This window comes from Pteropus medius, unplaced genomic scaffold (assembly GCF_902729225.1).
Source record: "Pteropus medius unplaced genomic scaffold, Ma_sr-lr_union100, whole genome shotgun sequence".
Lineage (NCBI taxonomy): Eukaryota > Metazoa > Chordata > Mammalia > Chiroptera > Pteropodidae > Pteropus > Pteropus medius.
This window is the reverse complement of record NW_024340696.1, coordinates 28,403,432-28,475,520: the sequence shown is the minus strand read 5'-3', so window position 1 is coordinate 28,475,520 and position 72,089 is coordinate 28,403,432. Positions and strand designations below refer to the sequence as shown.

General features: G+C 40.2%; 1 protein-coding gene and 1 non-coding gene across 2 annotated transcripts; both read left to right on the top strand.

Annotated features, from left to right (window-relative positions):
• The first annotated feature begins 29,011 nt into the window (after positions 1-29,011).
• On the top strand, positions 29,012-29,114 carry LOC120610718 (U6 spliceosomal RNA). Its single transcript, XR_005654987.1, has one exon. It is a non-coding gene; the product is annotated as a U6 spliceosomal RNA (small nuclear RNA).
• Positions 29,115-35,547: 6,433 nt separating this feature from the next.
• On the top strand, positions 35,548-68,416 carry SLC22A16 (solute carrier family 22 member 16). Its single transcript, XM_039870370.1, is given in 9 exon segments — positions 35,548-35,701; positions 46,205-46,684; positions 50,061-50,178; positions 54,199-54,727; positions 57,853-57,980; positions 60,366-60,475; positions 61,489-61,588; positions 68,138-68,305; positions 68,308-68,416. Coding segments are annotated over 9 exon segments (1,731 nt in total). The 5' UTR covers positions 35,548-35,648; the 3' UTR covers positions 68,353-68,416.
• The last annotated feature ends 3,673 nt before the right edge of the window (positions 68,417-72,089 follow it).

The window sequence follows — 72,089 nt, the reverse complement described above, 5'->3', positions numbered from 1 at the left end:
GAGAACAGAAGAAAGAAAGAAGCGTTACAGGGAGCAGTCTGAACACATCTAGCTTGTCAAAGCCAGGGAATGAGGTTTCTGAGATTCAAGTGCATGTTACTTAGAAAGTACTTGGGTTTGTTTCACCCCAACCCAAGACAGTTCTCCTCTACTCTCCAGGGAGCTTGAACTCGAAAAATCTGTAGAGTAACCAGTGATGGCAACTGAGGGGTATGGAAGGGTTGAATCTGGATTTGCCATATCCTTGCCCTGCAAGTCCTTTAAAGAACACACAGGTATTTTCCAGACGAAGCCAGCATTCGGATGCCTGCCTCCTAGTGGGCATTAACAGTCAGTCCAGATCAGCCAGAGAAGCAGTGGCTACCACCAGGCCACAGTAGTGGGTCTGTTGGTATTAGTTCCTTTGCCCCTTTCTGTCCTACCTTTTAGCTCAACATTCAGGAAGAATCATCCCTGAAAGGGGAAAGAAGGGGCAAGAAGTGTGCTGGGAATAGACCTCCATTAGGGTCCGGGTCCAAGGATGCATTGCATAAGGTGGGAGAGGGCAAGGAGTGAAAATAGAATTAAGTCTGAGGCATAATATTTGAAAACAACTGGGGAATTATGGATCTTCTTCACATGTCATTAATAAACTCATTGGAGAAGGTAGAGTTGATATAATACATTTGAGAAGAGTGTTGAAGAAAAATAAAAAAACTTTCATGTCTTGGAAAAAAAACCCATGCCAAATTGTTTTTTCCCACAGGCATAATTACTTGGTGAAGATACTTTTTATCTTAGTCTTCTGGTTCCCAGCAGTGAGTGAGATGCTAATGAGGCCAGAGAGGGGCTCAGGAGACCACTCCACCTTCACAACCTGGCTCTTGCTGCACTCCCAGTGCACCTGGTCCTTGGGCTGGTGTCTTTTCTCCGCAGTTGTTCTTTAGTGTGTGGCCTGTTTGCCTGGGAGAGAGTGACCTGGTCCAGGTTTGAGTAAATGCCTCCTGCACCAAGTGTCCTTTTTCGGCAGAGGGGTAGTGTCTGGTTCCAAGCTCAGCTTTGAGGTCATCACTGGGCTCTGGCAGCTGCCATCCAAGTTGGTCTCATAGGAGGGCCACAGGTGGTGCCCCTGCCTGAAGATGGGTTGGGGTGGGCACCCTACCTGGCTCTCCTGAGAAAAGCCCTTGACAAGTCAGTAGCAGTTGAATTCCTGGTTGAAGCCTTTACACTTGATTATTTCCTGTTTACTCCACGAAGTTATACATGCTCCTAGTAGAATAAATTAAAACCCACAGGCAAGCAAACAGATAAATAAATACCTCCTATAGTCTTATCACTAAACAGCCCCTGTTGATAACATTTTTGTATATTTCCTCTAAGATCTGGTGAGTGTATAAAATACACAACACATACACACTTCGGATTAATATTGTGAGACATTTATATCAGTTATAACTTTCTGTTCTCTTAGCAAGGTGCAGTGAACACCCTTGCCCATAAATCTTTGTGTATAGTCTCTATAATTTCCTTTAAATACATTCCAAAAAGGAAGCTGTACCAGGGAGATTGTATGTTTTTAATGGCTAGCAACTGAATTTCTGTGATGGAGGAGGACTTTGGGAAGAATTTGTAGGAATAGTAGGAGCTGGACCTCAGAGAAGGCTAGAGACGCTGTTCCTCTCCTCTTTCTCCTTCTGCTTACCTGTTTCATCCACCCCTTTCCACTCTCCTTCTCCTCACTCCCACTTTAATGCCTTCATCTTTTGCCCATTCTGTCAATTCAACGCTGGACTTTCCACTTTAGTGCTCAAATCCCTTTCTCTTTTAAACTTTTCATGGCACCTTTGTGCTGGCAGATGCTGACCAGGTGCCAGACGTCCTCTGTGTCACACCTTCTCAGATTTGATTTCCTCAGGGAGTGTCTGTTCTAGTGGCTCCCACCATTCCCTAATGACTCTCTCTTTGGATTGATTTAGGTCTCATGCTCACCCTGAACCACTGAGTGTAGCTAGAGACAATGATGTTTTGACTGGCCACTTCTGGGCCATTTGCCGAAGCCCCAGAGTTGGGGGCAGTGAAGCCTCGTTTCGCCACAGGTACTCAAAGTAGGGGAGAGGAGGAGCCTTAGAGGGTAGTCGAGCCCTGTTCTAGGTACAGTGGGATTATCCTGGGAACATCTAACTCAGGAATTAGGGAAATGTTTCATGTATATGTCAGAGGAAAATATGAAAAAATGTGAAGATTTTGCTTTTAAATGTTTTAAGGGTCAGAGCCACACCTAAGGAGTGATTAAATAAATAAATAAATAAATAAATAAATAAATAAATAAATAAAATATTAAGTGGATACTAATCTGAAGGGCATATATTAGCCTATCTATTACTACGGAATTTTTCTTTCTTTTAAAAAAAACTCTCTCATGTCTAATAAACACAAAAAAGATTCTAAATGAAGGACAACCTAATTTTCCTTTTTGCCTAAATTTCTAGTGTTAATAATTTCACTACTAATGAGAACTTTTTCAGTGCTCCTTATACACTATGAATTAATTAATAAATAAATAAATTAATTAATTTTATGTTTTTTAAAGAAAGCTATATTAGAAGGGGAAGTACACTTCCAGATGTGGAAGCGGGCCTGAGCAAGAGAAGCCTGGCTCAAAGAGCCTATACATTATTATTTTAAATCCTTATGACAACTCTGCAAAGTAACTTAGTAATCTCATTTTACAACCGAGGAAACTGAGGCTAAAGGAGGCTGAATAACTTTCTCAGAGCGACATAACTAGTAGCTCCCGCAAAGTAATTCAAGCCCAGGTTGTATATACCTGAAAACCTTTCTCTGCTAAGAAAAATTAAGTTCCCTAAACTTGTGTTCGGTTGAATTTCTGAGGGCTTTCAGTGCTCAGATACTTTCGTACCTTCAGAAGCTGCAGTGTCAGGCTGCTTTTGAATATCTCGATGGCCACAGGGCCGGAAACAGCACTAAATGGAAAAAGGATACGAAAGAAGCATCCACAACTTCAGATATTGTATAGACAGAAAGATATACTATTTGGGTCTTTTAAAATGGATTAAAGGATGCCACACCTAGGTTTCACAAAAGAATTCTTTTCTTTTGGTGTGGCTGTATTGGTGAGGGGTATGCGTGGGCTTCCTAAAAGCATTCTGATGCCATCTCCTGGTAAGGTCAAGGGCTTGGAAGTGAAATACACAAGAAATAAGCACCCAATGGAGCACCCTACATTCTACCCTCCCTGTGCCTCCAGTTCTTTCTGCAAGCTGAAGTTTCCTTTTAATTTTTGCATCACGTCTTTAGCACCGTTTGACTTCCTGGAACCCTTGCTCATAAGATTTCAGATTTAAAGTGATAGTTTTTGTTACCATCTTATCTGCCACCAGAGCCCTTTTTTTGTTACAGAAATTCAGAGCAGGGAAGTTGACACTTTCCCCCGGCAGGTGAGTCACCTGTAAAATGTCTGAATCCTCAAAAGGCAATGATTCTACTCCAAGCTGGTGAATTCCATGAGCAAACAATGCTCTGTGTGTAACCCTGTCAGGTGAGAATAATCTGGGGTGTGTTTTCTGTTTGGTATAGGAAATAAAAGATGAGTGATTCCACTTTGTGGAATTCGGCAATCATCTCTTCAGTCAGTATCTTTTATTTTGTTACTCATATTTTAACAGAGAGAAAAGAAGTCTTTTAGAAAACTATGAAACGCATGTTTTGAATGAGGGAAGGTAAAGGAGGAAGCGTGGGATGTGTCTAGAGGACAGACAGTTCATCTTTTTTGGCTGGAGCAAAGGGTATGTGGGGGTCAGGAGTGGGTCAGCACCGGTCTGGAGGGAGGCGAACGCTCAACTGAGTTTAGGCTTTCTTCTCAAAGTAGTGGGAGCTGCTAAGGGTTTTTGATGAGGTGGATCAGAACTGTGTTTTAGGGAGAATGATGTGTTTACAGTGTGTGAAATGGAATGGAAAATAAAGTGAAGACGGGGAAACCTGAGAGAGCTCTACTATAGTCTCCAGAGGGAGGCAAGACAGTGTCAGAATGGAAAAGAAACTGGAAGGAGCAAGGAAGGATTGTTCTCTAAAGCCCCTGGAGGAGGATGGCCCCGCCCACACCTTGATTCCAGACTTCCGTCCTCCAGAACTATGAGAGTATACCTTTCTATCATTGTAAGCCCCCATGTTTATGTTTGTTTGTTATAGCAGCCTAGGAAACTAATTGCAGGGTGTTTGGCCATAGTTTGAGGTCTTGAAATAGACCTGGGGCTGTGTCTCAGGCATCTTAGCGTCTGCTGCACAGCCCAGGGCTAGCACAGCCAGGCGCTCAGTTGTTAGTTTAGAAACTTCAGGATCAAATAAACAGAACAGGATTTTACTCACAGAAATAATTGCTCTCTGTCCTCATTTTTTCCTTTCTCTTTCTCACTTAATTTTAGAAAATCAACAAAGATTTCACTATTGGTATCTTTCTCTTTCACCTTCTATTTTTTAAACTGTGACAGTGGAGCCACATGGTCCCCAGGGGTTTCTAGGGGACTTTGTCCCTGGGAGCTTCATCCACACAGGCCATGTGACAAGTGGTCCTGTGACTGAGCTAGGCAGCAGACAGCAAAGGGGAGAGGTCTGGGGAGGCCTGGAGACAGGCCTCATAACTGTCGTGCATATTAGCTGCTGATTTAGACTATCACAATCCTTCTGAATTCCGGTGACAGAGAAGACCTCACAGAGGGGTGGGTGGGTGCTCGACAACCAGGGAGAGATGACCATTCCCTTAGTCAACACTCCCCTGTGTTTGATTGAGCCATTTGTTCCCTGCTCAGCACGCTGAACTAATACCAGTAGAAAAACCTTTCCCAGGGAGAAGCTGGAAGACAGACGGAATCTCCTACAGTGCCCAGGGACAAGAAAGAGCGTGCCACACTGTGTAGGCCCACACGCCAGAGTCCTGTGCACACGGTAGATGCCCAATAACCAACCCCTTTTGCTTTTATATCTATAAAAGAAACTTTAATCTTTATAACTTAACACATATCCCACTTCCCACATGGAGCATTTCATCATTATAAAACCACCAAAGTAATTTTAAAAAATTTTAAAGCATGCTTTACTGAAGAGCTCTGGCTAAGATCTTTGAATCTGTGCCCCTGAGGCCTCTAGGGCTGGACTCCAGCTGGGTGGTGTAAGACTTGCTGTCCTGACGTGGGTGGCAGTTGCTAGAACAGGGACTGTTTCGTTTCACTAACAGAGCAAAGCATGCTGTCAGCAGGCAGCAATAGCCGTGGGACAAGATGCAACCAAATCTGACTCTGAAACATCCTGCCTTAGCCACAGGCAAACTCTCCTCCTTTAGGGGTTCTCCAGCAGAAAGATGATAATCACACCAGGGGAGCCCCCTTGAAGAGGAATTAAGTTGCAGTCAATCTAAAGTCCTCTGATCATTAAGCTGCCCTAAAACTGCCCCCAATACTGTCTGCTACAAAGCTGAATTCAGCATCCAGAGGGGCTGTCTTGGACTCCACCCAAGAGGTTTAGTTTTCCAAAAGCCTGTAGGATTCCCAGCATATCTGTAGGGTGAGTGTGAGAGCCAGATTCCAAAGGATTATTTGTCCATGGATGCTTTAGCACCCTGCTTTACAAGAATTTAACAGAAATAAAAGGTTCTTCAGTCAGAGTAGATGTATCTAAGAGGCAAAACTTTCTTCAACCCCACTAATGTACAACCTCAATCCACAACTGGATTCAATTACTACATGGAAAGAAAGGCATTTTCTCATAAAGCCGCTCTGTTTCCGTGCCTGGCTGTGAGCTGGGTCAGCCACGACAAAGACAAGCTTGTGCGTTGTTTTTGGTTGTTTTTCTTTTCGAGCTCTTCCCCTGGCACTGCCAGGCCCCACGCTGTTTGGGTCAGTTATGTGGGAGTCAGTTTACTTGTTTCAGCATTTACGTCCAGCGTTGATAGACGAGCAAGCCAGTGTCCTGCATGGCCAGTTGACCTGATGGGCTCCACGGCATGACTCAGTGGTTGGTTGCACTGTGCCCAGGTGCCCCTTAGGAGCCGAATTTGTGAGGAAGGTCAACATTCTAAGGAGGAGCATGGAGAGATGGTAGAGGACTTGAGAGCTCCGGCATAAATGGGTTCGGGTGTCACCGTTCTCAAATCTTAATAATATCTAACATATAGAGTGCTTATTAAGTACTGTGTGCTACCCTGTCCTAAGAACTTTATGTATATTAACTCACTTAATCCTCCCAATAATCTTCTGAAGTAGGTACTATCATTATACCCAGTTTACAGATGAGGATCGAGGCACAGGGGAATGACATAATTTGCCCAAGGCCATGCAATTAGTAAGTAGCCCAGAGCCCAGGCTCTTGGTCACTATATTGTCAAAGAGTATGTTGCAGACACTTTAAAACCATGATTGGCATTTATTTAGCTACTAACACATTTATAATACTCTTAATTCATTATTTTCCTTAATGCATCTGAAAGACACATTTGTATTGTTATATATGTGTTTTAAACCACAAGACTGGGAGACTCATTTGGTCTGGTCTGCCTCAGGACAGACAAGAAGTAATTACTATACAAAGCCAGTGGGCTTTCATAAAAGATATTGCACCCAAGGAGACTAAGAACCAATTGGCTCAGCTATCTGATTAGCAGCTCAGGCTTCCTGCGTGAGCTTGTCTCACTGATAGGAAAATCCAGGACTTTCAGCCTGGAATGAAAATGTATTGAGCCCAAGATCTACTCATCATCTTAATTCATTGTGCCAGTTGTCATTTTGATGACTCTCAGCTCCAAGCTCACCCTTCACTACTTGCTTGGTGATAATGGACCTGGATCCTATAAGCAGCTCTCTGACTGCTAGTGTGGTGTTAAATCTTGTTGGTTGAGGGTCCTGAAGAGATGCTATGAGAGGAAGGGACTTCTTTCCCTGCTTCCAATGGGCCTGATTTATCAGGCTCCTGCACTGCGCACAGCTTTTTCTGTGGTGCCAGGTGGCCCATGGCTACCTTCCAGTGGGCAGTTTCCCTAGGTACCTCCTTGTGAACGACTCCTGCCGGAACCCCACAGGAGGCTTCACAGTAGAAGGCCAGAAGTGGGGTACCTCTCCATGGATGGCTTCCTTGGCACTCTACTGGGGAGCTTAGCAGTGAATTCTTGGACATGGTATCCCATCCCATAGATGGCTTCCTCAACACTCCAGAGAGCCAGTTTCTGGAAAATCTCACCGATTTGGCCCCACTATGAACTTTTCCACCATCCAGAGATCCAGGGCCATACCATGTCTAGTGAGGTCTAGATCTCAGCCCTGGGAAGAGGTAGCTTCTTCCCAAAAGTTCTGTCTCAGCCCTGGGAGGGATGGTTGCTCTCTGTGTAAGCTATTCCAGTTTTCCTTAGTGCTGTGTTCACTTCTGACTAGTCGATCTCGTTACTCCAGTTCTCTGTTAATAACTCTTTATAGTTAACTTTCCTTGTAGAAATTATTGTGTGATTTCTGTCTCCTGTTTAAACTCTAGTTAATAAATTCACCATGTTTTTAGTCCATCATTTAAAATAAAAATGTAGCCTTCTTTCTAAGAAAAACATAAGAATCACGGAAGAAACAAAAACAGCATAAAAACAAAAACACTTTTATCATAAATTTACTAATAAATACTAAATAAAACAAAAACTCCTTCACATAAATTTATTAATAAATACTAGTACTTAAATAATAAATTTACTAATAAGAAAACTCTGCATCCTCTCTCAGTTCTTAGCTCTATGCCTGCGTGATTCTTAGTTATAACCCTTGTGCACAATTGAGTCTGTGCTCTACTTTTATCAGTTTGAATTAAACAGTTTGATGTAGTCCCATGATCCACATGTAGCCTTTGTCCACAGAGTCTTGCATTTATCATCAGTCATGGCAATATAATATTCCATTTTCTTCATATGCTAAAGTTTGTTTAGTTAGTTCCTAATTGTTGGATACTGGGTTGGTTCCTGCTTTTCCATATTACAAAAAGCACAGCTTAAAATATCTCTGCTCAAGTTGCATCAACCTCACCTAATTTTTCCTCTGTCTCTCCCTTTCTCACACATTCCCCCACAGGTAGACAAGAGATTATAAGAAAAAGGATGAGAAATACAGAGGGAATGGCTGCCCAAAATGGAGGATGGAGCTTTTTACTGAAGTAAAGGCTTCAAGAAGCAGCAGGTTCTACTCAGGAAGTACCTCCTGCCAGGAACCGAACCAGTCTCAGTGGCTGGGCCCAGAATTGGTTGGAGTTGGGGAACTGAGTGTTAGGTCATTCCAGAGACCAAGCTTCTTTTCTTTATCATATTTTAACTTGTCAATAATGCATTAGTCATACTGAGTACGTGGAAACTGCACAAAATATGTACTAGAAAACATTTTAGTACTCAAGAAAAGCCTCAAAATCAGGCAGTGCTTGACGTAATTAAGAGGTGGAAGCACATTGTGATTACTGCTCTCTGACATGTTAAACCACCAATAACTCAATTGTTTCCTGAATTCCCAAAGAGTCGGGAACACAAAACCCTCTTTGATATTCAACTAAGTGAATATTAACATCATACTTAAGATTTTTTTCACCACAAAAGAAGTCTTCCTGGTATGATGCCCAAAAAGGAGCTTAAGCATAGCACCCTTCATAGTGTTCATTTTTTGTTCATGTATAATGTTTATTTGAAGATTCTTTGTTTCACACTCATTCTTAAAAGTAGTTTGCTGCACGTGCAGTTCTCAGTTATTTTTCTCTTATCACTTTGAAGATTTTGAAGATGTTATTCTACACTTTTCTGGTTTCTCTTGCTCTATAAAGGTATCTGCCGACAACCTAATTGGCTCTTTGTAGGTGACGTGCCTCTTTTCCTGCTTCTTGCCTTTAAGATCTTTTTGAGTTGAGTGTGTGGCAGTTTTACTACAATATGTCCAAATGTAGATTTTAGAAAACTTATCTTGCACAGTATATATTATGCTTCTTGTATCTGGACCTTCTCATTCATTATCTCTTTAAATATTGCCTTCTCACTTATGCTCTCTAGTCTTTCCTGGAATTCCTGTGATCGGTCTGATAAACCTTCTCATTCTGTCCTCCAAGTATTAAGCCCTCTTTCATATTTTCTATCTTCTTGTCTCTTTGTGTTGTATTCTGGGTAATTTTTTCAGACACACTAGTTAACTGATTCTCTTTTCGACTGTGTCTTATTTACTGTTTAATCCAGCTGCCGAGTTCTTATTTTCAACAATTATATTTTTCGTTTAGAAATGTTTTCTTGGCTCTTTTTCAAATCTGCCTGGTTATATTTCATAGCCTCTTGGTACTTTCACACATGGATGATTTTACCTTGGATATCTTTAAATATTTCATATGCAATATTTAAAATTTTGCATTTGATAATTCCAGTATCAAAGTCCCAGCGGTATAGATGTACTATTTGTTGTTTCTGCTTTCTCTTACATATGGCAGGTCATTTTCTTGCTCTTTGGAGATCTTTGATTCTGAACTCATTTTGCTTGATCTGTGGGAGTCTAAGCTGGAGTTGTTTACTCCAGAATAAGTTTTCATTTACTTCTTACAGGACCCAGAGGGCTAATTTAGCCCCCTTTAAGGATCAGGATTTAAAGTGAGAGATTTAGTTTGCTTTTTGCACCTTGCAATGGACCCAGGGCTTAGTGTCTGATTTTGTTCTGTGCTTACCGTCTTCCGCTTGGATTTCAGCTCATTGCTCATTAATTTGGACTCTAGAGGGTTCCTTTGCTCTCGGCAAGCCCAGCAGTACACATTAAAAAAAACATGTTGTATTCAGGATCTAATAGAATAGTGGCAGGAGGGACTTCAGAGGATCGGCTCTGCAATAATACTGGGAATTGATGTCATATGTTCATAGTATTCAGGCCATATGGATGCAGCACTTAGATAGACACATGCAGAAGGAGACATAGCCTGCACTTCAAAATTTTAAGATAAAGGTATAAGAAATAATTAGAGAAAACCTCAAAGCTCTGTCTTGCTTCCTATACATGTATATGTATATGTATGTATATATGTGTATATGTATGTATGTATGTATGTGTGTGTGTATATATATGTATACACACACACACACACATATGAAATAAAAAATTAGAGTTGGGTGAAGAACATATACCCAAAGTGAGTAGAAAATTTCCTTTAAGGGGCTGAAGCTGGTATTCAGAGTAGAGTAAACAGCATTAACAGAGGCACCGAGAGGGTATAAGTAAGGTCATATCTTCTAGTCTTTGTTTATAAAACAGGCCTCACTTCACTGTTATTTTATCCCTCTGGCTTCATAATTATAAGACTTAGCTAGTAATTTTTTGTATGAATATCCTTTCGAAAGTCCCCTATGATTTCCTTATTTACAAGATGGGTGCTCATTAGAATCCTCCTGGTCTTATAAGGTGGTTTTTGTATGTGGACAATGAATAGATTTTCAAGGATCTTGTACTTAAATGTGCTGAAATCAAACAACAATATCTCAAAGAGATGCGTCTTGTTTCCTACTTCTGCATACAGAGTTAATGTTTTTTCCTTTTAATATCCACGTATTGAGGAGGGTTTTGAGAGAACTGGTTTCTGTTTTTTTAACATTAAAATTGCCTTTGATATGTATACACTTCCTCGGTATAGCAAAGTCCATGTGGCTCAGCCTCCATCTGGATCTGTGGTGCTGTACTGAACTTTGTAGTTTTCTGTAGTCTTCAAAATAAAACGATCCGAAGCAGGGCTGACTTCTGGGCTGGAAATTAGTTGTAGAAAATCTGGGCTCTGAACAAAAACCACATTTGAAAGAATATGTCTTTTTTTTTGACTTTTGCTCTAAAAAGTAAAGGCTGAAAAACAGCTGTTAGCTGTTTATACAGTATTTTTTATTTACGTGTTAGACAATAGCTGTTTTCTTCTCCACTTAGAATGGCACATTTTTTTTCCCTCAGGCCATTTAAGTCCCTTCTCCATGTGGCCTCAAATATTGGTATGCATCTCCTCCCTCTCCCTAGGTTTCTGAAGGAGATAAAAGATTTTTTCTTCTCTCTCTCTCTCTTTTCTTTTGTTTCTTTTTTTCTTCAGTTTCTGTCTTTTTGTTGTTGTTTTTTTGTTTTGAGGGGGGCATGTCTTGAAGTCAGACTTTGGTTTCCCATAATTGATGGCTGGATTTGGTACAAGGTCAGAACTCTGCAGGTCACATTTTAAAGGGTTAATTAGACCAGGAACTTACACAAGACACTCTAGAGGAAGTTTCTCTGGGTGCAAAGTGTCTTCAAGTTTGTGGCTAGATCACATGAACAGAATTAGATGTGGACTTATCATCTATTTTTGAGCCCTGAACATTGATAGTTGGTTTCCTCTATTTGTAATTCAGAAAATAATTCTTGCCATACCCTGTTTCCTTGGATATGCTCTAAGGACATCATCTTTCATCATCACCCTCACGGTCCAGAGCAAAGCAAGATCAGGAGGACTCATGGAAGACTTGTAGATGAGTGTAAAACACTCCCTAAACTGCAAAAGGACCCAGCAAAAACGTTTTCTTGCATCCTCATCTCATGTGTTATCATAGCAATTTTTATTAAGTAAGAAAATTATAACAACAGTAAGTTACATGTTATTTTAGGTTTTGGGAGATTGTATCTGCCCACAAACTGCTTTCTTGTAATCAATTTAGCCTCTTTCATGCCATCAACCTGTACTGATTTATATGTGGGGGAATAGTTTCAGCCTATGACTTTTAGAAAGGATAGCATCTTGTACCTCACTAAGAATAGACAGCTGCTGGGTATATCTTCCTGAGATATCAGACTTTCAAATCTTGAGTATAAACATTGAACCCCTTCATTTATTCATTCTTCATACCATGGGCCAGACTATCCCTAAACCAGTTTCCAGAACTTGGAAGTTTGTATAAGGTGACATCTGAGAAGCATTGCAGGCTTGTTGAAAGAAAGATGCACTGGATGAAAGACAGTCTTTGTACTCTTCACTGGGACCCTAGGTATTTGCAAATCTATAATGATAATGACATCTCCAATCCCCTAATAACCCTCTAGATGTACTCCTCAACCTTACTTTTTGTCACATACGATTAAACAAAATTTTCTTTTATTTAATAAGAAACAACACATTATGATTTTTTTTCTTTTAGAAGAATTGGCCCAAATTAGATGATTAGAAAAACAGTTCCCATGTGTGTAACTCAAAACACTAGGTTTGTATGACATTATTTCAAAAACAGGTTTTGTGGTAAAATAATATCTCCCTTTGGGAGATTTAAGTTTTGGCATCTTACAGGTTCTGAGAAGTGCTGTAGCAAAATAACTTTATGGAACTGTTATTTTCATGGGACATTTCTTAATCTCTCAGTACAGCCATTGGAAAAAACCGGTCCTGAAATTTGTCTTGAAGTTCATCTTGTCAGCATCCTTACATTCTGCTTGGCATCTCCAGGACTAGGGACCATTTGGGATCCTCAGCCATTCTATCCTACTGCTGCCAGCTCTCCACTGTCCTCCCCAACTCCCTTTGCTTATAGGAGGTGGGCCAGTGTGGGTGGGGCAGAGCCATAACTGGTGAGAAGGAAAGGGATGCAGAACCATAGCTCTTCTTTCGGAAAGGGATAGGCATTCTCGAATTATAGGGGTAAGGGCATTTACCCTTATCACGTTAAGGCTGGTGTGGAACATAAAGTCTCAGTTGAAAAGGGCCCGGCAATCACAAGGAAACACGTATGACTCTGCAGAGGGGAAAAAACAGGTGGTGACTCGGATCACTGTATCACACCACATAGGCACCAGTTTCCTGAGTGTGGAAAAGTCTATCTCAGTCCAGAGATCAGAAACTTCTGTAAAATAGTGTGCCAAGGTTCTGCCCATTCTCTCTCTCTGGATGTCTGGGTGCCAGGCAGGGGAGTACAGGGACAAAGAAGAAGAGGAGGAACAGGCACATTTTGGCTAATTATTCTTTGGAGCAGGGACCAGTGAGACTTCTCAAAAGGTGATTTCCATTTGTCAACGAAATCTGCCTTGGAATGTATTACTTTTGCCATGCATGGCATAGATTGCATGAGGTGTTGGGCAACAGGTTTACTTTGTTATATTCATGCCCACATCCACTGAACTTGCATACCCTTTGCAAAGAGAAAATAAAAAGCTAGAAATTGGTCGCATAACAACCATTTGTTTTATAGCTGAGTAAGTTCTGCAAAACAGTGCTTTCAGCTATTTTGTTACCAATCTGTCCCCAGGAGCAAGATGAGGCTGATAAAATGTTTATGGGCTAGTAAATTTTTCTACTAATTTGCAAGGCCATAATAAAACATACAAACTTGATGGCCTGCAGGAAACAAGGACTAGGAATGTACAGTAATTTGGAGCAAAAAGTCCTTTTAAGGCCCTACAGGAAGTGACTCCCAGAAAAGAGATGAATCACAGTATTTTAAGCGGAGAAGAATGATACTAAGTTTGTACTTAACTAGTTATAGCCTGAGAAAAGATTTTCTGGAAGGAAATGATGGAAACTTCCTGCTTTCAATTATTCTTGCTTTAAAGAATAAAATTAATTCAAGTATATAAAAACAATGCTCAAATGAAAACAATTATTGGAGTACAGAGTATCCTGTCATGTATTAACTTCTGGTATTGTTGATTGTTTTGCGCAGTATACACAGGCTCACCATGCCCTCTTGTGGCAGAAATATTACAAAAATTTAGAAGATACCCTGGTATATTTTAAACAGTAATTAATCAAATTCTTTTTGGGAAAGTTTGTTCAAAGGAAAAGATGGTTTGCAGAAGGTGGTTGGCACGTTGGAGCACGTACATCTGGGTGGGGCTATCCTTACACAAGGGGAGCAACAGTTGAAAAGAATCCAGATGTTTTTACAGATGCAAGGACACAGCCATTACAGAAAGCTGACATTTAAATTTTCTGTCTAATGTTAAAATTTGCTCATTTTTAACATTTTATAGTTATTCAAATCTATAAATAACAGTAATTGCTATCATTTAGTGAATATATCAGGCAATTTAAACATATTTTCTCATTTTATCTCAAAACTATGGGGTTACATATAGAAACCAAGGCTTAGTGGTATTAAGCAACTGCGTTTATACAGCTAGTAAATGGCAGAGCTGGAATTTGAGTTAATCTTCTCTTGATTCCATAAGCCTGTACACTTTCCATTGTGCCAAGCTTGAATATTTAATACATGTGAGACACCCTGGGGGTGGGCGCCCAGGGAATTACACAGTGTAAGATATTCTTTAGGAATTTGTGGCCTAAATTAGAAATAAAAACAACGGTGGAAAGCTGAAAGCTTTTCCTCGAAGATCAGGAACAAGACAAGGAGGAACTTTTATTTAACATAGTATTGGAAGTCCTAGCCAGGCAATTAGTCAAGAAAAAGAAATAAAAGACATCTAAATTAGAAAGAAAGAAGTAGAATTGTCACTATTTGCAGATGACATGATATTATATGTAGAAAATCCTAAAGACAACCAAAAAACTGTTAGAACTAATACATGAATTTACTAAAAGTTGCAGGATTGTTGACAAAAGAATGTCCAGCATATAAAAAACTTTTATAAAATTTTATTTTAGCCAAAATTTTGAGGATATATCTGGAAGTAAGATATCAACGGATTGAGAATATGCTCCAGAGAATGGCAGTTTTGCAGGTTATTTTATGCATTAGAATCAAAGATTATGGAGGTGGGGAAAAGCAAACCAGAGGAAATCTGTAGGATTGGATAAAAAGCAAAATGGAGAAATACATACTTTGACGTATTTTACATCGACGGGTCCAGGATAGTTAATAATTAACGTTTATAGTACATAGAGATGGTATGCCGGGAACAAGAGAACAATGAGGGGTTCTCTGGTCTCATGCTCTGCTCATCATGTGCTCTAGGGCATGTGGTTATCCCTTGGAAGGATGTAGAAAACAAAATTACTCTGACATTTCAAAGGTGGGTTATCCTAGATGTATAAGAACAGTGGACAGGGCTCATTTAAGGTAAAGACTGACCTTTACTAAGAAAGCTTTGGCCTGGGACATGACTACCTGCCATGGCTTGCCCAGTTAATAATTTTAACGTTCAGACCATCTTGCTTGGTTACTTCTGCTCATCGAGTTTGTGAGACCTGCCATCTGGATCCCCCCTGAGCTTGTCAGGTTTAGTATATAGCCCCTTTTTTGTTTACAGATAAAAAAATCAGTATACAGAAATCTGTTGCATGTCTATACACTGATAATGAACTATCAGAAAGAGAAATTAAAAAAAATACCTAGGAATATTTTTTTTACACAGATGCTCGTAACAGCTTTATTTCTAATAGCCAAAAATTGACAACGACTCAATTGTCCATCAAAAGCGAATGGATAAATAAATTATGGTATATCCATGCAACATAATACTACTTAGGATTAAAAAGGAATAAGCTATTGATACATTATATGACATGGATGAATCTCAAAATAATTATGCTGAATTAAAGTAGCCAAAAGATACATATTGTATGATTCCACTTCTACAACTTTCTTTAAAACTGCAAAATTATCTCTAATAATAGAAAGGAGATCAGTGGTTTCTTGTGGTTGGAGAGGGGAGTGGTGGGAGGGAAGGTTTACAAATGGGCACAAGGAAACTTTTGTGAATGACAGATATGTTCATTATCTTGATCGTGGTGATGGTTTCAAAAATACATAAATATGCCTACATTCAGTATCAGTTATAAATTATCCCCCAATAAGACAACAAACAAAATAACAAAAAAGAATTGTAGGACAGAAGAGATGCTGTATAAGACAAAATATGAATCTTTACTACTGCTCCTTAAAATATAAATGAAAAGTGGCAGCCAAATTTCCTCTTAATTCAGAAACCCCTTGAGGTTTCTGAATTCCTATGAAGGAGCTTTGTGTATAGAACTTCCTCTCCAAATCTGATTCTGTGTGCAGCTTTATAATTTTTATTATATTTTATTTTTGATTAATTAAGACAATAACATAGTTCAAAAACCAAACTGTATGAAAAATATTCATTAAAAAGTCTTGATTCCACCTAACTACACTATTTTTCCCACAGTAGCTAACTTTTATTGGTTCTTTTATGTATTTTCAGTGTTTCTTTAAACAAATATAAACAAATAAGAAAAATTCTTATTTTCCCTCTTTATGTAAAAGGAAGCACACTAAATACAATGCTTTGCATTTTACTTTTTCTCAACTATATTTTGGAGATATTGCTATATCAGAACATCTTTTTTTTTAAGTTGCAGAGAATCTCACTGAGTAGACATATTAGTGTTTATTTAATCGGTCTCCTACAGACGAATTGTTTTCAACCCTTTATTACAAACCCTATTGCAATCAACAATCTTGTATATATGGCATTTCGTATATGCTTAGGTATGTCTATAAGATCAATGTTCACAAACGGGATGTCTAAGTTGAAGAATAAATGCGTTTGTAATCATAATAGAGATTACCCAACGCCCTCTGTAAAAGTTGTATCACTGTTGATTTCCACAAGCATCATGTGAGGCTTACTCTTCACAGCCTCTACAACAGTGTGCTCAGCATCTGAATTTTTGTGTAACTATAGATGGGAAATGATCTCAATGTACTTTCGATTGGCATTTTTCATATTGTGAAGTTGACCATCTTTTCCCATGTTAAAAGAAATGTATTTTTTTGTGTATATACTATTTATTCATGTCCTTTACTCATTTTTCTCTTAGAATATTAATATTTTCTTGATTTCTATGTGTTCCTTAAAAAATATTTTTTGTGTTCTTTCTATATTTGAAAGATTCACTTTTTGTCAACATGAGTTGCAAATATTTTTTCCCAATTTGTCATTTATCATTTGAATTCTTTATAGTGGTTGCATGTTTGTTTGTTTTTCCAATTGGATCTCTTTTAGTAACTACTACCTATCTTTAGGTGCAGGCTCTGGCCTTCTCTGGGATGGTAGATCCCATATTTCTCCTGTATCTCCAGACTACATGTGCCACCAGACTAATGATGTCACTCAGTTGACTCTGTTCCACTGTTCAGAGCTCGAGGAGCACATTCCCTGTGATATTTAGGCTATCCCTGTCAAAGCAGAGCACATGTCCCACCATGACACTAATGTAATGACTGAAGATGTGGGCCAGTTTGTCCATGTCATGTTCTGACTTGCAGGTCAGGTTCAACCTGTCTATTAATGCTATGAACTCCATCAGGTGGATGCCGAGGGGGACACCCTGGGCCGTGGCGAGGTCGGTTCCAAACCCTGGGGCTTCCTGAAGACCAGCAGGTCGAGAAGCAGCACCGCCAGCCCAGCTTCCACAGGCCAGGCCACAGAAGCGGCACCCCACCCGCTTGTAGGTCACCATGGTGGTGGCAGGGTTGCCCGTGGAAACAGAATTCCCTAGGAAAAAATTTAAACAAGGAGGTGAAAGACCTGTACACTGAAAACTATAAGACATTGATGAAAGAAATGGAAGAAGACACAAATAAATAGAAAGATATTTCCTATTCATGGATTTAAAGAATTAATATTGTTAAAATGTCCATACTATCCAAAGCAACCTACAGATTCAATGCGATACCTACCAAAATTCCAATGACGTCTTTCACTGAAATCAAACGAACAATCCTAAAATTTGTATGGAACCACAAAAGACCTTGGACAGCCAAAGGGATCTTAAGAAGGACAAAGCTGGAGGCACAATGCTCCCTGATTTCAAACTATATTACAAAGTAATAGTAATCAAAAGAGTATGGTTTGGCATAAAAACAGAGACATAGATTAATGGAACAACAACAACAAAAAGGCAAGAAATAAACCCACACATACCTGGCCAATTAATTTATTACAAGAGAACAAAGAATATACAATGGAGAAAGGATTGCCTCTTCAATAAATGGTGTTGGGAAAGCAGAACAGCCACATAAAAAAGAATTAAACTGGACCCCTATTTTACACCATAAACCAAAATTAATGGATTAAAAACTTGAATGTAAGATCTGAAATCATAAAACTCCTAGAAGAAAACAAGTAGAAAACTCCTTGGCATTGGTCTTGGCAATGATTTTTTTGGCTTTGACACTAAAGCAAACAAAACAAAAGCAAAAATAAACAAACGGGATTACATCAAACTAAAAAGGTTCTGCACAGCAAAGGAAACCATCAATGAGATGAAAAGGCAACCTAATGAATGGGACAAAATACTTGCAAATCATATATCCGATAAGAGGTTAATATCCAAACTATGTGAAGAACTCATGCAACTCAATAGCAAAAACCAAACAATCCAATTGAAAAATTGGCGGAGGATCTGAACAGATGTTTTTCCAAAGAGGACATACAGATGGCCAGCAGGTACCTGAGAAGATGCTCAACATCACTAATCATCAGGGAAATGCAAATGAAAATCGCAATGAGATATCACCTCACACCTGTGAGAACAGCTATTATAAAAGAGACAAGAGATAACAAATACTGGCAAGGATGTGGAGAAAAGGGAATCTTTGTGTGTTGTTGGTGGGAATGTAAAGTGGTGTAGCCACTGTGGAAACAGTATGGAGGTTCCTCAAAAAATTAAGAATAGAACTACCATATGATCCAGCAATTCCACTTCTGGGTATTTACTGAAGAAAATGAAAACACTAACTTGAAAAGATATATGCACTGCTATGTTCACTGAAGCATTATTTATAATAACCAAGATATGGAAACCTACGTGTCCATTGATGGATGAATGGATAAAGAAAATGTGGTATATATAATATGGAATATTATTCACCAATAAAAAAGAGTGAAATTTTGCCATTTGCAAAACAACATGGATGAAACCTGAGGACATTATACTAAGTGAAATAAATCAGACAGAGAAAGACAAACACCATAGTATCTCACTTACATGTATAATCTAAAAAAAAAAAAACCAAGTTCATAGATATAGAGAATGGATTGATGATTGCTAGAGGGAGGGGGTGGGGAGTTGGTGAAATGGATGAAGGGAGTCAGAAGGTACAAATTTCCAGTTATAAAATAATTAACGCATAGGGATATAATATACAACATGGCAACTATAGTTAATAATACTGCACTGCATATTTGACAGTTGCTAAGAGAGTAGATCTTAAAAGTTCTCATCACAGGAAAAATAATTCTGAAACTACGTATGGTGACAGATATTAACTAGACTTATTGTGGTGATCATTTTGTAATATATACAAATATTGAATCATATTATACGCCTGAAACTAATATAATGTTGCATGCCAATTATATCTCAATAAAAGAAAAAGCATACAAGGAAAAGATACCACCATACAATTCAGCATACTAGGAATAGGTAAGTACAACTATTTTTTTTAAACAAAGAAGGATCATATGGTTGTGTACATTTTTCCCCACCAGTGTAGAAAAGCAATATACTTTCTTCAATTATTCTATTGTTTTTGGCCTTGAGCATGAGCAAGATCTGTGACTTGCTTGTAACCAATAGAATATGACAAAAATGATGGAATGTACATGTTTATGTGTGATTACATGATTATATGACTTATGATTTTAGCATCCATTTTGCTAGGAGTTTCTTTCTATTTTTTTTAATATAAATTTATTTATTTAAATTAGTTTCAAGTATACAGTACATTGGTTAGACATCTATATTGTTCATAAAATGGTCCCCCCAATTGCTCCCTCCCTCCCCTGGCCCTCCACCTAGCCATCATATTAATGCTAACTGCATTCCCTCTGCCATGTTCACTGTGCCCAACTATCATCTACTAATTTGTACTTCTTTAACCCTTCACCCCATTCTCCCAGCCTCCCAACTCCCCTCCCCTCTGTCTGTTACCAAATTGTCCACTATATTTGTGAGTCTGTTTTTTCTTAGTTTGTTCTTTTTGTTCCTTAGATACCGCATGTAAGTGAAATCATATGGTATTTATCTTTCTCTGTTTGACTTATTTCACTCAGCATAATAACCTCTAGGTCATTGCAAATGGTAGGATTTCTTTTTTTTTTTTTAATGGCTGAGTAATATTCCATTGTATATATGAACTGTAATTTATCCAATCGTCTATTGATGGGTATTTAGGTTACTTCCATATCTTGGCTATTGTAAATTGTGCTGCTATGAATATTGGAGTGCATAGATCTTTACAAATTATTGTTTTGGTTTTCTTTGTATAAATACCCAGAAGTGCAATTGCGGGTCAAAAGGTATATCCACTTTTAATTTTTTGAGAAACCTCCATACTGTTTTCCATAGCGGCTATACCAATTTGCAATCCCACCAGCAATGTATGAGGGTTCCCTTTTTTCCGCATCCTCACCAACACTTGCTGTTTTTTGATTAATTGATGATAGCCACTCTGACAGGTGTGAGGTGATATCTCATTGTGGTTTTAATTTGCATTTCTCTGATGATTAGCGACCTTGAGCATCTTTTCATATGTCTATTAGCCATCTGTATTTCCTCTTTGGAGAAGTATCTGTTCAGGTCTTCTGCCCATTTTTTAAATTGGATTGTTTGTTTTTTTGTTGTTGAGTTGTATAAGTTCTTTATATATTTTGGATATTAATCCTTTATCAGATGTATCGTTAGCAAATATCTTCTCCCAAACAGTTAGTTGTCTTTATGTTTTGTTGATGGTTTCCTTTGCTGTTCAAAAACTTTTTAGTTTGATGTAGTCCCATTTGTTTATTTTTTCTTTTGTTTCCCTTGCCTGGGGAGATATATCCAAAAAGAAATTACTGTTAGTAATATCAGAGAGTTTACCGCCTATGTTTTCTTCTAGAAGTTCTATGGTTTCAGGTCTCACAATTTAAGTCTTCAATCCATTTTGAGTCTATTCTTACATATGGTGTAAAGAGGTGGCCCAGCTTCTTTTTTTGCATATATCTGTCCAATTTTCCCAAGACCATTTATTGAAGAGACTGTCCTTACCCCATTGTATATTCTTACCTCCTTTGTCAGAAAGAGAATTTTTTTGACTCACTATGGGAAAAGTCCAGTGGGGGAGCTATCTGCATGCATGATGGGATCCAGAGAGACAAACAACATCATCAGGTTTCCCTTTGTCATTCTCCAGCTCTCCTCCTCTCTGCCCTTCTCCATTTCTTTGTGTAGATTTCAACCCCCAAAGAAGGGAGAAACCCACTCTCTCCCACATCTACAAGTCAAATTTGAGAAAGCTGGGGGTAAATGTGGGGGAGAGTAGAATGCTGATTGGCTGGCCTGTGGCAGTCACCAAGGGAAGCCCAATAGGACCTCAGGAAGTGGGGGACATATACCTTTCTTGGAAAGGGATTTTGAATAGACAAATAACATTTAGAAGCTTTTAACAGCATGCCTACCCCATAAGCGCTTACTAAAAGCTAATGCTGTGAAGATAGGCCGAGAAGGATAAATTAGGGCCATGATGATTGGAGCCTTGAATTCTAGGCTAAGAGTTTTGAACTAAGAGTTTTAGTTAATGGGCACCGGGGAACAGCTGAAGGCTTTGTCCGATGTGGTGAGCAAAGTTTGTTTTAGAAAGATTAGTCTGGTAATGGGGGTGTGACAGAGGGTGAAGGAGCGGGGAAAGTTTGTGGTAGGAAGGTCGGCTGGGAGGCTGATTTTTCAGGAGCTCAGTGTTCAAGTTCCAGGTTAAAGAGGTGATAGTAGAAATAGAATGAAGGGGATTCCCACTCGAATGGTAGAGAAGGAAGAATGGCAGGCCTTGGCAACTGGCTGCCTGGGGAGGACATATAAATATGAAGAGGTGATGAGTCCATTGGGTTACAAGCCTGGGTGACTCAGAGGATCGTGGTCTGGCCATTGGGGCCTCTCTCTTTCCTCCCTCTTTTCATCTTCCCTTTCCCTCCCCACTCTCTTTTGGAAATAATGCAAGTTTCTCTCATCCCAGACAACATATCTTTCTCTGGGGCATTGCTCTTGCACACCCATCCAGGGCTCTACCTGGAGCAACTTTAAAATGATTGGTTCATAAACAAATGCAATATGTTAAGATTTTAGTGAATGAAATGTTTTCCCTCTTACTATAAAAGAAAAACAAATAGGGGATTTGCAGAATGAACAAAAGACTTGAGATAACTGCTGGTCTCTTTTAAGAGTATGAAATGAATAAAAGTTTTGGCTAGGAACTTTGAGTGTTAGATCTGTGTTAGAAGTGTAAAGAATTAGAAAATGGATTTTGCTAACTTCAGGAGAGAGGTGCAAGGTAGGTGTGTGTCCATGCGCGTGTGCGTGTGCATGTGTCTGTGTTTATATTTACAGTTCTGTGAGTGAGTTGAAGAATGACTAACACCTTGGAAGCAGCTGCATGTCACAGTGATAATGACCAAAGTATCAAAGTAGTCAAAAAAATGAAGTGAGTCTGAAGAAGGATAGAAGGAAATTTTCTAGTTCTGCTTCCAAATTGTATTTCTTATGGGGTCAGGATGTTAAGAGGAGGGCTGCAGAATGAGGTGCACTGAAGTCGCCTGGAAGCAACCTGTCCCCGTTCCAGGGAGCCTTCACCCTTAGCAACAACCTGCCCAGGCAGTAGCCATGATAGGTTTCTTTTTCAAGCAATAATGAAAATTTGCCTTGTCTTTCACCTCTGTGACTTGGGTGTATTACTGAGTCTTGTGAAAACTTCAAGAGGGATTCCATCTTCCTACTCCATAATATGAGAAGTAAAACTAAATATAAAACACCCGAAGAAGGTATAGCCTGTTACTTGCCCAACATTGCCCAACTTCTTTCATAATATAACTCCCTGAATAAAGACCACACAAGGATGGCAGAGCAGCCAGTTAGGAGCCTACGACTCCCCCAAATCTTGTGCAGACCTGAATCAGGCAATAACAAATGATGTTATCCAAAAGATCCTCCTGCCCAGAAGTTTCTGCCTATCTGCTGCAGACAACTGTTATAGCACATTAAGATTCCTGCTTGTAGGATGAAGTCTTTTCTCTCGAGAGCACTGGCTTCCCTTTCATTATACCAGACACCTACTCATCCTTCCTAGTTCAGCCTCAATGATGCGCCTTTCCCGTGAAGCTTGCTCTGATCCCCGCTTCCATCTTCTTGTTTCCATCTCTCTCCAGCAGGGAACTGGCCATGCTGCTCTCTTAAGTACTCATCTTCTCCGCAAGAGGGCAGAAACCTCATCCTTTTGATTTCGCATCCCCAGCACCATCCCCTGCAGTTAGTGCTCAATGAATGAAGAAATGAGGATGATGTAGATGAAAGGTCACCGAACTTGGAGTTAAGCGATCATGCTAAACAGTCTCTTTGGGGTCTTGGGCAAGAGACTCAACTTCGTTGAGCCTCAGTTTCCTTATCTGACAAGTTAGAAGAGCAATACCCCTTGCCCCTCTCACCCATCCCAGGTTTATCAAGTGAAATAAGGTATTTGAAAATCTTTTAGCCAGAACAGAGCCCTGAAGGAAGGAAATTTAAGGACACACTGGTCCAGCTCATTCATTTTACAAGAGATAAAACTGAAACGCAGATGTTTCTTTTTTATTAAAATTCACCATTCTTAGTCCCAGTCCTGCAGAAGCTTGTAGAGTCTGACCTGGAAGTAGGAATCTATTAAGTTCATTTTCCTCAGGAGTTAATAATGGTTGTTGAGAGTGTGGGAGTATCTCTCCTAGAAATATTTGCATTTAAGAGATGCACAGTAGTGGGATTTTTTTCAGGTGTCAGAGCAGACTAGTAGAGAAGCATTTTGGATGGGACAGTTTCCAAGTCTTTCCCAATTTGCATGGTATAAATGGTTGTCTCTCTGGATACTATATCTTGCATTGATTACTGGAGAAAAACTATATTAATGTTGATCTCCCACAAGTGCCCCATACCCTAAAATCTGGAAGATTCACCTTTTTTAAATATGAAAACTAGAATGTTCATAAGTCACAAAAGCAGTAACATCTTAAATGAGATGAAAAAATAATCAACACATTGGAAAGAATCTTTAAATAAATGAAGGAATCAAAGGCCCACCCTAGCAAATTCTGTGAACTTGAGTAATTCAGGTTTTCTGAGCATTTCCCTACTCCAACATTTCGATACGTGTGTGTGTGTGTGTGTGCGCGCGCGTGTGTGTGTACACAGATCAAAATTCAAAAGGTACTGTGGTATTATAGAAAATGTATATTTGGTTTTTGTGTCTCTTTTGTTAAAGTTCTATTTCCACAAATATCAGAGACATAGCAAATAGATAATTATTCTAAATCAGTGGGTCAGTAGCCAAAGTTTAGGTCATGGATTTGTTCTATAAACATATTTTGCTGTTTTGTAATGGTATTTCTATATAGGGTCCTTTGAGTTTATGATTTAACTCCTCCATGGAACTTGGACTCCTCCATGAAACTTTTGTGTATGGTCAAATAAAAAGAGAATATAATCATTTTGGAAAGAATCATTACCCGAAGCCAACTTCCTCTGGACTTTTCAGTTACAATATTTCTCTTAATTGTTTAAGCAACTTTAAGTTATTTGCAAGATAGAATACTAATTCACACAAAGATGTGTGGAAAACTGATAATAAGCTTAAAGAATGGATAGACCTCTGCTCATGAAGAAAAGCACTCGAAGATTTATCTCATCTTGCAAAATATAGAATGATTCATGCAATCACAATGAAATTCCCTCCAAGAGCAGAAGGAACTTAAAGTCACTTAATTTTTCACACCGTGTGACAAATATAATTGAAACACACAGGTTATGTGGCATAATAAAAACATTTCTAAGGTCAGAACAATAACCCAAAAATATTATTATTGCCTTTACCAAGTATTTAGTGATTAGCCCTTAATGGGAAATGGTTACACGGCTGCTTTGATGTGGTTGCTTAGAATTAATCATTGCCTAATACTGCTTTTTTTCCCCAGTAGAATTAAGAAATAGTCAATCTACATAAAGGTGCAAAAAAAAAAAAAAGATGGGGAGAAGTTCAATTGACTAAAAACTTTCTTTACTTAAAATCCATTAATAAGGGCATTTGAAAGCAGCAAGCAAATCATAACATACAACAAGCATTAGGTAATGTGGCTTAGAGACATAAATGTGCTATGGAAAAACAAGAGTTCTGAGACAGAAAATCCTCTACAACTTTTCACAGTATGGGGAAACAAATGGTCATTTTGAAAGTGTGTGAGCTTTGTGTGGTTCTGTTTGGAATAATAAAAGAAAGGGGCCAAAACGGTAATTGCAGAATACGATTTCGAACAGAATCCTACTGAGATTCATGGTTTAGTCACTGCCAGCAAAAGAGCAGAGAAGGCAAAGTACACCAAGTTTTAGCATGTCTTTTACAGTCGTGGTTTATTTAATGATGACCTTCTTGGATTTACCTAGAACCATAAAAGAAGAAAGGGGCAGGGTGACTTGAGAGGCTTACAAAAACTGCGAATATTTGGGGTGGATTTTCTTTACAACAATTTGACCAAACAACATTTCCATATCGTAATGGAAAACTAGGTTCCAGGGCAGAATCATGGTACTGTGCCTTGGAGAGCACTTCATCCAGGATGCACTTTGCACATAAATTAAGACCACAGAGTCAGTTGGTGGGTAGCACCTAACTCTTCATAACTTAGGTAGAAAAGAGAGTTAAGCTTAAAGAGGAATGTTTGTGTCTGTTACAAGTTGTAAAATTTATACCTCCCATCCCACTGCAAATTCATTCATCAGTTCTCACACCCTTCCTTCCCTCCACCTCCTCTCATCAGATACCCAAGGATACCCTTTTTTCCCCAGTCATTTCAATTACAAAATGGAGACTTACTCTCACAGAGAAGTATACCTCCATAGGTTATATGATCCATGAGGGATTTCACCTATCATCACATTGGAACCTCATAGCCACTAGGCTCTCAGTCAATGTTTGTTGAATGAATGCAATGCCACAAAAGGTAACTGAATTGCTCAGTAAAGGCTCCATCCTCACCCCCCTTGCTCAATTGGCCTTAAACTTCTTTGATTATCTAAGACAGCTTACCAGTCCGCCTGCCAGTAGGCATAATGATCTTTACTTGCCAATTCATTTCTCTTTTATGGCACAACCAGCTGTCCTCCATTATAGGCAAAACTTCTCACCCCTTGCGTGACAGCCTACAACCAATCACTCCCTCGGTTTCAGCTGACTCTTATCTTACAGCACTGAGAACATTGTAGATAAAAATTGGCAGAGAACTTACATACATTCCCAGCATCACACATAACCACTCTCCTGCCTTTATGCCTGCATTCTCTGCTTTCCCACTGCTATAAAGGACAAATTCTTTGTTCTCCTAACTCAGGCCAGCTCTGCAACTTGTGTGCTGGGTCCCCATTTCCTCTGTCAACTCAAAGACATCATTCATGCAGTTACCTCCCTCCCCTCCCCACCCCCACATTCCCCTCTCTACTTGGGATCTTTCATCTGCATACAAGGATGTCATGATATCTTGATCTTAGCATCCTCACTTAATTGGACATTCCTTCAGCTACTGTCCTTTGCTTTCCTGGTCCCTTTTAAAGCAAAACTCCTGAAAAGAGTTATAATTATAATCAGTTTCTAGTTTCTCTCCTCCCATTCACAGGCTTTTGCCGACACCAGTGAGCTTCACATTGTCAATTCCTACAGTCAATTATAAGTCATCAGCATTTAACAAACTGGAAGCCAGGCCTTCACATTCCCCTGGATTCCTCCTGTTTCAGTGGTGATTCCTTCTCAGGGTCCTTTACTGGATCTTCTTCCTCTTCCCAATTTCTAACTGTTGGAATGCTCTAAGAGTCTGTGGGCCTCTTCTCACTCTGCACTCACTATCTTATGGGTCTCATAGTTTTAAATATCATGCTTATGAATACCATCTCTACACTAATGGCTCCCAAATTGGTATCTCCAGCCCCGAGCTTTTCCCTGAACTCCAATTTCTTGAGATTTCCACCGGGAAGTCTAATGGGCATTTATCCTTAATACTTCCAAAACAGATTTTAAAATACTGATCTTCTCCCCAAACGGGCTAACCTCCAGCGTTCTATATCTTAGTGAATAATATCTTCAATCTCTTAGATTTTTAGATCTCAAACTTTGGGATCTTCTTTGCCTCTCCTTTTCCTCTCACATGCTACATCTAAGCATCAGCAAATCATGTTACTTTTACCTCCAAAATGTACCCTATTCCAACCACTTGTCATCACCATCCTTGCCACCACTCTCTGGTCCAAACTACGTAATAACTCAGCCATAAAATGTCTCTCTGCTTTTGTTCTTGCTTCCTAACTCCAAGTCTATTCTCAACACACAGCCAGAGTAATCCTTTGAAAATAAGAGAACCCCTACCTTAAAGAAACTCACAAGGAGACACGTTCTAGAAATTTTATTGTTTGTAATAGAGAAAATTTGGAAATAATCCGTCAAGGGACGAATAATTCGTGGCACATTCCTGCAGTGGAGTACTATTGAACAGGAGGAAAATGAGGTTGATCCATGTAGGAAGAATAGGAAGATCTTAAAAACATTTTGCTGTATGAAAATAGCAATTTAGGAAAGTGGTTGAATAAATTATGATGCATCTAAACAATGATAACGAGTAGATAGAACAATATGTACTAAATGGAAAGAAGTTCAAGATACATTGTGAAAAACCTAGTAGCAATATCTTTTTCATCTAATTCAAATGTCTTTTAATAAAAGAAATACACGTATGTGCTTAAATATATACAGAATATCTCTGGAAAGATACACAAGAAACTGATTAATTGTTTTCTCCTGGGGAATAGAACATGAGGGTTAGGAAGAAGGTGATGTTTATTTTTCACTTCACATTCTTGGGTGCTGCAGAATTTTTATTATAAGCCTGCATGTGTGTGTGCACATACACAGAGATACACACATACACATGTATATATGTTTTATTATGGCACTTTAAGGTCAATTGGTGGGTTTATGTCTTTGTTTTACATATTGAACTTCATCTGGAGTTTTTATTGGTAGAAGAGTAAGGTAAGGATACATTCTTCCAAATGACTGGCAGTTGTCCCAACCCCATGTACTTACTAATCCATTTTTTCTGCACTGATTCAAATGCCACCTTTATCACAACTGCATTTCTATTGCTACTATGTTCATTATTATCTTCATCAGCATTTTTTTTATTCTGAAAGTGTTTAACCATTGGAAGATGAATTTTTCCAGAGAGACCACCAGAATGCTAAAACAGGAAGCCCCAGACGTCAGCCAGAGCAGCCAACACACAGCTGCTGGGATTGCCCAGCAGAAGACAGGAGTGTAATCAACACAAGTATCAGCCTTTCTATTTCCTGTGGTCTTCCCTGCCACATACAAATTTTTATACAAGGATGCAAGCCCTTACAACTGCAATGCCTAGACTTATATTGTGAGGCTGACAACAGCCATGAGAAGGCCACTAATCTCTCTCAAATATCCCAAGGAGGGGTGGGGTCCATGGCCTTAATAGGTGATTTTCACCTAGCGCTCTGATGTCCAGTGCAGTGGAAGGACAAGATTTGGCATCAGGCTCAAGCCTCCTTGTGGCTATTTACCCATTTAAGTGACCTTGAGCAGGATGCTGCAGTTTACCTAAGAATAGAAATTCTACTTCTCAGAGTAAAGGTTCAGCTGAGGCCATTTACGTAAACTGCTCTGTTTTTTTAAGGAAAAGGCCAATATTACGCTCAAAGGTCTTTACAGTTCGGGACATATTTTTATTAAAACAACTTAATACATAATTGATGCAGTGTATACACATTATGTACCTTGATTTTGCTCGATATTTTTTTATAATATCGAGGGAGAATTCTTTGAACTAGTAATTTAGATGAGTTTAAAAAACATGCTGATGTGCCTTGAACCACCACTTCTCCCATTTTTGTCTAAGATCTTCCAAAGCCAGAGACTACCCTCAGCTCCTAAATGCCACCCACAGTTTCTTACCATGTGAGATTTGCCAACAGGACCACTTGCTTCCTCAAAACCAGAAAGTATTTGCTTTGGCAGCACATATACTAAAATTGGAACCATACAGAGGAGATTAGCATGGCCCCTGCGCAAGGATGACATGCAAATTCATGAAGCATTCCATATTTTTCAACATTGTATTGGAAGTCTTAGCCACAGCTGTAAGAAAAGAAAGAGAAATAGAAGGCATCTGAATTGAAAAGGAAGTAAAACTCTCGTTATTTGCCAATGACATGATACTATATATAGAGAACCCTGAAGATTCCATACACACACACAAAAAAAGCCTGTTAGAACTGATCAATGAATTCAGTAAAGTTGCAGATTACAAAATAAATATTCAGAAGTCAGTGGCATTTTTATACACCAATGATGAACTTTCAGGAAGAGAAATTAGGAAAACAATCCTATTAACAATTATGTTGAATACTATAAAATACCTGGGAATCAAATTAATGAAGAAGGTAGAAGACCTGTTTTCAGAAAATTATGTCATTGAAAAAAGAAATTGAAGAAGATACAAATAAATAGAAGCATATACCCTGTTCATGGGTAGGAAGAATAAACATTGTTAAAATGGCCATACTACTCAAAGCGATCTATAGATTCAATGCAATCCCTATCAAAATACCAATGGTATTTTTCAGAGATCTAGAACAAATAATCCTAAAGTTTATATGGAGCCATAAAAAAAAACAAAACAAATAGCAACGGCAATCTTGAGAAAAAAGAACAAAGTTGGAGGTATCACACTTCCTGATATCAAACTATTCTACAAGGCTACAGTAATCAAAACAGCATGGTATTGGCATAAAAACAGATACATTGATCAATGGAACAGAAAGAGAGCCCAGAAATAAACCCATGCCTATACACTCACTTAATATATGACAAAGGAGATAAGAATATACAATGGGGTAAAGATAGTCTCTTCAATAAATGGTGTTGGGAAAATTGGACAGATACATGCAAAAAAAGAAGCTGGGCCACCTTTTTACACCATATGTAAGAATAGACTCAAAATAGATTAAAGACTTAAATTGTGAGACCTGAAACCATAGAACTTCTAGAAGATATTACTAACAGTAATTTCTTTTTGGATCTATCTCCCCAGGCAAGGGAAACAAAAGAAAAAATAAACAAATGGGACTATATCAAACTAAAAAGTTTTTGAACAGCAAAGGAAACCATCAACAACACATAAAGACAACCAACTGTTTGGGAGAAGATATTTGCTAACGATACATCTGATAAAGGATTAATATCCAAAATATATAAAGAACTTATACAACTCAACAACAAAAAAATGAAATCCTACCATTTGCAATGACATGGATGACCTAGAGGTTATTATGCTGAGTGAAATAAATTAGAAAGATAAATACTATATGATTTCACTTATATGCGGTATCTAAGGAACAAAAAGAATAAACTAAGAAAAAACAGACTCACAAATATAGTGGACAATTTGGTGATGGACAGAGGGGAGAAGGGTTGGGGGGCTGGGAGAATGGGGTGAAGGTTTAAAGAAGTACAAATTAGTAGCTGATAGTTGGTCATGGGGATGGGGAACACGGCATAGGGAATGCAGTTAGCATTAATATGTTGGCTAAGTGGAGGGCCAGGGGAGGGAGGCAGTAGTTGGGGGGATCGTTTTATGAACTATATAAATGTCCAACCAATGTACTGTATACTTGAAACTAATTAAAATAAATAAACAAATTTTTAAAAATGTAAAAAAAATCTCTTTCTTAGCTTGTTTGCCATTATTTGCAATTGAAACAATGACTAGAGCACTTTACGTGGCTTAGCTCATTTGATCCTCACCACTGCCCTGTGAGGCAGGACTATTAGTTTCAACTATTTTGATGGGAAGTGACATCAGAGAGATGTGACTTGATCAAGGTCTTGAGCTCATGAGAGAGGGGTGGCTGGAGGAGCCTGTGAGTGGGTGACGAGAACAGCAACCATCTACTTTTACATGGTTGACTGTCCATGTTGACATAATTTTACTATTCCAGGAGGCTCTTGTCAAGGAAGGGAAAAGTTATAATGCCTCATTGTTCTTTTAGGAACTTCCCAGATGCATCTAACCCATTTCCCATTAAAAAAAAAAAAGTGTAGCTCACTGCCAGCGTTCATTTAACACCACGTGTAGGAATGCTACCTTTTCTAGGATTTGAGAATTACTATATTTTGTAAATGGAAATACCATTACTAAAAACAGAATGCTATAAAAAGAATGACGTCATTTGTTTCTAAAGACTATCAATATACTAGAGCTATGCGAAAATAATAATGAAAGGGAGATATTTCATGGCGAACTCTGAGGGTAAGGTTAGGACTGTAATCCACGAGTTATCTTGGGGTAAATGCTGCAGCCGCAAGCGTCGCGGGAGAGTATTCTTGGGACAAATGGGAAATGGAGTAAATGAAAATCAAACTTCAAGTTTTCAATAGAAAGCATGTTTACTCCCCAGGACTCTTTGAACACTTTGCTTCAAAATCTTCACCTTTCTACGTTTTCTAATCAGGATCCTCTTTCAACCCCGATCCAGCCCTCCATGAAAAGAAAGGCCTGCTTGAAACCAAGCACGAAGACCTCCCGTGCCTGTGCCCTCACCTCTCTGAGCACTAGTGCTAACTAACCTTGCTGTGGTAATAATTTTTCAATATATACATATATCAAATCATGACGTTGCACGCTTTAAACTTACACAATGTTATATGTCAATTATATCTCAATAAAACAGTAAAATAAAAGTTACGGGAAAAGTTTCAGACCGGCTGGTAGGGGTGATTTCTTTGTTTTATTGTTGTGGCTGCTTTATTTGGTGGGGGGGGGGCATATATATATATATAGTTGGAGAACTAAAATACAGTTGGAGAACATATTCTTAAGTTGAAAAATAAATGGAAAGTCAAAGTAGAAAGAAAGAAGTTTCAGGTAGAGGGAATAGCACATGTAAAGTGCGGGGCCTGGGGTGCATTTGCTGTGTTGGAGGATGAGCGAGGAGGCCAGTGTGGCTGGAGTGGAGTGGCTGGTGAGGAAGAGATTGGAGATGAGCCAGAGAAGCAGCTAGGGCCATGTAAGGACTCTGAATTTTAAGACAATAGAAAGCTGCTGAGCAAGGGAGTGCCGTGTTCTGAATTATACTTTTAAGGAGCACTTGCCTGCTGTGTGGGACAAGGAAGGAAGCAAGATCAGTTAGGAGGATGTTGTGTAATCTGGGCAAGTGATGATAGTTTGGACAAGAAGTTTAGCAGTGGGAGTGGAGAGAAGTGTTCAGAATCAGGCTCTATTATAAAGGCAGAAAACCAGAATTTTCTGATGGAAAATGATGTGGAGTGTGAGAATAAGAGTGGAGTAAAAGAAGATACTAAGGGTTTTGACCTCAGCAGCTGGGTAGAAGTGGTTCCATGTACTGAGATGGGAAGTATTGGAGAGAAGCAGGATTGAAGGTGGCCATGGTACATTTGAGGCGGCTTTTAGACAGGTGATGAAGGCATGTGGAGGGAAAGCCTGGAGTGCTGAGATGAGGTCAGCTTGGACATATAAATCCCGAAGTCATTAATTTACAGGAATCTCCCCTTATCCGCAGTTTTTTCTGGTTTTCATTTTCCTGTGGTCAACCACGGTCTGAAAATATTAAATGGAAAATTCTAGAAATAAACAATTCATAAGTTTTAAATTTTCCATGGTTCTGAGTAGCATGAAGAAATCTCGTGCTATCCCACTGGGAGATGAATCAACCCTTTTTCCAGCGTATCCATGCTGTATACGCTATCTGCCTATTAGTCACTTGGTAGCCTTCTTGGTTGTCAGATCAACTGTCACAATATTACATTACTTGTGTTCAAGTAATCCTTATTTTACTTAATAATGGCCCCAAAGCCAGCCACAATTTTATTACAGTATATCGTCATAATTTTATTATTTTATTTTATTATTAGTTGTTGTTAATTCCCTCTTTGTACCTAATTTAGAAATTAAACATTATCATAGGCATGTATATAATTTCCTGACTGATAGGGGTGACAGAAGAATCTTTTGTTATATTTGGTCTTAGTCTCAGGTTCCTGACACAAGATCTTCTAAGACTCTTGGAATCTTCGAAGTGATAAGAGTGGGTTTTTTTTGTATGGTAATGAGATGACTGGTAGCTGGGGACCCCTAGATAGCTTCTGAATGGGGCTATTTCCAAGAAAGACCAAGGCATGATTAGAGGGTTGAAGCTTTCAACCCTACTCCCTGATGTAGGGGGGAGTGGAGAGGAGCTGGAGATTGAATGAATCACCAATGGACAATGATTTAATTAATTATGCCCTTTTAATGAAACCTTCATAACTCCTAAACTATAGTGCTGGGAGAGCTTCTGGGTCGAACACATCATTTTGCTGGGGAGGTGGTGTGCCTGGAGAGGGCATGGAAAGTTTATGTCCCTTCCCCTGTATCTTGCCTTATGTACCTCTTCATCTGGCTGTTCATCTGTATCCTATATAATCTCTTTTATAATAAACCAGTAAATGTAAATTACGTGCTTTTCTTAGTTCTGTGAGCGGTTCAAGCAAATTATTGAACCTGAAGAGGGTGTCGTGGGAACCCCTGACTCATAAACTAGTTAATCAGAAGTATGGGAGGCTCAGGACTTGTGACTGTCATCTGAAGTAGCGGACAGATTATAGGACTGAGCCCTTAACTTGTGGGATCTGATGCTAACTCCAGGTAGTTGGTGCCAGAATTAAGTTGTGGGTCATCCATCTGCTGTTTGGAGAGTTTGAGTATTGGTTGTTGGTGTGAGCAAAAACCAAATCACATTTGATGTCAGAAGTTTTCTGTGGGTAGAAACAGATCATAGTACCTTCTATTCCTAGTTTGTTGATTGTTTTTATTACGAAAGGATGTTTGGTTTTTGTCAAATGCTCTTTCTGCATCAATTGAGATGATCACTATGTTTTGTTTTGTTTTGTTTTTAGTTTTTTGATATGGTGAATTATATTGATTGCTTTTCAGATGTTAAACCACTTTTGCTTTCTTGGGATAAATCTCACTTGGTCATGATGTATTGTCCTTATTATGTAAAGATGCATTCAATTTGCTAAAATTTAAAAAAAATTTGCATCTATGTTCATGAGGTATATTGGCCTATAGTTTTTTTAAGTCTTTGCCTGATTTTGGTATTACCGTAAAATTGCCCCGTAGAAGAGTGAATTGGCAGGTACTCCCTATTCTTCAATTTTCTTGAAGTTTTTGCGAAGAATCAGTATTCTTTCTTTTTTAAATGTTTGGGCCTGGTGTTTTCTTTATAGGAAGGTTTTTAACTACATTTTTAATTTCTTTGATAGCTATAGAGCTATTCTGGTTATTTATTTTTTCTTTAGTAGGTGTTGGTAGTTTGCATCTTTCAAGGAATTTGTCCATTTTATCTATGTTGTGGTATTTCTATCTGGTGTAATTTAAATAGCAGATGAAAAAAGTTCAATTTCTTCCAGGTAACTCTCCTTTTGGTGCATTGAAGCAATATAGGGTTTTGACTGGTCCCGGTGGACCCCGGCTTTTCTTGTAGGATCAGCCCTTGGCAAATCTACTCCTCTCCTCTCCCCCTGCTACTTGTACCTCCCCAGAATTTCCTACCGTTAGTCTCTCTAGTTAGCAGGAATCTACTTAATAATAATAAAAAAAAATCCACTTCGAATTGCTTATTACTTATGGATTAACCAGTCCAGGAGTATCTGCATTTCAAAAGAAAATGTCTCAAGAGCAAAAATAAGTAAATCTTTAATAGTGTTATTTAAGGCTCTGTGACAAACAGGTGTGGGAAGTACTTTGGGAGATGGGCTTTCTTCTCTTTTTCTCAAATCTTATTCAAGTACAAGTTTGTTTTCACTATTCTGCTTAAGTCTGCATTCAGGGAGTCCCCTTCGTCTTTTGGTTAATATAAAACCTTTAACACAGCCCTGTAAGATGTTGCCACTTCTCGGGGTCATCAGAATCCACTCTTGATGCTGTCTTGTAGTTCTCTGTACTGGCTGTCAAACTGTTGGACTTCTCTGAGAAAACGGTATTTCTGCTCAAGAGTGGAGTCCAGAAAGGTACATTTAAAGCTAAGTACTACAGTAGACTAAAACATGAAAGTTTGAGAGCCATGGATACAAGGCATGTCATTCTGAAGATGCTAGTTTCCTGTTGCCCCCAGGCCAAACCCCAGCCTCTCTGCATTCTCTCCTTGGGCTGTCGAGTGAACTTTTCCGGCGGCGCGGGGTCTCCCTCCAGAGTGGCGACCCCACGCGGATACGGTGAGTCTCAAGGGTTGAGTGGCGGGCGCCGGTATCACCGCGCGATGAGGCAGAGGTCCTGGCGGCCGGGAGAAGCCGGAGGTTGCTCAGCGGGCGGGGAAAGCGTTGGCGGGGGTGGTGTGGGTGGGCAGGGACTGAGTAACAGTGAGAGGAACACAGCCCTGCCCCACGCGCGACCCGAGGACTTGGACGCGCAGGGACGCAGGAGGCCCGGGGCGCCCCCAGGGGGCGCGGCCGGCGGGGGCGGGGTGGCTCGGGGCCGTCTCCGCGCCCTCCGCGCTGCGTGGGGCGGGGCGGGGTGTCCGCAGCCCCTGGCACCCGGCGACCTTGGCGCGTCCCGCTTGGGAGCGCAGTGCACGGCCGCACCATGGGGTTGGACAGCCTGGAGGTGATCTTTGACCGCGTGGGGCACTTCGGCAGGTAGGGGAGTGGGGGAGCGAGGTGGGGAGGGAGGACGGCCTAAGGGGAGCGGGAGTCACGTGGGTGGACGCGCCGGTGGGGTCTGTTTCTTTCCGTTGCGCTCGCGCTCCGAAAATACCTCCACCCTAAGTGTCCCAGGGAAGTCCAGAGACCCGCGTCCAGACTCCTGGACCTGAGCTGGGCTTGTCCTCTGGGACCCTGGCGGCGGGACCTTCCCATAGCGAGCAGTGGAGTGCTAGGGGCTCGCTGCGGGAATGGTGGGTGCGGGGCCGGTTCGACCTGGGGCGCGCCTTCTGCGGGAGCGGGAGTTGGGAGGCCCCGCCGGAGAGGCTGGGTTGTACGAATAGAGGAGGGCTTGTCCCTGGCCACCCGTTTCTCTAATCTGTCAAACCATCTCCTTTTTCACGTCCCCAGACGACTGTCCCGCCGTCCCCTGGAGTCTCTCTCAGCGCCTGGCAGATATTGCCCCAGGAACAACCGTTAGTCGGAGTTTGTTCCATTTATAGATACGTAGGAAGTGCCAGCTGCACTGTGCCAAGTGGTACACAGTGCACACAGTGCTCCATTTGATGACCACTGGGATCTTGCAAAGGAGGTGTTCGAATCTTTAATGATTGGGAAACTGAAGTTGGTAGGGCCGAAGACCCACAGCTACCTCATGGTGGGACCTAGGCTTAACCTTTGTACACTTGGCACCCTCTTTTCATTTGTTAAATTAATAATAATAATAATAATAAAAAGGTATTCCTTCGTTCATGGAGAAACGCTTCTCCGATCCTGTTTTGGGAGGAGAGGAAGCTGGGTGAGGGGCCTACAGCATGTAGATCAGAGGTTTGTAGCTGAATCTGAATCCTGGCCTGCTCTGTACCTCTAACGCGATTCTGGGAATACTGTGCCTCAGTTTCCTATCCACGAAATGGGAGTCATCATAATACCTGCCTTACCACCCTCTCCCAGGTGTGTAGTGAAGAAATAGTGTGTTGCTGCTCTTCAAGATGGAACGTTGCACAGATTTTGGTTATAATTCCCAGCGTCTGCAAAAAGGAAGCTACTGAGCAGGTGGGATACCTGCATTATTGAATGTGGAGTTGTGCCCAGCTCTGTCATCAGCTCTTTGTACATCGTACCTTCTTTAACCTTTACTACAGCCCTATGAGATTGGTAGTATCATTCTCATTTGATCCATTGAGAAAACTGGGGCTTGTGCCTGAATCACAAATCTAGTCATAGAGCAGAATTGAATGTCATTGGATGGCCATCGGTTTTCACTGCTCTCCACCATGATGCTATCCTGAGCACAATTAGGTACCAATTCTGGGACTCGGCCAGGTCCTTTATATATTAGCTCATTTTAGCTTTCTAAGTTCCGGTCCTGGCTCTATCATGTATTAACTATATGGTCCTGAGCATTTTACTTACCACTTCCTCATCTGTACAATGGGGGTAAGAATAGTACCATAAATGTTTATTATAAGGATTCCCCATGCAGCCTCTCATTTCATCCTCACAGTAACCCTATGAGGTAGGAGGTACTAACACTATTCTTAACCCCATGTATTTTGGGATTAATTAAGGTAATTATATTGGTTGGTGTTTGGCTGAGATGCTATAAAGAGTTCCCTCAACTGGAAGTTTGTTCCTCTCCAGTCACTGTTGACGGCAGGTTCTATTCCATGGGGTTATCTGGGGACCCAAGTGGGTGAGGCAGCTCTGCCATCCACAGTATGGGGGTCCCTCATTGCCTGGGGCAGTTGCTCCCATTTTTCTCTCCCATATGATCAGTTTTAGCTCACCATGGTGGAAGAAAAAGAGAATGGATTTTGGGGGACAACTCTTGGCTGGCCACAATAATGTATGCAAAAGTCTTACTATTCAGTAAGTTCTCAAGAAATCATGGCTATTATTGTTAACCAAGTCCCCATCCTGGTGGGAAGGGTTGATTATGCAAGCAGCTTGTAGGAAAGAAAAGGGTAACAAGCCAAAGCTTACAGCAGAGGGTTTGAAAACAGTGACTGTAATATGGTACCCCATATTTTTCTCTAGTATTTGCTCTAATTGGTCTCCTTATTGTTTATAAATAGGGAGGTTATTTGTGTATTATTAGTCTTCTTTTAATGAGACCTACTGAAAGTGTTAATCCCTAATTATCTCTCAGTTCTCAGTCATTTCTAGGGTGAGAAAACACTATCCTTATCGCCTTTAAGAGTGGAAAGCAGGACACCTAAGAAGAATTAAAAAGCAGTTCCAAGACTTGTCTTGAAACCATATTGAAGTTTCATGTACTTCACAGCTTGAGCCCTGTGTGAGAGGGAATTGAGGAAATAGATTCAGGCATCTGTGTTAGGGGACCTAAGAACCTGGATCCCTGAGTTGTTCTGAGATAAGGGGAGAGAGGGTTTAAAATGTCAGACTTGGATTGTGGAGCCTCTAGCTAACGTATATCTGTGATATAGGTAGTGTTTTCTTTAACATATGAACCTTTTTTGGCTCTTCTTTTTTGATGTCACGTTATGAACATCACAATAGCTCACACTTATATGCACCTACAATGTGCCATAATGCTTTATATGTATTAAGTCCGTTCCCACAATCACCCATTTTTCAGATTAGGAAACGGAGGCATAGCAAAGTTAAGGACCTTGCCTAAGGCCCCAGATGGTAAGTAACAGAGTCAAGATTCCAATCTTGGCGATCTGGATCTGGAGTTCATGATCTTAAACCACAGTGGAGTACTATGCTTCTTTATACAGAATAATATAAATCAAGCACTAAAACCCATCACCTAGGTTGCGTGGGTCCATTTCCAGTGGGTTTTGGTCATCTTTGCTTTTCCTTGCATCTGGATTTTCTGCCTATTGTGTCTCTATGATTCTTTTTCCATTAATGTGTCTCTCCAGCTATAGGCACAGTGCTGTGTTGTATCTATAAGTCCATTGTCCTGGAAGGACCTTAGGTTGGGCACATGGATGGTACCTAATGGACAACAGTCTTTTTAAGGTAGAAAGTGATATGTTAGAATGCTAGACACCCAAGGACGATTTTGTTTTTCCAAAAAGTTATCCATGCAAAAAGGAAAAGAAAGTTTAAATTGAAAGTATGCTCAGGATCATTCCAGCACATAGAAAACATATTTCTGTGAACTAGCATGGCTTTTGGGGACTGCTAAGTGGCTTATTATTTGTGGAGTCCAAAGTGTGAGGGTGTGAGGTAAGCTTATAGTCATTCTCAGGAATATTTTCGTATGCCATGCTAAGGAGTTTGGGTGTTAGGAAGATCACTTTGCAGAATGGAAGGTGCATTGGAAGGGCAGGAGTTGGGGAAGGAGACCAGAGAAGACTCAGGTAAGAGCACAGGTGGAAGATAGTGAGGGTCTGGGCCAAGGCAAGGGGAGTGTGAGCACGGAGAACAGGACCGTTTTAACAGGTAGAATACACGGGACCTCCTGGCCCTAAGGCATGAAGGAGAAGTGGGAAGGACCATGTGGGCACTCCCACCTCATGCCCCGTGCCACATATTTCTGGTTTGTGTGGGTGATGGTGTCCTAAATCCAGAAACAGTTATATTCTAATGGTGGCAGGTTGGGGGCTTGAGATGGTTCGAGTCTCTAACTTGAGTTCCTGTGGGCATTCCAGGTCGAGACCTCCAGTAGCCATTTGGGTAAATAATGTATTGTTCAGGCAAGCCACCTCCTGTCAGTATAGAGTAGGTGGCCATTACAGGCTGAAAGCCAGCTGGTAGGCACCATGTGGACAGACTGGGTATGCCTTAGCACCCATTCTAATCATTCCTCTGCTGGGGCTTTGCAGAATACTTTGCCCTCTCCCTGAGTTTTACAGATATAAAACTTTTAAACTGATATATTACCTATGTACGGAAGAGTATGCACCATAATCTACAACCTGACGAATCATCATAAAGTGAGCATACCCGTGTTACCACCACCCATGTCACCCTTTCTCATGCCCTCTCCCAGGCACTCTCCCTCCCTCTTTCCCCCAATTCACTATTCTCACATCTGACACCATAGATTGTTTTGCCTGATTCTAAACTTTACATAAATGGAGTAAAAAAATCACATATTCTCTGTCTGGCTTCTTTTGTTCAACGTTGTGTTTGTAAGATTCACCCATATTGTATGTCATAGTAGTTGATTTTCATTGCTATATAGTATGTCATGACACGAATATTCCACAGTTTATTCATTTACTGTCAACAGACATTTAGGTTGTCTTCATATTGGGCTTATTATGATTAGGCTTTCTTGTATGTGTCTTTTGGGGTGCTTGTGTACACATTTTGTTGGGTATATACCTAGGAGAGGAATTTGTTGCCAAGTGTGCATGTGGTCGGCTGCCAGACAGTTTTGCTAAGTGGTTGTAACAAATTAAACCCTCACAAGCTGTTTATGAGAGTTCCAGTTGCCCCATAACAATTGTTAAATATTTTGAATGTCAAACTTTGTATAAGCATAGAGTTAAACCAGAGAATCTGATTTCCTGGAGCAGTTTCTTAACCATAGCAGAATCTCCTAGGAAGTTTTTTAAGCTTATATAGCGTTCTGGACCCTACCTCAGACCTGAACCACAATCACTAGTTGGGGGGTTGAGTGGGGCAGAGAAGACAAATCCTAGTTTCAGAGGCCTGCCAGGGTGGGTGCTCTGTTGAGAAGTGTGTGTGTGGTCAGAGAATGTGAATAGAGAACTGGAGAATAGTTCCAGTGATGACCGTGGGGTTCAGGCTGGCTGGGGAAGGAACTGAGGCCAGGAAGGTGGCGAGCAACTAGAGAAGCTGGTGGGATCCAAAGACTGGACACCTGGATGGTTCTGGAAATGGGGGCGGTGGGGTGGATGGTAGCGGGGGAGCTGGTAGGGTGGGAGGTCATGGTCAGAGAGCAGAATGTGAGCCTTTCAGTGGTGAGGCTGCTCCAGGTGGTGAGACCACTGAGGTACCAAACCCAAGCCCCTTCAGGGGCAGGTAGGTAAACTTGAGAGAGACAAAACCTGTCTGCTGTTTGCAGGGCCTGTGTCATAGTTCTTTGAGCTGAAACTTGTAGGGATGGGGAGAATCAAATAATTCTAAATGTGTACATTATTTATTTATGATTTATGTTACATTCTCAGTCATGTTCATATAGTAGTGGTGCTATTACAGGATGCTTCTTGGGCCCTGAACAGGATTTGATTTCAAGAGGACCTGACCCTGGGAGTTAGAGGCTGACCTGTCACAAAGTCCACGCTGTAATGACCTGGAGAGAGTGATGCTCGATCTGTATTAGACCCTAGGAGCTTGCCTTTAGTGGAGAAGTTCACATCGCCTTTTTTCTCCGGCATTTCTTAGGCATTTATACTTTTACCATAATTTGTGTGACCAGTTTCCTGCTGAAGGACATTTAAGTTTCCAATATTTTGCAGTGTATACAGCACTGAAAACTAAATTTATAAATTAACTTTAGGAGAATTGCTATTCTTATGTCTAATACTCGTTACTTTTAGGGAAGTAAAGTTTTTTTTAATTTCAAGAGCAGATGATAATACCCATTAGTCTAATATAGCAAAGTAGAGACACTTAGGTGCTTGATTAAAAAAAAAAAGGATTAGCGAACATGAACTATTTTCTTTAGTAAGGTTAGCTTTCCATTTTATTTACACGAGAAATTTGCTATGCAAAGATGTTTTGATCAGTAAATTTCAGGTAGCCCACAAACTCTGAAGTGTGTTGAAATGATTAAATGAGATAATGAATGTGAAAGTGCTTAAACTTTAGGTGTTAGTGGAATATGCACAGTGACCAAGACAATGCCTAATAAGGTGTTATGTACAGCACAGCAACAGGTATAACCTGGGTGGGAATAGGGCCTCTGCTGTGTTAAGAACAGTGCCCATCTAGAATCTGCCTGATAGGGCTGAACCACTTGGATAGAATTCTCTAACAGAGCCCTTCCAGCTAGTGATTATTCTTGAAGGCTGGGAAATGCTTCCTGAAAAAAATGCTAGGGAAGGAAAAAATACCTCCTGAATGCAGGAGGCTGTTACCTGGGGGCAAGTGATCCAATGTCCATGCCAAGTGCTCACAGGTAGCATAGCCTATGTAGGCCAAGGGCAGAGCCTGACCCTGAGGCTCTACAGTGACATCCAGCAGCCAGCATGTGGGGGCTTGTGACCTGCAGGGGTGAGGGTTCGAGCACCACTCAATCTTAGCCTTTTGGAGTGGGTCAAGCCACAGGAACTCAGGGTTGTCTTCTCACACCACCGTTCCTGCCCAGCCTCTCTCATGGAATAGACTGAGGCTGATTTCTAATCATTTTTCTTCTGATAAGGGCACCTTTTCTGAAAAAACAGAGCTGGCTCCCATTAGCCCCAAGGATGTAAGCTTTGGGGCTCCACACTCTTCTCTTGGCTGCTCATCGCCAAGAGACCATGAGAACAGAAATTTGTGTGTTTGTTCTCCCTCCCCTTCACTGCTAGAAAAAAGAAACTTAATTCCTGCTTGTCTTTTGCTTTGTGTGTGTGAGTGTTTTTTTTCTCCGAACTGCCCAATGGGGCCAGTGCCAGATACAGAGTTCAACTTTGAAATTGTGGCTGGCATCACCAGCCTGTTGTGTTCTGATAGCCACAACACTTTAAATTGATCCATTTTACTTTTTATCTACATGAGGTCCTATGAGACGTGAGGAATGGTGGCCATGTACCAGCTTGGCAGTCATCCCTGAGGACTTGGAGAGATTGCCAACTTGATATTTCACAGCTTTGCTTCTGTGACTTTGCCTAGCATTGTCACTTGTGATAGTCGTCAAAATGGAGTGTGTTCACCTTATGGTGGGCAAAGACGATCCTTTGGAGTGCCATAAAAAATCCATTTTACATATGAAAGTATGTCTATGCGTAAATATATATGTGAATTTATATTTCAACCTATAAATTCAGTTTTATATGAATATGTCTATGTATATGTGCTCCTTTTATATGTTTGTGTGCACGCGTGCATGCACACACACACACACACACACACATTCATTTTACCAATGGGGAACCCAGTCAAAATGTTTTTGGATACACTAGCCTCTTGAACACCTCTCCTTACCAGAGGTAGTGGGTGAGTATGCGTTAACTTCAGAACTGTTCATTTGCAGCCCAAGGTATAGTTTTCCATGACATTCTTTACACATTGTACTACACACCATGCTGGGTGCTATAGGAGACACTAAAGTGACTGAACTACAGTTGCTACCCTTATGGGAGTTCATTCAACCTTTTATGGGACTTTTTTGTCTGTTGGATAGAGAAATAGAAAACATTCACCCAGTGTCCTTTAAAAAATCAACATAAATAACAAGATGGTAGTTCAGTTGCATATTGTGGTCAGAGAAGAGAGAAAATGAATGAAAGTGAAGAAGGGGGAAGCATATAGCAAAGGTGGACCTGAGAGAGCAGGCGGTGAAGTGTAAAGTAGGCATTTAGAGTAGAGGGAGAAAGGGAGGAGTGCAGAGAAGAGAAGGAACAGACTAGACCAGCTGTTCTCAGAATGGGATCCACAGATCTCTGGGGTCTACGAGGCCAAAACTATTTTCATAGTAAGACTAACACGTTAGTTGCCTTCTTTACTCTCATTCTCTCATGGATGTACAATAAAGTTTTCCAGAGACTGTATGACGTGTAGTGACAGTCATCAGATTGAAGGCAGATGCAAATATAAGAAACTAGCTGTCTTCTATTCATCCAAGTTTTTTTTTCTCATTCACAGGTTTATTAAGAAAGATTTGTCTGAAGATCAACAGCATACTCATGAACTTCTAGCTTAGTACATTTATTTATTTTAAAAGGGAGATTAGTTTATTTGGCATGATATGTTTATCAAACACAAGAAATCTATTAGTGTTTATAATTTCTAAGATGTTAAAACAACATTCATCTATCTTAAATTTTTGCTATGAATAAATCATATGCTTATTCAACTGTAGTTATTATCTGTTTGAAAAATGAGCCAGCATTTGTCTATTGAACATCTTATGGAACCAATCCATATAAATTCCTGAAATATTAGTGACGATGTATTAATCCAAGTTTTAAATGTAAAACTGCGCCACTCTTCTCACTAATTTTGTTTTATTTTGTTTTGAAAACTATAGCTGTATGTTGTTATGTTTAAATGGATTAATAAATATTTTTAATTTTCTCCATTTTAATTTCTAACTTAAATAACTCTCATAAAGAAAAGCCCCTTGAGATCCTCAAAATATTTAAGAATGTAAAGCTCCCGAGACCAAAAAGTTTGAGAACTGCTATGCTCAGGGATGGTCAGAAGCACCCTCCAGTGAGAGGGAGCATCAGGACCATGTGCGGGGGGCAGGCCTGGAAATAGGAAGAGAGATGAAGATCACATGTGTCGATGTGATTTTACTTCAGCGTGATCTGACGGGACCTGTTTTCTACTCCTGTGATAATGGTTTTATAGTTGATGTTCACGGTCTGAACCGATTCTGTTTTAAATCTAAATCATGAAATCACCTGCCCACAGGGTCTGTTCTTTCAATCTCAGAGGTGTGAAATTTGTGGGGGCAGTCCAGATTTTATACATTCTACCCTGTGGTCCTGTTAGCACAGTCGTCCTTGTGAGACAATTTTTATTTTAGAAACTACGTCACTGTTGGTCTGAGTCTGTAAATTTGGAGACCTTTAATTGATCATTAAAATTTTGAATACACTTTTAAGTTTTGAAAAATTTTGGATTTACAGAAAAGCTGCAAAGATAGTATAGTGTCCCTGTATACCTCTCACCCAGTTTCCCTTGTTAACGTCTTACGTTGCCGTGGCGTACTTGTCAAAACCAAGAAACTGACATTAGTACAATACCATTAACCAAACTCTAGTTTTTATATAGATTTCACTAGTTTTTCCATGAATGTTCTTTTCTTGTTCTAGGATCCAGTCCAGGGTACACACTACATTTAGTTGTCATGTTACCCCAGTCTCCTGATCTGTGGCTGTTTCTCAGTCTTTCCTTGTTTGTTTTTTTTAATGACCTTGACAGCCTTAGGCATACTGGTCAGGCAATCTGTGGGATGCCCCTCAATCTAGGATTATCTGTTGTTTTTCTCATGATTAGACTGGGGTTACGGTGTTTGGAACGAAGGCCACAGAGATGAAGTGCCTGTTCATCCATCACTTCATATGAGGGGTACACGATATCTGAACATAGTGGGCATGTTAACCTTCAACATTTAGTTAAGATAGTGTTTGCCAGTTAACTACTTTTTCCCCTTTTCCTACTGTATTCTTGGAAAATGAGTCACTAAGTCTAACATGGCCTTGAGGAGTAAAGAGTGGGACTTAAGCTCCATCTCCTATAGAGTGGGAATATCTATATATGTTAGTTGGAATTCTACTGTAAGAAAGATTTGTCTTTTTTCTCCTTTATATTTATTTGTTCAATCATTTATATCAGTATAGATTGTCAGGATTCTCAAGAGAAACAGAAGCAATAGGATACATGAACATATACGTATATATTTTTATAGATATAAGTGTATATATTGTACACAGCTATAGATAAGAGGAGATTTATTATAGGAATTGGTTCATATGATTATGTAGGTGAATTTATATCTGCAGGCTGGGGACACAGAAAAGCCAGAGGTGTAATTTGGTCTGAGTCCAAAAACATGAGAATCAAAGGGCTGGTGGTGTAAGTCCCAGTCTGAGTCTGAAAATCCAAGAACCTGGGACACCAATGTCCGAGGGCAGGAAAAGATGATGTCACAGACCAAGCAGAGAGAGTGAATTTATCCTTTCTTGGCCTTTTTATTCTATTTAGGTCTGCAACAGATTGGATGATGCCCACCCCTATTGATGAGGGCCATTTTCTTTACTCAGTCTACTGGTTCAAATGCTAATCTCCTCCAGAGACACCCTCACAGACATACCCAGAAATAATGTTTTACCACTTATATGGGCATCCTTGGCCCAGTCAAGCTGACACATAAATTAACCATCACAGTATGGATTCACGTATTTATTTTATACTTTGGGGCATACTAGGTTTTTTATTTTGTTGTTCAAATTGTTTTAATTTTGGTCACCTGGAGCTCTTTCTGTGTTCCCTTGACCTGCCCCCATCTTTTTGTATTTCGAGCACTTCCTTTCTGATATTACAAGATGCTCTAGGCTTATTTTGTATTCTCCCTCTCCTGTTCTTAGAATCAACCATTTTTTCCTGGCTCCTTTTAATGGAGAACAGTATTTAGAAATCAAGCTCTGGGCAGTGGGTGTGCTTGTTACTCTTGAGTCATTGCTTCTAGGCCATCTCAACAGATAGAGCCATGTTTTATAAGTATATAAAACATATATGTATATATTAACCTGTGTATACAAACATATCTGTAATTGTTTCTGTGTTGTCTATCCATATATATATTAAGCTAAACACAATAGAGACCCTTCATATTTGCTTAGATTCTTTTTTAGCATGGAGGCCAGATATAATGACTTGCTTTTCTTCTCTTTTCAGATTCCAGGTGTTTCTCTATTTTACGTGTGCCATCCAGAACACTGCTTGTGGTATCCACTACTTGGCTTCTGTGTTTATGACAGTGCACCCTAAGCATACCTGCAGGCCCCCAGGCAACGTGAGTCAGATTATTTTCCACAATACCTCAGTTTGGAGGTTGGACGACATCTGGACTCAGTTTTCCACAAGCCATGGAGATTACGTTGTAGTGAAGCTCCACGATGGGGACGTTTGGGAGCTCACAGGGTGTTACAGGTACCGGAGGGAAAACAACTCCAATTGGAACTATGATTATGATGGCCTTAAGAGTTCCTATCCTTGCTTGGATGGCTTCATCTATGACAGGAGCAAATGGGACAACACCGTGGTGACTCAGTGGGATCTAGTCTGTAATCGAGAATGGTATGGATCGCTGGTCCAGCCCACATTTATGTTTGGAGTTCTGCTGGGAGCGCTGGTTTTTGGCTATCTTTCTGACAGGTAAAATGAAATACTTTGAATTGTTTCTGTGCATGGTTCATTTTCCTATCTGGTTTTCTTAAGGGATAGGGAATTATGCTCAAACTTTAGTCATTTTCATGCCTCCTTCCTAAATACCCACCTCTTTGTTGCTCTGTTAAAGTACAGACACAAAATAACAGAGTGATAAGAGGGTGGCTTCTGAATAGAGTCTGCCTGTGTTCAAATCCTAGTTCTACTAATTCGCTGTGGACCCTGGGCAAATTGTCTAACCTGTGTTTTGGAGTCTTGTTTATAACCTAGAGGTGAAAATAGTAGCACCCACCTCTAAGGTTTAGTGGAAAAATTAATACAAAAAAATTACCTTAGACATATAACCAGTCAACAGATACTAGTTATTACTTTGAATGTTTTTTATTCGTTAAATAGACTCGCTTTTTAAGAGGTGTAGCCTGGCGGTAGTAGGTCACAGAGGCAAATTTCTGCACAAAGGCTTAAATGCTGGTATTCTCGGGCATAAATAATGAAGTAACTATGTTTCCCATTCTTAAAGAAATAGAAGACACGTTTTAAAACATTGACAAAAGTCTGGAAATTGTATTTTAAAATGACATAAAATCGAAGAATAACTACCTGGAACATCTAGAAATAAAAAATGACTAACTTCTGGGTACTTTTAACCTATTATACACAGCTAAAGAAAGAATTAGTAAAATGGATGATAGCTCAGAAAAATCATCATTATTAAAACTGAGAGAGACAAAGAGTTGGAAAATATGAGATTAAAATTCATGGAGGCAGAGGGATAAGGTCTGGAACATATTCGATATTAGAAACTATTCAGTGGAAGTTATCACATTAACAGATTAGAGGACAAAATTCATGTTACCAACTCAATAAATACAGGAAAAGCATTTGATAAATGTCAAAACCCATTAATGATAAAACTAAAAATAGAAGAATGTCCTTAACCTGATAATGGGTATCTACTAAAAGATCTACCATGAAATTCTTAACTGTGAAAGGTAAAAACTTTTCCTTTGAGGTCAGGAGCAGACAAGGATGTGTGAAATCGCACTTCCACTTAGTATTGTAATGGAGATTCTGGCCAGTACTGTAAAGCAGAAGAGAGACAGAAAAAGAGATGAGAGAGGAGAGGGAGGGAGAAAGACATCAGGGGAAAAGAAGGAAAAAACAGTCATTGTCTGTAGCCATTACAATTCTTTATAAAGCCATCTCAGAAAGAGCAGTTGCAACCTGGTGGTCATTGACAGAACTGTAGGAGTTAAGTGGAGATTCCCTTCTGATAAGCCTGTCAGTGGAGGAAATGCAAGATGCAAGGTGGCTGTAGGAGTGATGGGGCCCAGGGAAGATTCTTGTCTTTGGCTGGAAGAGACTTAAAGTGAAAAGAAGGAGTCAGAAGAGAGGGGAAGGTAGAAGAGAAAGAAATAATTGGTAGAATAAGGTCTCAGAGGAGGTGGGAAGAGGCATGATCCAATACAAAGTTGCAAAATGGAATTTGGAGAGAAAAGGGTAAGTGTCTTTAGCAAGGTGGTGGGGGGAAAAGTAGGTCGAATGCAGATGCAGGTTGTGTTGCCAATTTGGCAGAGCAGGAATTTGCGGGGTTCTCTCTTTGATGGTCTCTGTTCCCTGCAGGAGATGGCCGCTCATCTGCTGAGAGTGAAGACGTTGAGGGTGATAGAGGGAGTTGATAAGGGATGAGTAAAAAAAATAGTTTTAAATGGCATTTGAGGCTTTAAAGACATTAGGGAACATTCATGTGGAGGGCCAACAATCCTACTAGTGTGTGTGGGAGCAGAGAAGGCTGAGGACATGAAGATGACGGTTTCCTAATTGCTCGTATATCCTCTGCTATACTGGGCAAACCTGTTGGTTGGAATCTCAGGACTATATTCTTTTGCCTTATAACTATCTCCTGGAGACAACTCACAGGGAGAAAATATTTGCAAGTCATATATCTAATACGGGTCTAGTATCCAGGAGACAAGCCAATTTAAAAATGGGCAAAAGGATTTGGATAGATATTTTTCTAAAGAATATATACAAATGTCCAATAAGCACATATAAACATGCTCCACATCCTTATTCCTTAGGGAAATACAAATCATAACCACAATGAGATACCCGTGCATATGCACTGGGATGGCGATAACAAAAAAAGACAGACAATAATGAGTGCTGTGGAGGATGTGGAGAAATTGAGACCCTCATACATTGCCGGTGGGATTGTGTGGTTTTTTTTCCCAAGGGGCAGCTGCCTTGAAAAACTGTCAGTTCCTCTAAAAGTTCAAACATAGAATTATCATACGACCCAGCAATTCTATTCTTTGGTGTATACCCAAGAGATCTGAAAACATAAGTTCACACAAATCTTGCTTAGGAATGTTTATGGCAGCAGTATTCATAATAATCAAAAAGTGAAAACAATCCAAATGTCCATTAACTGATAAATCAATGAAATGTGGTATATCCATACAACGAAATGCTAGTCAGTCATAAAAAGGAAGTGCCGATACATGTTATACAGCACAGATGAACCTCGAAAACATAATGTTAAGTAGAAGAAGCCAGACACAAAAGGTCGTATTTTGTGTGACTTCATTTATATAAAATGTCCAGAATAGACTATAGATATGGAAAGTAGATAAGTGTTTGTCAAGGGCTGGAGGGAGCTCCGAGTGGGGAATGATAGCTCCTGGGTGCAGTTTCTTTTTGGAGTGATGAAAATGTCCTGGAATTAAATAGTAAGGAAAGTTTCACAACTCTGTGAATACACCAAAAGCCACTGAATTGTATACTTTAAAAAGTTGAATTTTATGGCATTTGAATTACGTATCAATTTTTAAAAACCTGTTAGGAGTATAATGTTTGTTACTTGTTTGTTTTTCAGACAAAGAAATACCCCTCTCAGTTATAAAAATATAAGGCAAGTAAGCACCTTATTCTAGAAACAGAATGTAGCAAGACCTCTATCTTTAGAGGGACTTAGCAAAAGCTGCGTCACCGTTGCTGGGCAGGGCCAGCCTTGCAGAGAAGATGATCCAACAGGTCAGAGAGTAGAAGTCCTGGGAGAGAAAGGACAAATTATCCCTCCTCTTACCAGAAATCTTAGGTTAGGAGGTCTTCTGGGGATCCCCCCTGAGTGATCATATGTGTATGTTAGCAGCTTAGATAGAGGCCTCTCCACTGAAAGAACGGCCTCTTGAAGAAATCCCGTGTTTACTCATGAATCACCCAAAATAAATGAATGAATCGTAACAACCAAATACATAAGCTATTAAAAATATTGGTAACACTAATCTTTTATGAACTGGATGGATGCTTAAACTGTTACAACTATACCTTGCTTCTTCCGCTGTTGATTCTTCTTTTTCAGGGTCGGGAGACGACTGGTCATGTGGTCCACAAGCATCGGCATGTATTTCTTTGGCATAGCAGTGGCGTTCACATTTGATTATTACAGCTTCATAGTCACACGCTTTCTTCTTGCTGTTGTGAGTTGTGTGGTTTTTTTTTTTTAAACCTTTTTAATTCTACTGCAGTATTTTCATGTTAAACCTTAACTCTCTTAGATTTGCTCATTTAGAATCTAGGGAGAGAGAGAAAGGATTAACCTTTGTCTGCTCCCCTGCAGAAGTTTTTCTGTGGAATACTAATGCCCTCTGTTTAGAACGGAACTCATTAAAATGAAAAATTGTTGCTAACTAGGCAGAAACTTTTTGTTTGACTCTATGCTTGGCACATGATCCACATTCCACAATTACTAAGGCATTATTTTATTCCCAAGCAATTAATTTTATTGATCCTGTCAGGCCCTGTATGTATGAGCCAAACAAATGATTAAGGTGTATTGTTAAGAAAGTCATTTGTATAGTGTGCAGTAAGAATGAAACCAAGAAGGCATTAAGCTTTTCTGTTATGAGGAATAGGGATGTCTAATGGGAAGGGCATGAGTTTGAATACAGCTTTGTCATATATTGGCTTCTTAGCCATGTGACCTTGGGAAACATGTTATCCTCTGAGCCTTAGTTTATAAACTGAGCTATAGAAAATAATAGCTACTTTATGGGTTGTTATCAGGATTCAATGAGATTAGAGTAAACATTTGTGGTACAGCACCAGACATGGAGTAGGTGCTTCATACAATGGTGACTGTTATTGAAAGTAGTGAGCGAGGACATCACTTTCACATTGGGTAAGGCTCAGACAGGTTCCAAACTACCAGACAGCAGCAGGTCACTGATGATCAAGGATAATGGAGTGAAGTTTCTATCTGTGGGAAGAGCTTGTCATCTAGCTGAGCGCAGAGAAGGGCATGCATTCCCTCTCAACAGGACAGGTGATCCAAGGGTCCAGGGAAGAGCCAGGGCCTACCGTCTCAGAGCAGAGGTCGCTGCACCCCTCAGAGAGCAAGGCGGTATGTTCAGTTTTGGAGTCTTTACTGATTGCTGGAAACGGGTTTCTAGGAAGCCACACAGATGATCAAGGATTAAAAAAAAAAAATAGACTTGAAAGTATTGCATCTTAAAAAAAGAAAAAGTAAAACAGTATATTTATTTATTTATGAAGAAAGGAATTTTTAATAGAAGAGATAACAGCCAGCAGTTTTGTCTCCACTGAGGACAGAGTAAGAGGAAATGGTTCTGTAACTGCAGAGTGAGATTTGATAAGAGGCCTTGGGGTGGGAATGATGGTTCGGGAGAGGCACAGGTATCGAGAGTATGGGAGTCCTCTTTTGGAAGACGTCAGAGGATAAAATACCTGTTTCAGTCTAGCAGAATACCACATATTGGTTTCCAGAGCTGCGAAAATGAGACAGCCACCAGTAGAATATATCTGTAAAATGTGGCCTTAATTTTCTGTGGCTCTTTCCTTTGATTTTCATGGGAAATGTGTTTGTGGTAGAATTCCAAGTAGGGCAGATGCAGGCGGATTCATGTACTCAGCACATTTATTGATCTCCCTACAGAGTGAAGTGCCAAGTAAACCAAACTAGGCTGTTTCAGTAACCCTGTCATGTGGTGGGAAGGCAAGACATTGATGGGCTATCTTCAGAAATACATACAAGGTTGTTGACAATGGTGGCATAACAGTGGTGGGGTGTCCCCTCCCCCCCCCCACGTGGTGGGGGTGCGTGTGGGGAATCTGGAGCATTAGGAGCTTTTTAGTTCCGAGGGATGGTTGAGGGATGATTGAGAGAAGAGCAGAGAGAGCAGCAAGTGAGAAAGTCCTGAGATGAGAAGGAATTGAAAGTCCAGATGTCTGGAGAATGAAGAGGAGGTGAAATACAATGATGAGGCTGAAGGAGGAGAGGGATGATTAGGCAGAGCCTTGTAGGGTGATAAAGTGTTTGCTCGATGTCCTAAAGGCAATGGAAATTCACCGAAGGGGTTCAGGTGAGGTGAAGTGGTCGTTCTGGCTGCTCTTTGGGGATGGGGTCAGGGTAGATGTGAGGAATAGAATATTATGAGTGGAAGTGACAGTTTCGAAGAGATCAAGATGTCTTTTGAGATTATTTAGTCAGTTGTACGGATTGTCTGAATCCAGGGACTGAAGTAACCGGTAAGCAGTGGGAGTGGACTCAGAAAGAATTAGCATTAAAAAAACGGTGTCGGGAACTGAAGTTACAGCCTAACTTAATGGAGAAATTCGTAGTATATGAAGGTTATCATAATTTTTCTTTGTTTGCCGAAACAGCAGCAAACATTTACCAAACAACTAGATTCTTGGATACTGGAGTCCTCATTTTCAGACTTCTGAGTCCTCGTTATCTAAGTATTACTGCAAGTACAAGGTTGCGTAGGGAAATAAAAGCTGTTGTCACAAGAATATTAAACTCACCATTAAAGAAAAAAAAGCAAAACCTTACCATTAATACAGTACTCCCTATCAAGCACCTCCCTGCTTACTGCCATGCCAGTCCTCTCTCATCGCAAGAACTTGGTTGTGGGCTAGCTTCTTTGTGACTCTGATGCAAGGCAAAATTGCAGATCTTACAAAAGATGCTTGATTATGAAGAGTCTTTGAAAGCGATGGGGGAAAACTGCCCAAATCCTACCCAAATCCCTTGACCAGTTGGGATCTGGCAGAAACAGACCAGTTAACTTTTGCAGAAATTAACATTCTCAAGGATAATGACATAATGAGGCCTTCAAAAGGGATTAATTCAAATATCAGAGGATTAAGAGGGTTTCAGGGAAATGAGTGGCGCTCTAGAATAATTTTGCAAAAATTAACTATGATTTGTGTTATAAAAGTCAAATGTGGAATAATTTTGATGGAAAAATTTTAATCCTTTCCCCTCCCCACAAAAAAACCTATCATTTGATTCATTATTTGTTTATTCCAAGAATGATCACATATTGCTATTATTATCTAAATTTTGTTAAATTAAAGATAGGCCTCTTTTCAAAATAAAGAGGTTTTTTTTTTTGCCCTTTTTTTTATTATGGTAAAATATACACGACATAAAATTTATCGTCTTAACTATTTTTAGGTGTACAGTTCGGTGATGGTAGGTATGTTCATATTGTACAAGCATCACTACCATTCATCTTGCAAAATCGAGACTCTGTACCAATTAAACAATAACTCACCATTCTCTCTCCCCGCAAATCCTCTAGCAACCACTGTCATAGTCTCTCTAAATTTGACTACTCTAGGTACCTCATTTAAATGCAGTCATACAGTATTTGTCTTTTTGTGATTGGCTTATTTCACTTAGCATTATGTTCTCAAAGTTCATTCATGTGGTAGCATAGGTCAGAATATCCTTCCTCCTTCCTTTCTATGGCTGAATAATAATTCCATTGTATGTGTTTACCACATTTTGCTTATCTATGCATCTGTCATTGGATGCTTGTGTTGTTTCCACATTTTAGCCACTGTGAATAATGCTGTTATGAACATGGATGTACAAATATCTCTTTGAAACTTCACTTGCTTTCTATTCTTTTGGGTATATACCTAAAATGGGATTGCTGGATCATATGGTAATTCTATTTTTAATTTTTCGAGGCATCCCTATGCTGTTTTCCTCAACAGCTGCATCATTTCACATTCCCACCAATAGTCCGCAGTTTCCAATTTTTCCACATGCTTGCCAACACTTGTTATTTTTTTTTTTGATAGTAGCCATTTTAAAATTTAGGATTTAATAATAAGGACCTCCTGCATATAGATAAATGGATGTGCATTTTATCTATGTAAGAAGTAAATTTACGATATAAAGGAAGATTAAATGAAACAAAAGGCAGTATCTAAAATTTATTCATACATAACCTCTCAAGTTTTGCCACTGGGGGTAGAGAGGGTTGAGAGAAGACGAAAGGACCCGTATAAAGAAGAAGGATGGATTGGGTTAAATACCCTTTTATAAATGTGATAGGGTTTTCAGAAAACAGTTATTTGTCATTTTCGCTCTTGTCTCTGTGCAATGTGCAGAGAAATCAGACCCCTCAGTAATTACAAATGTGATCTTAAATCTGGACCACCCTTCCCTCTTTGTTTTTCAGGTTTCAAGTGGCTATCTTGTGGTGGTGTTTGTCTATGTGACAGAATTTATTGGCATGAAGGCTCGGACATGGGCATCCATCCATTTGCATTCCTTTTTTGCGATTGGAACAATGGTGGTGGCTTTGACGGGCTACTTGGTCAGATCTTGGTGGACCTATCAGATAATCCTCTCCACAGCGACTCTCCCCTTCGTCTTTGGCTGTTGGATGCTACCGGAGACACCTTTTTGGCTTGTCTCAGAGGGAAGATATGAAGAAGCACAATTAGTACTTGATAAGATGGCCAGGTGGAATAGGGCAAGCCCCTGTAAGCTGTCAGAAATTTTATCACGGGATCTACACGATCCTGTTGCTTTTAAGCCTTTTGAAGTTAAGTACAACCTATTCGATCTGTTTTATGACTGGAATATTGGAACAAGAACACTTACTGTTTGGCTGGTATGGTTCACAGCATGTTTTGGATTCTATTCCTTCTCCTTGAATTCTGTTAATTTAGGAGGCAATGAATATTTAAATCTCTTTCTCATAGGTAAGTAGTTCAATTATATTTCAGTATAATTATGAAGTGAAATTTTTACCATGTTTTTAATGTGTTTTTATTGTCTTTTTTCTACCAGGAATAATACTGCCAACTATATTATTATGGTCTCTTTTAGTATTACTAGACTATAGCACACGTATATATTTTCTTTTAAAAAAATGTGAACAGTCAGAAGAATTTAGCCCCTTCTTCCTTTTCTGCCTCTCCTCCTTGCTTGCTTCCTTTCTTCAAGCCCATCCCCATCTCAGAACCCTTTTTCAGGGTAACTTCTGTAACATTTGGTTTTGTGCCCTTTTACATCTCTTTTTGTGCGTTTCCATATATTTGTGCGGATCAAGGTTTTCTATTTTAACATAAATGAGGTCATTCACTGCATATTGTTCTTTGTAAGTTTTCCTTTTAAACTGTAATATGTCTTGGAGATATTTTGGTTGCTTTTTTTTCTTTAAATGTCCTCACGTTAGAAATTTTAGTCAGTAAAATAACTTAGATACATGTGACTATATCACTTATGTTGTCATGCTTCTTTCATTTTAGTAGTAGCAGCTTAAAACTGGCTTCAGATATTGCCGTGATGGCTTGAGGTGCAACTCCTAGGATAAACCAAATTCATATCAAATATGAGAGAAATAGTAGAAATCTGCATTTGTTCATCTAGTCTTAACTCCTGTTATTACCATGCAGGCTGTCTATGTTTGATATTATCCTTAGAAAATCTTGCTGTAAAATTTTTATACATAGATATCATCGCCCCTTCTCATTAAAGTGCTCTGATGACTCATCTATTTTTGTTTGTTATAGCTCAGCAGGAATTATGAGAGAAGTCATTTTAAGAAAACAACCTTGCTCCCTTTTTGGACAAACCAATATGTTTATGGAAAGAATCCTTTGGGACTTCATACCCATACTAAATGCCAATTTGAGAAATGATGCAGTATTCCTAGAATAGAGCAGCAAACGGTAGAAAGAAGGGATGGGGTGTGGCCTGGAGTTTTAGATCTTTATGATACAATATTTTAATTTTGATGGAGATATAAATTCTCAAGAAACTGGTCAATCTCATAATTATAAAAATGTTTCCAAGAAAAGTATACATGGTTTTATATTCTGAACTCTCTTGGATTTTTCATGTCATTACTCTTCCAAGTCTTCTTGTTGACAGGTGCTTCTAGTCAATACTTCTCTGCTGTGAAATTTTTGAGCAAGTTTTTCTCTCTTGAGATGGTTTGGGGCTGGTGGGAATTTCAGCTCTGGTTTTATGCCAGAGCTGGTGAAAAACGCAGGTGAAAAATGCTTCAGTAGCTTTAAGGCATACCTTTTGGGTAATGTGGAGATAGGAGGGGAATGGGGTCCGGCTGATTAGAGAGATTATATATGATTAAGCGAAGAAATTGTTGGCCCATTGTCCTAATCCTGGAAGGGTTGGGCCTCATTGCTTGCTCCATTTCTATCCCAGTCATAGTCAAGCCCCAGATTAGATGTGGTGTCAGTATCCTGAAGCAAGAACTCAGGAAAAATCAGTGTAGTCTACTCTCACTGTCACTTCAGCTGTTTCATGGTTGCTGCCCAGCTTTACTAGACTCCAGGAGGTTGGTTGGTGGCTTTGCACACAGTCCTGTAGAGGAGAGAGCTTTGAATCAGACATGGAGGGAGGCAGTGGAGGAGGCGGACTGAAGGAAAGGAACCTTGGCTCACCAAGACCTCGCTTCCAGCCCTTGAGCTATCCCTTATTCATTTGGCTAAAATCATTTACTCTTAGTTGTCAAGTGGGGATAATAATCCAGGCCTACTCCCATGAGGCTCTTTTGAAGATCTTTGTCTTATTTGATCTTAAAAGTACTTGCTAAACTCTTAAAAAAAAAATAGGGTAGTAGAGATACCTAATGTCCTGGCCTGGAAGCATGGACCTTAACAGCAAGGTCTGTGAATGGGAGGTGTTTCCTCCAGATCTATTTTTTTTTTTTCGCATTAACGAAAGAGAGAGACTGTCTCTCAGATGATGCTCAGAATATTATTATGATGATGTCGTTATTACTATTATTGTTATTATTATTTGCCTTTGCTTGAGCCAGTTTTTTCCGAGCAACTGCAACTGAGTTTAATTTCTGATGTACTACTAAGAATGTTCACTTAGAAAATATGTATACATCTCTATGATGTGTTCCAGAAGCTGTGGAGAGAGATACATAGGCCCAGACCTGCCCCCCAAGGTGCTTGTAAACTTCTATAGATGAGTGGACAAATGCACAGCACTCCTAAGAGGCAGTGGTGGGTAGTGTCCTGAGATCAGATAAACTGCGGAGGGAGGAAAGAACAGGATTTTGGATTAGATGGGTAATTTGGGCTGGTGAACGGTGACTGTTTCCAAGTCACCCAGTAAACAGTCGGGTTGACTCAGTTTTGCTGAGAGCTCTTGCTTGCTCCCTGTTTGGTTCTGGCTGATAGATAATAAAGCTTCTTTGTTCTAGAGCCGAGATTCAAACTTTGGTTCTTCAAGGGAAGGGCTTTTACATCAATTAGGGATCCGACTCTTTAGTTTTTGTCGTGAGGGAGGAAAAAGGGGCCCAAAGCAGAGTCCCTGTTCTGTAGGTGATTCATATTGGATTTTTAAATGTTTAACAATCCATCAAAGAGTCATCCTTAGTTTGTGTACTTGAATTTTCAGCTGTGTACACTGAATTTTCTACTTTAGTTTCTAAGTTTGAAGGTACTGATACAACATTTTCCCCCTAGTTCTGTCAAGTATAAGAAAGCAAAGATCAGATATTATCAATGTTGTCTATTAATTTACCTATTTATTTGTTCAACAGGCCTGTCCTCCAGGCACCGTGCTGTGTCCTGCGGAGCTTTCACTTGGTAGGGGATAAGATTCTAGGACAGATGATAAGTGCAGGGTGAATTATGGGAGCCTTAGTGCATTTCACAGGAAACATCTTCCAGGGAGTTTAAAAGTGGTAGGGCTTGTTGCCTCAGGCAGTTGTTGGATAGTTCTGAAAGGCCCCCGGAAGCAGGGATGAGGCTGGTGGCTTCTGCTGGGAGGTGGGTTAGACGTCAAGGTCCCCTTACACACTCGCACACCATGGCTTATACAGGGCCCTTTTGCTCAATGACAGGTGCAGTGGAAATTCCTGCCTACACGTTCGTGTGCTTGGGGATGGACAGTGTGGGGAGAAGAAACATTTTGGTCTTCTCCCTTCTCTTAAGTGCATTTTTCAGTGGTATGATTATGGTGATCCCCAGGGTAAGTTATTTTATGTTTTATTTAGGGAATGATTAGTTATACTATGATGATTTGATGGGAGAATTTTAAACTTATTACAATAAGTATGAAGATCAATTCAGACATATGGACAGAGCATATACATATATTTAAAAATATATTTTCTTTAAAAAAATCATTATTTCGCTGTTATATCGAGTAGTACATGCTCATTGTGGAAAATTTAAGGAAAAAAAAAGAAATATGAAAAAAAAATGCCCATAGTTGTACTTCCCAGAGTTGTCCAGTGTTGTGCTTTGTAAACACAATAATCTTGAGTGAGGAAGGTAGGTTATGCCTTCCAAACATTCATTCATTCATTCAACAAAGATCTATCCAGCATCTGTTATGTGTCAGGTGCTGTTCTAGGTGCTGAAGACACACAATGAATCAAGTTTCTGTAAACATTACGAAGAAAAAACAGGACGAGGCATACAGAAAGACTGTGAGTGGGTTGGGGGCACACATGTGTACTATTCTATTTTATCTAGGGTGATCGAGGATGGCGTGCCTCTGAGAGAAGGTGATGTTTGATCAGAAACCTGAAGGAGGGAGGGAGCCATGGAGACATCTGCAGGATATAACGAGTCATATCGTTCCTATTAAATAGTCTTGATTTTCATTGTGGTAGATTACTAGTTGGCAATTTCTAGTACACATAAATCCTCTGAGGGGATCGTTTTTAAACATGCAGTTTCTCAGTGAGAAACACTGCCATAAACTACTGAAACAACTTTTACATTCCTATATTTTGACAAACCCCATCTCCTAGTATACCTCTTGCATCCACCCTCTACCCCCAAATGTTGTCATAACCTGTATTTTCATTCTATATTTGGAAAATATGGTCACTATAATAATACTTTAAAATATTTTATATAATTTTCTCCAGTGATTATATAATTAGGAAGCAATAGTATCTTAGCATTTACACTTGATCTTAGTCAAAAGGCCAAGAAGCGATTACAGTATCTCAGCGTTTAGAGCAAGGTATTTTAAGTTTCGCATATCGTTTGAAATTTAAGCTAACCAGTGACTTCCTTTTTTAGTAACACTTTACTTCACTTAATTGTCAGGGTTGGTGAATGTTTTATGTAATTGAAGTTTCCAGATGATCGATATTATTACAACTGATATAAATGTAACAAAACCACTCAGGACAAGAGTGTCTTCTGCCAATTTGAGGGCACTTCACCCATGCCTGCTGCTGTTTGTGTTTTTGAGTAGTTTGCAGTGATATTAGCTGAGTTGATAGCAGCTGCCTTTGAGTTGGTGAAGATTTAGGGGAACCCCAGAACTTTCAAGTTCTACAGCGGTTAAGCCACAGCAGTAATGCAGAAAACAGAAATGTGGCTGTTGAGGATTTTAGAAATAGAGCACTAACCCCTAACCATGAATTTCTACCCTTTAATAAAATTTCTTCCCAAATGGTAATGCCAACACAATACAAATTTTTTAAGTCATGTTAATTCATTCAACAGATATTGTCTACAACAGTAATTAAGGTGACAAGGTGACACGAGCTGCTTTAATAGAGTGACTTCACATAATAGACATTTATTTATTGCTCATAGAAAGTCTGATGTGGGTATAACCTGGTTGGCAGCAGTGGGAGTGATGAGGGGGTGTTCAGCTCCCTGGAGTCATTCAGGGACTCAGGTTGACAGAGGCACTGCCATCCTCAACACATGAACTCTAAGGTCACTTGAGTCTCAACATCCAGCAAGCAGATGGGGAGAGAAGAGATGGAATCTCGGAGGTCTTTGCGAGCCATTGCTGGAAGTGGGATGTTAGGGAAAGCAGGGACTGAGTCGGAGAGGTTTTGTTGTTAAGGAATGCATCAGCCAAAGTGGCAGGGATAGGGGTTGTGGGGGGAAGAGTCTGTATTCATAGTTCAGTTATCACTTTCAAATTATTTTCTGAAGATAATTTATAAGCCATGGAATTACTGCTGCAAAGGGCACAATTTGTTTTTATGGTTCTTTGATTTATCTGCTGGATCAGTTCCAGAAGGAGTGGGTCAATTATTGGTGGAACCAGCATGTCTGGGCATATCTCATTCCATAGCAGTCTTCCCAAGGGGCATTCGATTCTTACTTGGTAATTTGAAATCTCCAAGGCTTGGGGGAGTCACAAGAAAACTTTCCTCTAAATTTCATAAAGATGGAAATCTTTTGCCAACCACGAGTAGCATTTATAAAATAAATTCAAACGGAAAAAAACTCTTCATTGTTCTGAAAAATACTGGAGAATTAGAAAGTTTTAAGGAATAATTTTATTAAAAATTTTTTTATATATAAAATATAAAAGATTTTATATATTCTTAAAATATTATGACGGTCTATTTTGCTAACATATTTTTTTCAGAATCACCATATCTGGACTGTGGTGGCAACAATGGGTGGAAAATTTGGCATAGGCTCAGCGTTTGGCCTCATTTTCCTCTATACAGCAGAGCTGTACCCAACCATGATAAGGTGAGAGTTACTTTTTTTTTCCCAGTTATCTTTCACTTCCATGTCATTTTGTTATATTTGGCCTTTGAGTATAAACGCTTTGTTTTCATAGAAGTTACTGGAGCTTGAAGGTATGGGAAAGTTACATGATGATGGTAATTCTGAATCTGAGGCTTTGTCTATACCTCATTAGCAAGGGTATTAAAGAAGTCATTTTGAAATAATGCTCTATTATCCTAAAACCATTTTAAATCCTGAATATAATTCATGTCTTACACTGACTGGCCATACGACTGAAGGCTAATTTTCTCAGGATGTGTCTCTTGATGTTCTAATGTCAGTTGTACTAGTTTGCTAGGGTCACTGTAATGAAACACCAAAACTGGGTGGCTCATCAACAGAAATTTATTTCCTCACAGTTCTGGAGGTTAGAAGTCCAAGATCAGGGTGTTGGGCAGGTTCGGTTTCTCCTGGGGCCTCTCCGCTCGCTTGGTTAAAAGAAAAGATATTTATTCCCATTGAAAGTACATTCTTTCCTTCCTGCTAAACATTCTATAAGATTTCTTTAAATAACTTTTAAAGAAAAGCACATTGAGATATTGCTTGACTTTAAAAAATAAAATGTTCCGTAGACAAATTTTTTTGTTCTTCAAAATTCTCTCTCTGAGATACCCCAAACAAATATCTGCTCTAGAAGATTGATATTATCCTCAATATACATGAGGGCCTCATCTGTATACCATGAAGAATGATTTACCTTTTTTTTTTTTCTATCTTGAATTGCCTTGAATTATCTGCATGCATGTATCCACCACTGTTTCACAGAATGTGGATCTAAATCATGGGTGATTCTCGAAAAATTAAAGTAAAATTATTTCCAAGTATGTTAAGCCAAGCTTAAGTTTTATTATTTATTCCCTGATGGGAGGGTGGACAGGGGCTACAGAAAGTCATTCCATTACTCCTGCATCATCTGTGTTCTACTTGTTTTCTGTTCTTGCTGCTGTCTGTCTGAATACTCTTCTCGTTTTCAGGACACAGGCTGTGGGAAGTGGCAGTATGGTATCCCGTGGGGGAAGCATCTTGGCCCCATTGAGCATTTACCTCTCCAGCATTTGGATCTTCATGCCCCAGGTGTTTAATCAGTTTATAGGACCTTACCGAGATAGCAGAGAGGTAGACCAGCTAATTGCCTTCTATATTTTTATTTATTGGAAGCAAATTTATAATTCAATGATGGGGTTTTGTAGAAGCCTTATTAACAGCTCACCAGTTGATAAGTAGGGTGGTGGCTGCTTTTTTCTTGTTGGTCATTTGCCTTCCAACCACCAGTGAACTGTACATCACAACTCTGCCTGCCAGAGAAGGGCCTCTCTTCACCTTTATCATGAAGCTGCATCCACGTAAGGGAGAGCTCTGGTCTTTGTAGTACCTCATGCCTCTGCCTCCATCACCTGGCCAACCCCAGCCTGCGCTCCTCTACCTGGATCCGCAGGCTACCACCCACCCCCACCCCTCTCCTCTGCCTTCCCTCTGTGTGCCTGCTGGTCAAGGAGAATTCTAGAGGCTGCCTGTTCCTTGAAGGATTCCATGGTGCCTGATGGAGAGGTTTGGGGGCCTGTGGTTTTCAGATGTAAAAACCCTTCCCATCTAGCTGTGGCACCGTGGGCTATTTGCCTGGTTATGAAGAGTGAGCACAGTGTTCCATTTGCAGGCTTCCTCATGTAGGGGTTGAGAGGTTGGGGAATCACGTGGAGCACGCTTATACTTGGGTTTAGTAAAACCCTCTGGTCAGGAGGAAGGTGGGAGTCAGGGAGGAGTGGGGGAGTAGGGATCCGGAGCGTGGGGCTGGGGGGCGGCCTGAGGTGCTGCAGTGACTTGGGGGAGAGCCCTGGGCCTGCCGGCCCTCTTCCTCCTCCTCCAGGCTGCCTCTCCCAGACTTCTTAGCTGTATCTTTCTCTAGGCTGTTCCCTCTATGTCTCCTTCAGTGCTCCTCTTTCTTTTTTCTTACTGCCCCTTAGATAGACTCGTTTTCCAAGAGCCATCCTGGCTATCTTTCTCAGTCCCTGTGTGGATAACCTTTCCTAAGTTCTGACTTCTCTTCTGGGCTGCAGACACATTTCTACCAGCCTTATGGATTATTCTCCCCGAGTGTCCTAAGTAGATTCACTGTTGCCCAAACCGAACTGGTGACTTAAATTTCCTCCTCCTCTGTCTCCCACTTTGGGTTAGGAGTCAGTGGCCTTCAGCCTGACACTTGAGCATCAGATTTTTATTTGCCCTGTGTTTCTTCCCCACTCTCCTCCCAATCCAGGACACTAAATCCTTGCCTTCTTTCTCAAAAACACCCCAGGTTGCCTGCTTCCAGTTCAGTTCCTCATCAACTTCCGTCTTTTCCCTGCACTCCACCCCTTCGCCCCATCACAATTCGCTGAACCACAGTTCTGCTCCAACTGCCCCGTCACCTTCAGAATAGAATCCAAACTCTGCCCGATTCAATTCCTTTCCAGGCTGAACCCCCTGCCCACCTTCCCTAGTTCGTTTTGGTTCTCCACTCCTTCTCCACTTCCCCTCAGCCCCCTATGCCTCTGCCTAACTGTCCCTCTGTAGAGAGTGTTTCTCTCCCATCTCCTAAACTGGGACCACTGTGGAGGAGGGAGGAAGAGGCTTCTAGGACACATGCAGTGTTTGGTTGTGGGCGATCAAGAGTGTAATTATTTCTGAAACTGTGCATTTGTTTTATACCTTTTTTATACTTAAATCATATTTTATGATAGATAGACATAGACCTCTTTTTTTTTTTTTTTTCTTTTTAAGAGGTAAATTCAAGAACTATTAGGACTCAAACATCTCAAAAGTAAACTCCATCTGGGGCAGAGCCTTGAAGGACTCCCAGGAATGTAAGATGAGTCGAGGCACTGATTTTTTCCCCATACTTCCATGAAGTTCATGGCCATTGACACAACATGGTCCCTCTCATGAGGTATTCCCAGGCTTCGTGGAGACCAGCTGCCTCACCAGGACCTTCTGGACGAGGCTGTGACTTCCACAGCTGGGGAAATAAGTCCATAGCTGGAACCACCTGCTTCATTCCCAGTTCATCCTCCTGTACTGCCTCTGCCGGATGCCTGGTGGGAGGCCAAACGCTGTAGGGGGTTAGATGAGGCAGCCCCATGTGTCTTTAAGATGCAGAGCAAGCCCCACCTCTCCAAGAAAGCCACTCAGAGCCCCTGACTCTCCCCATGTCCGCTCAGCGTTTCGTGTGTGCCCCTCCCACAGCCCACAGTCGCTGTCTGACTTTATTATTTGCATGTGTGTCCTTGTCCCCCCAGTTAGTGTTGAACTCTTGTAGGAGAGGTCATTCTGTATCCCCACCACTGGTTCCAGCAAAGCATTTCTTTACTTTATGTGCCACTCATGTTATAATTTGCTTAATATTTTATGAAGCAATTTAAAACTTTAAATTTAAAATAAAAATAAAATTTAAAATAAATAAGTAAAATTTAAAAAGTTTAAAATAAATTTAAATTTAAAAATTTAGATTTAAATTTAAAAATTTAATTTTTAGATTTAGCTTTGCCTTAAACAATAATAACAGTGAAATCACGGGTGTTAAACTACTTATATCTTTTTCTAAAGCACACTAACAGAATCTCACAAGTAGTAAAGCAAGTGTTTGATACAACCTAAAGTCACCTTGGACACGTGATGGTTTCCAACTGTTCCTTGGGAATCACTGGCTTGTCATGGGCATCCCTCTCGTGTCCCAGAGCAGGCACTCAGCCAGATTTGCTTAGGGTGTTGGGTTGCCACCCTCTTTCCTGGGCCGACTCTGAGTTTGAAATGACATGGGCTGTCTGGCCTGCATGGGGAGGTTTTTTTTTTGGAGAGTCCACCACCCATTTTAGGATATGGACTTTTCTAGAAGCACCTTCTTTGTGCTAGTACTTGATGCTCCTTAGTAAATAAATAAGAGATAAAAAAAAAATAAGAAAGGTGTTTTTTAAACAATGAACTGAAACACAGAAGAAGATAGGTAAATTTATAAAAGCAAACTGCAATAAATTTACTAAAACCGAGTAAAGATTTTTTTTAAAAAGGACATCTATATCGGTCCATTAAGGACTATGGAGTTTAAAGGGATTTTCATTTTACTTAACAGATCCTTAAGTAGCGCTTGCTCTCTGATAAGCTCTGTTTTAGGTGTTTTACAAAAATTAGTCTTCATAGACTACAGATAACCATTTATTGCTCTTCCCATTTTACAGATGTGGTGACATTACAGAAAGTCATGATTAGCCCAAGGTCACATACCTTCAGGGGACAGAGCTTGGATGCAAACTCCAATAGCATACCTTTTATAGTACAAACAGCACAAAAGGGAATGCAGAGAAATGAACTCCTTCTCCACCCTGACCCTGACCGCCCAGCTCCCCCTTTCCCAAGACAAGCCCTCTCAGCAGGGTCTTGTGAACATTTGTAGAAATATTCTGTGAATGTGCTTCCTTTGGAGGCCACAGATATTGCTTGTTGTTTTTAATGAGTGAAAAAAGAGAGTATTCAGTTTCTCATTAAGCTTGTTTATGGATGTCAAACTGCCTAGAGAGGCAGTTTGGTGGAACAGAAACCTAATCTAGAAGATAAGTTTGTGTTTTCCCTTTTAAAAAGATGCACATGAAAATCACTCATTCTGATGTTTTTATTAGCAACCATTATTTTCTAGTAATCTAAGTAAAAGTGGATACCTAATTCATATAATTTTTGTATTCATCAATGCATTTGGCAGAAATGTAGTGTGGATCGATTTTGAGTGACCTGTCTGCTGGGTGCTAATTAGCAGAGATGAAAGAAACAGCCTCTGTCTTGAGGGACGTCCAGTCTGGTAGGGAAGGCAGAAGAACAGTCACAAGCCCCAGAGATGGGGGCTGTAGTGAGGAAATGCTGGGGTTATGTGGTTGTAGAAGAGGGCTACCAACCCAGGCTGGGGCCAGAGGGGAGGCTTCCTGGAGGAAGGGGCCATTAATCTGTATCGGAGGGGCCAGTAAGAGTCAGCCTGGTGGAGAAAGAGAGATGGGAATTCCAGGCAGAGGAAACGGAAAGGCAAAGGCTTAGAGGGAAAAGGAACATGGCCAGTTTGGGTTTGGGTGCAAGCATTATTGCTAACACCTGATCAGGGTGGGTTGTAGGAGTCAGGAGATATGTTTGGAAAGATGGGCAGGGGTCTCTGAGGAGGTCAGAAAGGAAGAGCATTTGGACTAAAGGTGCATTTGAGAGGACAAGATGGAAAAGTTGTATGCACAGGATCTAGTGACCAGCTGGGTATGGTGGAGGTGGGGAGCTGGCGGGATGTGAGAACGGTTCCCGGAGCTGGCAGGCACTAAGGAGGGACAGGTTGGGGTGGGGAAGGACAGTATGCCATGAGTGTGGGGCATCTGCAAGACGGGCACGGGGGGGACGCGTCCAGGAGACAGATACTCTTACAGCTCTGGCGCTTAGGGGCAGCCCCCGCTGGAGGTACAGATTTGGGAGTCAGCTTATAAGGAAGTGAGGAAAGAGTGAGGGGAGAGTGAAGAGCAGAACCCTGGGAGCACTTAAGGTGTGATGGTAGAGGGTCCAGGGTGGAGACAGGCACAGCAGCCAGGGAGGTGAGGAGGTACCCAGGATCCCAGAGGAGGAGAGGCGGTAAGGAAGGCAGGAGAGAACAATGGCTAAGACAGGAACACGTCCGTTGGGTTCGACAGCCAGGGATGTGTGGCCTGGGAACAGCAGCTTCCGTGGATGTTAGGAGTGGGCCAGGCTGCAGAGGGCAGGATGCAAGGAGAGCTGAGAGGGAAGCAGTGACAGCTGTGGAGAGGATGGGCCAGAGGCTGGGGTGGGTGTGGGCTGGGGCAGAGGTCCTTTCACTTCTTTTAAAAGACAGCATTTATTGACTACTTATCCATGGGCCAGGCACTGTTTTAAGTGCTGTACACGTGTTATTTAATTTAATCCTTTCAACGGTCTTTTGGGGAAGGTACTGTTATTGTTTCATTCTGCAGATAAGGAAACTGAGGAGCAGAAAAGTTAAGTAACTTGTCCAAGGCCACACAGGTAGCAAGTTACTGGGCAGAGTGGTTTTTGAGATTATGCGAGGCTCGAGAACTTTACTTTTTATTGAGGGAAACTAGCCAGCGGAAAGGAAAAGTTCAAAAATATATGAGAAGGAGGGCAGTCTGCCGATGGAGGGGGACCCTGAGGAGGAGGGGGTGAGAGGCGGTGGAAGCTGGAGAGGGCGAAAGGCTCCTCCTGGCCAGGGGGAGGGAGAGGTGGGGAGAGGGCATTGTTTGGATGTTTGTGGGGTGGAGGGAGCTGGCCAGGATGGGGGAGACCAGGCCTTCTGCTTAGGGAGAGAGGGGAGAATGGAGGGTTTGGGGTTTGTTTATTTCCTGATCATTATTCTCACCCCCAAGCTAAAAAGAAAAATTCAGTCTTATCTTAGATCTTCCATTTGATTCTGTTTTTTTGTTTAGACTTACTCAGTGTTTTCCAGACCCTGGCACAGGGCTTTTCTGGGGTTTGTACATCAGTGGCTATACCTGTTATGTCTTGAGGCACCAGAAAACGCTTTTAAACATCCTTTGGACTGTCATTTTAAATTCTACTACTGCTTCTAGGCTTACTTAGGATTTTTCTAGGACTTAGATTGCCAGCATCCTGCAAAACAAAATAAAAAGCTGACTTCCCGAAAGCTTCCATCTGTTACTGATGTGGCCTCACATTGTGTCACAGTTGCACTGTGTGTTTTATGTTTCTTGTTCTCGGAGGCTGTAAAAGCACCAAGTATGTGATTTATCAGAAAAACCATGCCTTAAATTATTTTTATGGGCTCTTCCCAGGCAGTATTTTTTTGCTGGAGGAATTTAAATTATGTAAAGATGGAACACATTTTTAAAGACTGTATAGCGATCTAGTTCTGCAATCTACCCAACATCTTCATAATGATCAAAAGAATCAATGTATAGACTTTAATTTTTAGTGTGATTTGAATTTTTAAAGGCAGACACCTTGGTGCTAGTCTAAAAGGCCCCCTTTATTTGTCAAAATCTGGAAAGTAAAGAAATACCAAATTTTTAGAGCAAATAAGATGGACCCCCCCCCCAAATAGTGATTAGTTTCATTGTCTTTTTTTGGTTTCCTTAAGTTCTATGGGTTTGGTTTATTGAAGCATTCATGCCCGCGTGCATGTATGCATTTACTCATTCCCCATCATTTACCGAATGCAGATAGATAGCATGCTGATTATTGGGGCAGGGACAGGGTTGACTACGTCCCAGCCCAAGGTTCAGTTGCTGGTTTTCTCCACAAGACTCTGGACTCTGGGAAAATGGGACAGGGAACTTTTTCTCTGTGTAGCTCCTAAGATAGTGCCTGCAAGAGTAATAACGCAGGCAGCAACCGGGACTTATTGAGTGCTGCATGGTGTTTAATGAATGAGTGGAATGATCAGATTAAACCTGGTTGATGAGTTAAAGAACTCCCAGTCCTGCCTAGGTAACCAAAGGTCTTGCTGCCGAATAAAAACGACAGCTGTTATGTCAAATTCAATTCCGTTGCCCTCTGAAAAAGTTTCAGAATTAGTCTCTGAAGGGTACATTTCTTTCCTGCTGTGTCACTTATTTTTATTAATTTTTAAATTTCTTCTAGTTGTTTGTTGGGATTTTGGCCTTTGTGAGTGGACTGCTAACACTAAACCTTCCAGAAACCCTTGGGAAGCCTCTGGCAACCACCTGGGAGGAGGCGGCAGGACTGGATGAGGAAAGATATAGCGGTGCAGGCGTATTATCTCCCACAACCGATAATACCGATGTTGAAAAAAAATAGAAGCGATGAATTCTAGGGATTCTGGTCTTAGTGAATAAATGTGCCATGTTTGCTGTCTCGCACCTGAAATATTGTTTACTTTAATGCCTTTGTATTAGAGAGATGTTATTTTCATCTCCCACATGTTGTTTATATGTCTTTTAAAAAAATTGTAAGAAAGTTTTAAGACAATTGTTTTGTAAAAGCAATAAAAACCAAGATGAGAATGCTCTTTTTTTAGACTGCCTTTTTTTTTTTTTATTGCCGCGACGTATTTTTCTGTGTTTGTTCTTCTGTGTCATTATTTCTCAACTTTTTCTCCGCTCATTATCTGAGGTAATACCACCTACTCCAGTAAGTAGCAGAGTTGCCCCTGCCCCCCAAGGACTGTCACCTGGGAAGAAGGAGCATATCAAAATGTGTTTGTTTGTTTTTTTTGGCAAAGCCTTTTGAAGATTTGTTTTTTTTTTTTTGGCAAAGCCTTTTGAAGATTTTCTGATATTCCTTCTCCTTTTATGAGAATCATAGCTGTAAATTCAAGTCTTTTTTAGTAATTCCCTGTCAAAAAATATTTGTTAAACCATAAAATAATTTAACTATAAAAACTCTAGCTATGAAAAAGATGTTTTGCTTTCTAGCACTCTTGAGCAAAGAGGGCTTGACTGTGTAGACAAATGTCCTTGTGTTTGGTCCAGTTCAGGGACTGGCGTTAGCTAGGGGCTAGGCGTGTGTTTTCTAGTCTGACATTTGTACCTTTCTTTAATTTAGTAAATTCTTTCTGTAAGTCACCTTCACAGTACAGAGAAGCTGTGGCATTTTAGTGCGTTGCAGACTTTTAAAAAAATTTACAGATCACTCAGGAAATTGACTTTAAGTGTCATGAGGATCTTTTGCCAACGTAAAAAGAAAGTTAAACATTCTGGCCTTTAAACAATAATTTAGAGGAAGACTTTTTTTTTTTTTAAGTACTAAATTTTGTTTCCTCAACTTCACTTAAAACCATACAAAAATAGTCTAATATCCTAAACATTTCAACTTAAAAATTATGACATAAATGTTCCCTGTTATAAGAGTGCATTTCAGATAAATTTCCCATAGGTTTTGGGTTTTTCTTTACAGTGGTTTCATCAGAAGTTCATTATTCTTTGCTTTTGAAATTTAGCTGTTAGATGTGTCTTTTGTCCAGGATATTAGAATCTATGAAGTATCAGTGTTTTCTGCAGAGGCAAGTAAAATAAGGATTAAAACAATTATATAGATGCCATTGTTAAAATCATTGCTAATGGGAAAAAGGAAGCATTTGACCTGAATTATTTAAGACTTTTTATATTAATCCAGTTCCCTGGATAGTTGCTGTTCTTCAGTTGGTCTTCCCATTTGTAAAATAAAACATAAAACCACAAACCTTTCACTTTTTTTTTTTAACAAAATGAAAAAAAAATAGGCTATGAGAAGAGGAAGACATTTTTTATCCTTCCTCTCTCATTTTGTCTTTCTTCTTTTCTTCGTCCTCAGCCTGTTTTACTGTCATTTAGATTTTTCCTCTTAGTTAATATTTGATATTTTCTTGACTTTCTTTTTATGTTCTGTATTAGTTTGGTAGGCTGCCATAACAAAATGCCATAGATTGGATGGTTTAAGCAACAAAAATTTACTTCTTAACAGTTCTGGAGGCCGGAAGGCCAAGATCGAGGATGGCAAGGTAGCTTTCATTTTGAGGCCTCTTCTCTTGGCTTGTAGGCAACCATCATCTCAGTGTGTACTCATGTGACTTTTTTGTGTTCATGCGGGTAGGGGTAGAGCGAGGTGAGGGGGGTGGCGAGAGAGAGAGCGAGAGAGCGTGAGAGCGTGCACACGCTTTGTTGTCTCCAAAGGGCACTAATCCCATCACGAGGGCCCTATTCTCATCACCTCATCGAACTCTACAAACCTTCAGCCATAACATCCATCTATGTATTTTTTTTTATCAGTAAATGTCCCATCAGCAAAACATAAGAATCACTAGAATTTGTAAATTTTGCAAAAGTAAGATATATTCCCTGAAATCCGTTAAGACCACTATATCTTTCCATCCAGTTTTCATTCTGTCACATTATCCTTCTTGTTGGATGGCATCAAAGTAGTCACAGGCATTTTTTTCTTCCATAATTTTGTATTTTGTTTCTTAAGAGGGCTCTTAAAACTGTATAAACGTCAGACCCCACAAAGGTTGAATCTGCACCTGTTTCCCCCGAGTCTCTATTAAAAGGTATGTTGTTAGAGAAATGCTTATTAAAAAATATGCTTTGAGTGTATTCAGCGGAATGATCAGCTCTCAGGGGCTTACTTGTCCCCTTTCTCTCACCTCTATCAAATATTTACTGAAAACATACTAAATACAAAGGGTTCATTTTGTAAATGGCATGTGCAAAGGGATACTTAAATTCTTGTAAGGGGTGAAGAGGACTATTTTCTCATTTGAGATTGTGACGCTGACCATGGCAGCCAGTCTATGGTAACTGCCTCCAACAGTGTCTGGGAGTTGCGGTGTTCATGTCTTATCCGAATTCTCCAGAAGGCAGTAATGGCTGTTTGTTTTATTTCTAAAGTCCATATAGCACCATTATTTACTGATAACTGTTAGTTCCCTAAGTAAATTTACTGATTACTGCTAGTTCCCTAAGTAAATTCATTTTTCTTATTCATTCTCTGCCTCTTTCCAAAACTTGAGCTATTTTCAGGCATGTTCCAGTACATAAGTCTTGAAAGTCTTATTTTTCAAGGAAGAAAGTGTTCAGTTATAGATTCTGCCCTACTTCTGTGTCCTGAGTCAGGGCTCGCCAATGTATCAGAGACTTGAGTGCACCGAACTCACTCTTTCTCTGCTTTCCCTGCACCAACCTGGAGCCATGTACTACTGAAACCCTGGACCCACGAACCTGGCTTCCTCAAAAACCTTCTGAAGAATTTGAGTTCTGTTGGCTTGAGGCCCTCAATTTACTGGCAGACCAACACACCAGCAGGGCTAACACACATCCAGAGCCATTGACAGCCATGCAGAGCAGAGCAGGAGGGGCTGAGTGGGCAGGGAGGTCCCAGTACACTTCACAGGGGAGGCTCCGGGCACCTCAAGCCCAAGGTAAAAGTCTCTGAAAAATTGTTGGGGAGGAGTATGAAGCTGAACTCATCTGCAGTCTCAGCGAGATCACTTCGACTCTTTGGACCTCAGCCGCTCCCCTGTAAAAAGATAACACAAGGTCCCACTCGATGGTCCCTGAGGCTCCTTTTAACTCACCCTCAATGATGCCTGAATCAGTTTTCCTATCAGTTTTCTGAATGATCCCTACTTCAAGTCACATCACTGCAGTTCTGTGCAGCAGAAAAGGAAAGTCCTATTAGCTGTATATAAACACAGGCTTCTTTCTCGGTTTCATTTCTAAATGTTTCCTTCTCGTTTTCCTTTCAGAGGCAAGTGGAGTCCTGACATGGGCAGGGAGAGGAAGGAGCCCTCTCAGATACCCTCTATGGCTCCCACTACTTTTCAAATACAGTTCTCCATCCTAGCTGGTGCTTTTCACACTCTGCTCTCACACAAACCTTCTCATGTAGCCACCCACCATTTCCTTAGCTCTCTTTTGAACTTTCTGCCTCTGCCGCTTTGCTCACACCATCCTCTGCTGTCCCTCCCCCCACCCCACCCATATTTCCTACCCTTCTCTTTGTCTATCCAAATCTCACTGATTCTTTGGAGCCTTCCTCATTTCCAGTCTCGTCTGCTGGACTGACCAGTTAGATCCATCATGTGTCCTCTCTCCTG